Below are 72,089 nucleotides of genomic sequence, written 5' to 3'. Positions count from 1 at the left end.
CCCTCCAGAGGAGTTCTACATCATGCTGTGTATATTTACCAGCTTGCCTGCCCTCTAATTGCACTTTTATCAGCTAGCCTAGTGTTTTACATTGCCTTACATCAACAAACCTGAATACAGCAGACACAGGACCAACCCTAAATCATTGAATGAAAGGTGGCCTGGGGGGAAGTCAATGCCTGGCTGCTACAGTCTCTACATCCACGCAGTTACCAGTAGCAGAGAGAGAGGGACTGAATTCTCAGAAGTCGGACTCAGGAGCTGATGATGCTGTACTCCTCGGATCCCTGACTAGGATGAGTGCCTTCTCTCACTGACTCATTCATTACTGTGGTTCTTTGAATCATTGAGCTGAAGTCCAGTCAGCCCCGCTGCTGCTGCTGCTGTGTAAACTGACACCTGAGTCAGCTGAGAGGCATTTCTTCTCTCACTACTCAGTGCAGAAGCGCCCTTGCCTCTTTCTGTCGCCTTAGGCGAAAATTTATAGCTGCCTAATGGCTCAGACGCCTCTGCCCGCACACAAAATGACATTTATTTATGTTTGCAAAAGAATGATTCTCCTCCTTCAGTGTATATGAGCTGTGTGTTTTAACATCTTGTTAATATACAGGAGCAAAGTCTGAAGAAGGCTTATTAGCCAAAAGCTTACTTTTTATTTACCTCTAAGTTAGCCACTAAATGGTATCACCTTGATTCATAACTTTTTGCTTTTACTTGTACAGGAAAACTGAGTAATGTATGGACACCTTACTAGGGCTGCTCAAATCCGGAACCGGGAGATACCCGGATAGTTGCTATCCGGATATCTCCCAGTAAACCTGTGCGGGCTGGGCGGGGGGTCAATCTTACCTGTCTGACGTCTTCTTCGTCCGTCCCTCGGCGCCCCTCCCACGATGCGCTCTGCGCGCGTCACGTGATTACAAACACTTCCTCCTTGAACCCGGAAGTAGGAAGTGTTTGTAATCACGTGACCGCCGCTTGGACCGCATCGTGGGAGGTGCAGAGGGACGGACCGATAGAGCTATCCGGATGTCTTCCGTTTCCGGATTTGAGCAACCCTGCTTAACACTTGTCTCAGGGAGGCATCCAAAAACTCTGGTGGGCAGATTTCCCTACTGGTGAAGTTAAACAGATATGTGGGCAAAGGATGATTCAACCCACTGAATCCAGCATATGGTGTAGTGGGAGCTGTATGCGTTATTAGCCTTTAGGTGAATCACTGTATAGCCGTGACTAGTGAGGCACAGGAATGTATAGCTTGCACAGCTTTTTTTAGAGCATTGTGCTTACTCATCCCTGACTTTGCTGCATATATTGTATGTGACTGACAGGCCTGAGCCAGTGTTTTCTCCTGACAGAGCTTCATCTGCAGAAGAATGAATACATGTTGTGACATTCCTGCAGAGATGGCTCTAAAAAAATATCCCAGCAGAGTCTGACAAATGCAATTGTCCTATAACCCATCTGTGCTCCGTGAGTAAGATGGAAGCGGGAATGTACACATCTATATGACATTAACAGCAGGCTCATTAGTACGTGTGAGAATACCACATGCGCCCAGAAAGAATGCAGTGTTTACTGAGAAAGTGTGGCAATGCCGCAAACTGAAAACTGCTGTTTTTTTAATCTTACAACCTAAGCTGAGAATTAAACAAGGCAAATGCTAACACTGTAGTAATCAGGAGGATACGTGAATATAAATGAAAAAGAAACCGTAACCAAGAATTGAACTTCATCCCAATCAGTAGCTGATACCCCCTTTCCCATGAGAAATCTTTTCCTTTTCTCAAACAAATCATCAGGGGGCTCCGTATGGCTGATATTGTGGCAAAACTCCTCCCACAGTGTGATGCCAGGACCATGGTGATGGCAGTTTCCTGTCTGTGAACCTCGTTGCATTGTGGGAAATAGCTGTTTACAGCTGTTTCCAACCGCCCAAAAAAAGCAAGCAGCATCTCCTTCCACTGACGTCACCTGCCAGCAGTAAAAATTTCACCATGTGGTAAATGTCAGAATGTAAATCAGGGAGAGGAAAGATTTTACAATGGGCAAACACTGACTAAATCATGTATACATAATTATTGTAAAAATGAAGAACTTTTTTATTACATTATTTTCACTGGAGTTCCTCTTTAAGTGTACAGCAGTTGAGTTGAGTGGTAGATGAGAAAAAAACCTTCTTTCAAGAACCAAAGGTTTTTGGAATTACTTTTCAACTTATAGTCCCTTGTCCCGGGATTCAGCTGCTGTGCAGGTCAGTGAGGTGTGACCATGTACAGGGCCAGCGCTACCATAGGGGAAACCTGATCAATTACCCCATGGCCCCTAAGCACTACCGTGCCCCCTAGGTCTCCCCCGACTTGTGCTCTCTGGGGCCCCTGCTAAGTTTCGGCACAATAGCAACTCACCTGTCCCGCGGCATGCTGCTCCAATAGTCCATCCCGGCTGGCTGCATCTTCTCAGTGACCTGGCACATGTCATTGCAAAATAACATGCAACGGGTCACTGAGATGAGGTCAGAGCAGGATCATCCAGCTGGCAACCTAGGCAGGTGTTTCGGGTCTAGCAGATGTCGAGGGGCCCACCAGCCACCTTCCTTGATCTCTCTCCCTCCACTTCAACTTACCAAAAGGACCACAACGGAAGCTCATTACATCTTAATCCATCTCTGGATGAGGTGCCCCTGCAAGAATGAAGACGAGAGCACTTGCCAGCACTTGTGCTGCTGTGCTGCTAAAACCGGTGCAGGGGTCCAGAGAACCACAAAAGGTTGAGTGGTGAGATCTGAGGGGGGGGGGGGGGGGGGGGGCTTGCTGGTTACTTCTAATCAGTGGCCACATTGTAGCCCTGACCATATGATACATACAGTAGGAAGAACAATATATACCAATCTACATTTCCTGTGCAGATTGAGAGGAAGGCAGAGACCAGAGGACATCTAGTGGCTGCAGTGGGAGGGCCAGAGACACGGGGTTATGGGTAAGCCACTACCGTTGCTGCCACCATGCTGATCTGTGAGTCTGATACAGCCAGAGAAGCATGGGAAGGGCCTTGGTAGAGGAGGAGGAAGAAAGAAGTCTGGGCCCCTCCTCCCCACTGGGCCCCCGGGGCTGCTACTCCATAGTTACACCACTGCTCTAGAAGAAGAGCATACTTTTATTTCTGTATGAGGTCTCCTTTAAATGTGCACTAGCACTGAGTAGGCCCTGGGTAGTATCCCTGTTTTACTCAGTGATGAATACGTATTATATTTAATAATCTGCTTAGGTTGTAACACACAGACACACAAAGGAATGATTTTTATTTGACATAACTAAGTACATTCTTGGACAAGATCAATAAGTAGGAATTGAATAAAGCCTAATTCCTCTCTTCTGAGCTTCTCAGTTACATTAATGTACTTAATATTACTGTAAGAGTAATTTAGTAATTCTTCCGATGTCCTCAGAGATGCCTCATCTGAGAAGCTCTTTAATCTGCAATATTGGGTTACCCAGGGAAGCACACACTTTCCTTCCATACATCCCTATACAGCCGCGGCCTCTGAAGTCTCATTAGAGTCTGTACGCTTATTGACCGAGCAGAGAAATACAGCTCGCATTACTCTCTGCAGTATATGGCTGACATCCAGGAACTCGCTTGTAAATGGGCTGTATTTTCAGTTCAGGACTTTTCAATGCCTCTGTGAATCACAGCAGATAGTAAACATGTCTAAACTCTTTACACCAAGACACAAGGAATGCTATTATTTTTTTCTTCAAACACGGAAAGTTTGAGGCCGGGTGCACACATGGCAGAAACGCTTGCGGAGCGAGAAACGCTGCGTTTTATGCAGCAATGTCAGTCTATGGGAAGCAGAAGGACCAGCGTTGCTCTTGCCTTTTACAGTAAGGGGCCTTTCACACCAGAGCCCTTTTTCGGTGTTTTAACGCAAAGTCTATACTTTGCGTTAACCAAGGTAAAAGGAAAGTCCATAGACTTTCATTTTACCTTTCACACCCGACGCTGCGTTTCGATGCGTTGCGGTACAACGCATCCCGGCGCATTTTATCGTCGGGAATCAGCGTTTCCCCTTTGGGTAATTAGCTACTACCGCCGCTACTCAGCGTCGCACTGCAGATTCCCAACGACACGCCGCAACGCGTGCAGGAGCCGTTCTCCTGCACGTTTTCGATGTGTAACCGGCCTAAGCGCTCTGCAGACGCTGGTAGTGTTGCATAATATGCAGGCTGGCTGCCAAAACGCACATAATAAAAGTCTATGGTAACGCATATGCATTGCGTTTTCCATGCGTTTTTAATTCAAAAGTTAAAGATCTCTGACGTATTTTCGCTTCCTGTTGTCTTCCTATTGCTTTCCATATATGTAAATGCAAAAACGCATTAAAAACGCATATGCATTTTGTATTAGCGAACTGCAGACGCAATTGAACGCACGCAAAATGCTTGAAAAGCGCATATGTGCAAAAAACGCAAACGCGAAATGCACCAAAAATGCAGTAAAAACGCAATACAAAAACACAAACGCACCTTCCTAAAACGCTACTTTATGATGCTATGTCATATGTGAACCCAGCCTAAAGGACAACTGTTACAAGAGGAATATGGAGGCTGCCATATTTATTTCCTTTGAAACAATACCAGTTGCCTGCTTCTCCTGCTGATCCTCTGCCCTTAATACTTTTATCCATAGACCCTGAACAAGCAAGCAGCACATCAGATGTTTCTGACAATATTGTCAGATCTAACTAGATTAGCCACATGCTTGTTTCTGGTGTTATTCAGACACTACTGCAGCCAAATAGATAAGCAGGACTGCCAGGTAACTGGTATTGCTTAAAAGGAAACAAATATGGCAGCCTACAAATGCCTCTCTTACAGTTGTCCTTTATTTAAAGGGAATCTGAAGTGAAAATAAACTTATGAGATAATGAATTGTATGTGTAGAACACCTAAGAAATAGAACATTACTAGCAAAGAAAAGAATCTGATATTGTTTCCAGTACAGGAAGAGTTAAGAAACTTCAGTTGTTAACCATGCAAAGGAGCTCCTCTGAGCTCTCCGACCCAACTTGGGTCAGAGACAGCCCTATTTTCTGAAGCACTTTTCTGAAGTCACATTTTCTGAAGCATCAAAGAAACAGTGAGAGGCAGCTTCAGATAAGCTTTTACTGCAGGGTAGTTTCAAGGGTCGTTAGCTCTGCTCTGTTTCATAGTTTAAAATACAGAGTGTGGTTTGTAATGGCAAATATGACAGACTAATGCAATTTTAAAGAAAAAAGTTATATAAAAATATGCAACTCTTTTCTTTGCTACTAATGTTCTATTCATTATCTGTACTACGCATACAAATCAATATATTGTAATTTGTATTTTTTTTTTGCTTCAGTGTCAGTCATAGAAACTGAATAATATTTGTGCGAATGAACGGAGAATGAACTCTAATAGCCTGTTATTACAAGTTATCGTGATCAGTAGATCCTGCAGTTATTGTCTGCAAAGGGTTGTGCAAATGTACCGTCTTAAAGGACAACCGAGGTGACGTGACATGATGAGATAGACATGTGTATGTACAGTGCCAAGCACACAAATAACTATGTTGTGTTCCTTTTTTTCTTTCACTGCCTGAAAGAGTTAAACATCAGGTATGCAAGAGACAGTTTCTGTCCAGGTCGGGACTGGGTCAGACTATAGCATAACCCTCACTGATAAGTAATTACAGTCATAAAAAACTTTCCTGTCAGTAAATGGCTTCTGAGAGCAGGAAAGAGATAAAAAGGGTTATTTATTCATAGATTTTGGCTCTGGCATACTGCAATGAAGGTGTTATTGATTAGAGACAGTGAAACAGTAAAAACTTAAAAACTAGATTTAAATATAACATAAAATAAAACTGTAGGATATCTTAAAAAGTCATTTTTAGGAGAAGATGGATAGATACAATTGTTTTTCTTATCAGTTTATTTTCACCCCGGATACCCTCCTGAATAGACCGATCAGTGGAATGGTTTACTTTCGAATTTTGATTTTTTTGCAATTACAGCAGAGTTATCCGGAACTCAACTAACCAGAAGTCTTAACCAACCAGAACAAATCTTTGGCAGTACTCACAGTGGTGAAGGCCAAGTTTTCTGGCTTTTTGTAGGCTCTACAGTGCTTAAAGGGATACTGTAGGGGGGTCGGGGGAAAATGAGCTGAACTTACCCGGGGCTTCTAATGGTCCCCCGCAGACATCCTGTGTTGGCGCAGCCACTCACCGATGCTCTGGCCCCGCCTCCAGTTCACTTCTGGAATTTCTGACTTTAAAGTCAGAAAACCACTGCGCCTGCACGCCCGTGTCCGAGCACTTGCTAAGAAGCAAATATTGACTTACCTGGGCCTTCCATAGGCCGTTAGGTCCCCCGGCGTCCTCCTGGCTCCTCTCCCTGTCCTGGCTGGCGGATCCGCTATCAGAAGACTTTGGGCTAAAGTCGTCAGGCCTGGTTTCCTCTTCCTTAATTAGTGACATCACGCCGGCCAGCTCCGCGTCATCACGCCTTTCGGCGTGAGAGTCCTGCACATGCGCAGTTCTCTAATTTTGAATTCTCTAATATAGAACACTGAAGGGGTAGTAAGCATGATTGTTTGCCCCTGTGCATAAAACAAGTCCACATTGCACATCGTGATGAAGCCTGTAGGGGAATGGATAAAATGTGTAGGTGGGTGGGATTACACCTCTCATCATGCCGTGCTCTCATTGGTTCCATTTTAATAGAGCAGGAGCATGAACCAATGGAAAGCTGAGTGTTGCGAGTGGGGTGGCTGGCTGTAAATTATAGCAGAGAGGTCCATATGATAGAATACACCGTACACCACTCTGGTATTACACAACAAACATACTACAGGTCTTTATCTGAGGTCTCTTCAGGTGAGGGGAGTGGTGAAAACACACCTTTCAATTATTTGGCAGCCATACAGCTCTGCATATATAGTGAATTATAACAGCAATATTCCAGTCACTCATATCATCCATCCCTGTCTTGATTGCATTTCTAAGCCAAATCTGCTGTGCACATAGCAATACAGCTGGTGGTGTAATGCCAGTGGCGAAGCACTCCATTCCATGCTACTTTTTAATTGATTTCAATGGGTAATAATTGTAGTCATGACTCATTGGGGCTGCTATATGTAATTGCATTAATGTCATTGGTTAACGTGAAGCTGAGATGGGCAGTTGGGAAAAATATACATGCCTGGGGCTTCCTCCTGCCCCCTCCAGGCTAATTGCTCCCTCACTGTCCTCCTCCGTCTCCTGGATCTTTTGCAATTCACCCTGGTAAGTACTCCAGTCTGGGGCTTACTGCGCATGCATAGCCCGGCCGTGCACACACCCATCCTGCTCTAGTAGCTGGGAGCTTTCTGTGCCTGCACAGTACTACTGCACAGATGCAGAACACTCCAGGCCTCAGGCGTGCAACATGGTAGCACACGTGGTTGGACTGTGCTGACTGGTCCCAACCTTTTACCTACTGCCCATCTCAGGTACCCTTTCAATCTAAGCTCAGCTTTGGACTAGCAATTTTTTTCCTATGTTGCTGTCACTTACAGTAAGTAGTAAAAATCTGACAGATCTGACAGGTGTAGAACTAGTCCATCTCTTCATGGGGGATTCCCAGGATTTAGTTTATTTTTAACATCACTTACTGAACGACAGATGGACAGTCCAAGTGCCAAAATAGTGGGAAAGCAAGTAGCGAGGTTGACCACCCTCTTTATACAGACCCTTAAGGGTCATGGGTGGGGCCAAATATACAAGACCGTAGCAGTTTGCTGTCCAACTTCGCGGGCATGGAGGGCAGTTTTTTTTCCAGACCACATGGTGGAGGGCCGACCGACCACAAAATGCAATCAGATTCGCAGAAGATTTTCCCACAAAATGCAATGAGATTGGCAACAGATTTCCCCACAAATGGAATCCGATTGGCAGCATATTTCTCTACAAATGCAATGAGATTGGCAACAGATTTCCCCACAAATGCAATGAGATTGGCAACAGATTTCCCCACAAATGCAATAAGATTGGCAGCAGATTTCCCCACAAATGCTATAAGATTGGCAGCAGATTTCCCCACAAATGCTATAAGATTGGCAGCAGATTTCCCCACAAATGCTATAAGATTGGCAGCAGATTTCCCCACAAATGCTATAAGATTGGCAGCAGATTTCCCTACAAATGCAATAAGATTGGCAGCAGATTTCCCCACAAATGCAATAAGATTGGCAGCAAATTTCCCCACAAATGTAATAAGATTGGCAGCAGACTTCCCCACAAATGCTATAAGATTGGCAGCAGATTTCCCCACTAATGCAATGAGAATTGCTCCCACAGGCCACACAGCACCAGCGTGACAGATCTTATCTGGGGTTTCTTCCTGCTCTTGGCAGCCTATGTGTCCCTCACCTCAGCCCTGCTCCCAGGAGTTATCCTGGGGTCCCCTCCATAGCAGCCGGGGACCTGGTGAGGTTGTCCAGTTCTGCAACTGCACACAGCCATGCCGCCTGCGCATAATGCTCCCGGCCACACCAGGTCGCCAAATGCTACGGAGGGGAACCCAGAATAACGTCTGGGAGTAGAGGGACACATAGGCTGCAAGGGGCAGGAGGAAGCCCCAGATAAGATCTGTTTGTTTTTTATAAAAAGCCTTGATGTTTCCTTTAAATGCAATGTACCAGTGCTGCAACAAGCTGATTCATTCAGCTAATACCAGCAATGAAAGGGTTACAGGAGACAGATGTGGGCTGTGCTAGCAGGGCTTGCCTGTTCAATGCACAGAAGACAAATGGAGAGAAGAGGTGTCGGCTTACCAATTAGAGTGTCTCTGGTGTCTGCACGGCCAGTGTCCCTGTCCCATCGGAGCTTCAAGAGCCAGGATGCTGGGACTGAGCTGAGGGGGACACTTGGCACTCTAGGAGCACGCTGCAGACACGAGGCAGGACTGGACTCTTCGGGGAGTCTCTGCCATTTCAAATGAGGATAGATGCACCACGCTATCTCCGCATCTCCTCACTGGCTGGCTGTGTCTGGCCCCGACCCGACCTCCTCTGTCCTCCATCCTTCTCCTCCTCCGGGCCAGCGAATTCTCCAGTCCATCCCTGGGCGGAGCAGAGCAGTGCAGCAGGGATTGATTGCCAAAGAGCCGTTTGGGGAGCCGAACATGAGTCAGAAGAGCCGCTTGCAGAGACAGTGTCTCTGCAAGCGGCTCTTCTGACTCGTGTTCGGCTCTCTGTCTCTGCAAGCGGCTCTTCTGACTCCAGTTCGGCTCTCTTTCTCTGCAAGCGGCTCTTCTGCCGCTGGTGTTCAGCTCCTGTTCGGCTCTCTCACTGGACAATTCAAAATCCGGCAGGACGGCCCGGACAGGTCTGAAAAAGTGGACCTGTCCGGGCAAAAGAGGACGCCTGGTCAGCCTAGCATAATCCACAAGATGCCCCTTAACCATGGGTGCACCAGGTCTAGTATATATGTTTCCCCCTGGTTTCGTCCTCCAAACTTAGGTGCGTCTTATGGTCAGGGGGACAAATGGAGGGCCGAGATCCTCACACATTTTTGTCACAGCTCAAATTAATAAATGGGACTGAATCAGGAAAGGTGTGGATCATCGAACAGAACACATTTCTTCATTTCTCAGTCCATCCTGAACATTAGCATGGATATGGCCCCGGAGGACTGTAGGTCGACACCTGTGTCTTAGATGTAGGTTTATACATGTATTTTACATTTTACAATTAAATAGGAAGGGGATCAACATTAACCCCCTATTTAGGGCCTGAGCCCACTGCCATAGAAACGCATGCATTTTTAAAGCGTTATAATGCGTTTGAACGCATTAAAAAGCGTTTAAAATGCTTTAAAAAAAAGCGTGCGTTTCTATGCATTTTTAAAACACAGCAGCGGGCTCAGGTCCTTAACCGGAGGAGACAAATATCTGGGGGCACAGATGTCATGATAAGCCCCCTCCCAGGAACTTGTCATGCACAAGTTGGCTTTGTGAGAAGGGGAAAAAATGTCTGACCCCTTCTTGCAGTACCTCCACACCATGGACTATACAGGCTGATATTTTTCATGGGGGGGTGGGGGGGGACACGGTTTGTGTAAGCTGTTCTGGCAATACCAACCTGTATGGGAGAGAAGGGGGTTAAAGAGGCCTGGGAGGGGTGGGGCTACATTTTTTTATTGCATTTGCATTAAGATAGAAAAGGAATCACTCGGAGTCAAATTATGGTTTATGCCCTGGCTAAACAGCTGATATATTTAGCATCCATCTGCCCACAGTTTTGTGCGAAAAAAGAGCTCAGGAGAATAACTTATCTACATAAAAAACCAAACATTGCATAGGAGACCTCTATTAGGGCAGAGAATATTATCCTGCACAGGAGTAAACTAAATGTGTTGCTGGACACAACATCTTAGCCAAATCCCTGCCATAATCACGGCATTGTTTTATTTCTGCCTATAACTCCCAGTTTCAATTACAAGTGACTTATTTAGCAAGACTTCTAATGCCCTGGAACTCCAGGAATGTGCCAACTAATTTTAACTTTACAAGGAAGATAAAGCTTCAAATCCTTGCAACGGAAAAAATTAAAAATGTGCATGCGCCAGTAACTGAAATGCCACAGAAAACACCCCTATCAAAAAAAACAAAACAATATTTGACATGTCCCAGTGGGGACACAAAAGTGTGTCTATGCTTGGGTGCAGTCTAAACAGACTGTAGCACTTGTTGTGCTGGCACGTTATGCATATTTACATACAGTGTATATGATCATACGATTACAATAATCAGGGAGGGCCGGCCTTAGCGAGCTGAGGGCTACCAATAGGCTGGTGTTCTGCCTGAACGCTCGTGTGTGGCAGCAATGAGCTCCAGGCTAGGGATACGTTTTACTAGAGCTTTTTCAAATGATGGAACGTATTCAGCATACACTAGACCCTTACAGCAGCAATTAGGTCTCCCTGTTAATGGGGAGGGTCCCTACTCTACCTACACCAGTCAGCATGCAAGCAAACAGTTTATGCCTGTAGCCTGGGATTCCTGTTGAGGCCTGCCTATTGCATGCAATCCATTTTGGAAGGTAATGTCCCCTTTCTTCAATTGCACAATTTGCAACCTAGTTGAATTAATGCTGCTAGTGTTCCAGCTTGATGTGAGTGTCATGATTGTAGAGGGTTAATGATTGTTTATTTGTAAATCTGACCACTCCCCTCAGCACCTGCTATTCCATTTAAAACAGGGGTGTCAAACTCAAATATAAAATGGGCCAACATTGAACCCCGAGACCAAATTGTGGGCCAATCTCAACAACTAGTGGCTATTAGACACCAGGGCACCTTATAAAGTTCCATGGTGTCTAATAACTCCCTTCCATCCCCTTTAGAGTTCCCTGGTGTCTACCACCCCCCTCCTATACAGTTCTTTGGTGTCTAGTGGCCCTTCTTCCCTGTACAGTTCCTTAGTGTCCAGGGACCCCTCCCCTATACAGTTCCCTGGTGTTTACTGGTCCTCCCTCCCCTATACAGTTCCCTGGTGTCTAGCAAACCCCTCCCTCCCCATACAGCTCCGTGGTGTCTTGTTACCCCCCTCCTTCCCATATACAGTTCCCTTGTGTCTAGTGCAATCCCCTCCCTCCCCATATGGCTTTCCTGGTGATCTAGGACTTCACCTCTAATATAGCTTTACTTGTGGACTAGAGTGGGCCAAACATAATGCAAAGTGGGGAAACCACCTGAGGGCCAAATTTGATGGCTCTGAGGGCCAGTTTTGGCCCGAGGGCCATAGTTTGAAATGTATGATTTAAAATCATGGTCCCTCAGCAGGATGAGCATAGCCCCTCCTTTCTTGCACTTATAAGCAAAGTCATTTTTCAACCGCTAATTTGGCGGTTCCGGCTGATTGGCCATATTCTTGAAGGTGCATATAGCCGCGCTCATACACGGCATGGTGCGCAGCTATGATAACATATCTGACAAACTCTCAGGGCTGGAGCCCACTGATGCAGTTGTATTCGCTTTTCAGTTACAAATGAATGTTAGGGCCTGTTCAGACTGTCAGCGTATGAAGCACGCGTATACAATCAAAGAAACGCAAGTGGAAACCACATGCGTTTTTCTTGCGTTCTAATGCGTTTTGCACACACACGTGACCCAGGGGGAAAAAAAGAGAATTATGGGAACCGCAGAGGGAAACGTACGCTAAAAACGCAATAGTACGCGTTTTTGATACGCGTCCATAGACTTTCATTGCGTCCGTTTCTATGCATGACGCACAGAACTGCATGCAGCAATGCGGATAAGAAACGTATGCGTCTCATACGCATACATGTGAACTAGCCCATTCAAAAGCATTAGCAGCCGTTTCTATGCGTTTTTGGTACCCGTACGTGTTCCCTGAAAACGGCTAGGAACGCGCATAGTCTGAACAGGCCCTTACAGATGCTGAAAAGCGGACAGAAGTGGAACCACAACTGCGCTAGTGGGCCCAGGCTCTTACAGGATATGATCCAGGGGTCTGTGGATGGCACCGGAAGCCTTAGGGCTATTCAGAAGCTTCCCTCTACCTAGATATGTACTTGGTTTAAGCTTTGACCTCGGGGACACTATAAAGATCAGTATTGTGGCTGGCAGCACACCTAACAAGTTTGCACCATATAAACAAGTGATACCTTTGAAGTAACTTTTCATTATTAACTATGATAACATGCATCAGTGGTGCATAAATAATTTTGTAAGGTTATAAAACACTTTCCATTTCAGTTTGTGGTCTATGATGCTCATCTTGGACACAGCAATTTTTCCAGCATGGAACCCATACTTTTTCATTTCGCACCAGTAATATCCCTCTTCCCGCATGAGCAATTGGCTGCACTTAGAAGACTGCATTGTAACTAAGGGTAAATATGTAATCAGAATGCTGGCACATCCATCGATGGCAGAAAGGCAGAGTTGTGCAAAATGAAAACATTTGAAAATCTATTGATGTAGATCTAAACTGAGTGGATTTTCACTGCCTTAAAGGGAACCTGAACTGAGTAAAATTATTTAAAATAAACATGAGGTAACTTCAAATGAACATTACATAGTTACCTTGCCATCAGTTCCTCTCAGAAGCTCACCATTTTTTTCTAACAATGATCCCTTTCAGTTCTGACAACATTTTGTCAGAATTGAAATGTATCAGTTGCTGTCAGTTATAGCTGAGAGGACAATGGCTCAAGTGGGCGATGTTACAGTTTAACAGTGTGCTGACCAGAAAGCTGTTATGGGGGTAATGGCCATTTTCAAAATGGAGGACGGAGAATTCCCTTGATCACAGTGGACAAACAGGATGCAGGAAAGGAGAAAGAGATTGAGGAGTAGACTACACAGGAGGCAAGTATGACTTGTGTAGGTTTTTTTTGACTTTTAAATTTTCAGTTCAGGGTTTTCTTTAAAGATGTGCAAAATATTTCAGTGTCCTGGTGTACTCAGCCATTTACTATGTATTGCTGGCAACTACTGTAGTATAAAAGAAATAAGGCCTCTTTTCCACGGACTGTTGATAGGCAGTGAAATGCCTTTCAAACTCACAATTGCTCACTGCTGCCTGGCAACTGCTTGGAGAGCACACAGCTCAACAGTCTGTGGAAAAGAGGCCTTAGGAGAGAAGCACGGTCTGACAGTGAGTACTGATTTTTTTTTCCCCATAGAAGTTCTCCTTTAAGCAGCTTTGTTTTAAAGATCTTGGCATCATTTGGGCTCTCAGATCTTCCTAAGCAGGAAAGGGGGCTACCCACTGTTGTATATCAGTTTATTCAGGTGCATAACTCCTCTTCTACAGACAGGAAACCACGCAGACGTGGTACATTTTACTAATGAGATGCATTGACTAGCTTTGTACCTTCAAAGTCACTTTGCCCAATAAAGGACATTACTTGGTAATCTTCATGAATACAAATAAAGCTCAGGAGCAGGGGGGAAAACACTTTCCAAAAGAAACAAGCAAAGTTAAATCAGCACACAAAAACGAGTGGGTAAACATGCTGCCTACAGTGGATGTGCATGGCCAGTGACATAGCTAGAGATTATGGGGCCCCATAGCAGAACTTTCATGGGGCCCTCAGATGTAGGCATTGTTGAGCAATGTCACATGCCCCTTCCCTATGGATAGGAGTTAATCGGCAATTTACATTCTCCTGCAATCTACACTGCATGCAGTTCATGTGCACTGAGAGATAATGAATACACCTAGGCCTGCTTTGCTCCAGGGCCTCAGGACAGCTGCTATGGCTATTGCTACGCCCCTGTGCATGGCACTACGCGCAGCACCACTCTTCAGAGGTCTTCTGGGAGATTGGGCTATGGAAACTTCACACGAGATTAACCACCCTGGCGTTCAATTTCCCCAGGATTTCCGTGCAAAAAGTGTTTCAATTAATTTCCAACCAATGTTTTCTTTTATATTGAATTCAATACAGGTTATTGTATTGAATTCAATAAAAAAAAAAAGTTTTCAGCAAGATGTTGATGATGCTGTGTGACCTTGGTGTCATCAACGCCGATCAACGAGGGACATGTGATCACCGAGGGAGAAGCAAAATCCGCCAAGGGACAGGGAAGAAGACACTGGAGAAGCTATCAGAGGTACGCAACGAGGGATCAGCACGCCAATGGTGAGTATAAGACCCAGATGTACAGGTAGCAAGATGTGCAGCCAGGTATAGTTAGCCAGGAATAAGTAGCCAGATGTTTTGCTAGGTATATAGTGAGCCATTGCCCCTGATCCCCGTACTTCCCGACTGTGGCCAGGTGTCCCTGGCCGGGGACTCCTGTGTGTGGGGATTCCCCTTCTGTGCGGGCTGGTGGTGGCCTGCGGGGATCGTGCGTGCGTGCGCGTGTGTGTTCTATGGGGGCTGTGGGTGGCCTCTCCCTCCCCCCCAATCCCCACCCAGTCAGGAGCCCTGATCTACTCACCTGAGGGCTTTCTCCTGCGGCGGAAGCGACGCGCTTCCTCCTCCATCGCGAGGTCTTGCTTTCTCTGCAATTACAGTTGAGGCTTGGTGACGTCACCGAGCCTCAACTGTAACGACAGAGACCGGGACTTTGCCGATGGGAGGAGGGTGAGCATCGCGGCCCGCACAGGAGAAAGCCCTCAGGTGAGTAGATCAGGGCTCCTGACTGGAGGGGGAAAGGAGGGAGAGGCCACCCACAGCCCCCATAGAAGGGGGGGACACCCCCCCCCCACCACAAAAGGGGTATTCCCACAGGCCACCACCAGCCCACAGAAGGGGGATAACACACACACGTCCCCGGCCAGCCTGAACAGAAGGGGGACATTCCCCACAGAAGGGACACCTGGCCACCGAGAAAGGGGAATCCTGCACGCAGCCAGCACATTCTCTGCCCCGCTGGCTGCACAAGGATTCCCCAGGATGGCTGGATGCTAGTTCTGCACGCTGGGGTTAGCACATATCGCTACCCACAGCATGCTGACAGGCATCCAGCCATCCTGGGGAATCCCTCTGATCAGTAAAAGTGCAGCAGGCGGTGCAGAGAAACAGGAAATCTCCGTCGGTATGGACGAGCTCAGCTAGTCATTACCGCTTTTTGCATGTTTTTCCTGGACGAACTCAGCTCGTCCATACCGCCAGGGAGGCTACAAAGGTAGCCGAGGTGTGAGACCTATGGAAGCTGCCATATTTATCTTCTTTTAAACAATACTAGTTGCCTGCCAGTCCTGCTGATCTTTCAGATTAGTGTCTATATTGCACACCTGAAACAAGCATGCAGCTAATCTGGACAGACATCTGATCTGCATACTTGTTCAGGGTCTAGGACTTACAGCAGTGTTTCTCAAATCTGTCCTTGTGACTCCTCAGCAGTGCATGTTTTGCAGGCAACCTCACTAATGCACAGGAGAGGTAATTAGTAACTCAGCAAGGGGGATTCCATGTAGCCGAGACACCAACTACTCCACCTGTGCATAAGTGATGTTGCCACCAAAACATGCACTGTTTGGGAAACACTGAACTGAGGCTGAGGATCAACAGGACAGGAAATGAACAGGTCAGCCTCCATATCCCTCTCACCTCCAGTTCCCTTTAAGGATCTTTTCACAATGTGTCCGTTGCATTCCATTGCAACAGGCAATATCGCATCACGATACAATGTCCCCATGGAGGGGTAAGGTTGGGTCTGAAGTATTAACCAGTGGGTTTTACAGCAGCAAAGCATGCTTTCATTGTACTGTATGCTTTGCTGTATATACTTTTTGGAACCCTTGTGATGGTATGGCAACACAAAATGCAGCGTGAAGGACCCCTAATCTACATATTCTAGAGTTACGCTACTTTCATCCTACTCACTCAAACTCACATAATGGGCAAATAGATAACATCCTGTCAATAGCCTTTAAAGTGAACCTCCAGACTAAAAATGGACTCAGCAGCACTGGAAAGGCCTGGTGTCTAACAGTTTCACAGCATCAGAACTTTATTTTTGTATGTGTTGCGGTCCAACAGCCCTAATTGCAGTAGGGAATGCATCAAATAATGCGCATGGCGGCCGGCCGACTGGTGAGTCGTTAAAAACGAAACTGACAGCGGGGGACCGGAGGATTCCAGAGCGGCTCCGAGGGCACAGGACTGCTGCAGGGGGCTAGCCCCAGGTAAGTGAAGGGGGCCAATATAACTCGCACTGGGGCCCAGAACTCCTAAGCTACTCCACTGATTTTGCTGTTAAGACAGCTACAAAGAAGGTGATCAAAGACTGCTGCTACGTTTTCAGATTCGAGACTGGCACAAAGTTGGGAGGTCCCAGAACAGTAGAGCAATGGTAATACTGAGGATGAAGATTGGAGATGTACCAATGAAGTGCAGCAGCTGGTGAAATCTGTCCATTTCCAAACAGGAAAAAACTTGCATCATCACAGACTTGGAGACTAGGGATGGTTAGAAAGATGCCAACAAGTACAGGAAGCGAGGGGAATTCTATCCAAAGGTGAAAGCTTTTCTAGTATAAGGAAGGAACCATTTCATGGTTTAGCAGCTATTTATTCTCATTCTATTTGTATATCGCTAGTCATTTAACCTCCTTGCCCGTTATCCCGAGCTCAGCTTGGGGTAACCTGCGTAGGAGGATTTCTCAGGCCCAGCTGGGCCTTTTTTTTTTTTTTCCCTGCACGCAGCTAGCACTTTGCTAGCTGCGTGCAGTTTCCAGTCGCTGCTACCTGCCACGCCGCCCCCTCCAGACCCCTTGTGCAGCCTGGCCAATCAGTGCCAGGCAGCGCTGAGGGGTGGCTCAGGATTCCCTCTGACGTCGTGAGGTCGTCCCGCCCAGTCGCCATGGCGACCGGGGAAGCCCAGCAGGAAATCCCGTTCTGAACGGGATTTCCTGATTACTCTGATTGCCGAAGGCAATCTGAGTGTATAGGGGGATGCTGCTTGTCAGCGGCTATCATGTAGCGAGCCCTGGGCTTGCTACATGATTTAAAAAAAAAAAAAGTGCTGCGTTGCCGCCAGAATTGGGAAGGGGGCTAACATCTGGTTTGAGAACCAGGTCACCAAGACATTAGGTGTACAGTTAGAGGGGTGTCGCGGCACCCTAGGCATAAAGGTACAGGAGACAAACGGGAGCCCAAATAGTTTAGTATGTTAGATAGGAAAAGTGTGAAGAAAGGAAATTCAAAATACTACTCAAAGGCGGCTTGCAAGGGTGCAACCAACCGCAGGAAGCAGGTGGAGACAATGAACCCGACTCCACTGGGTGGTCCTGCTAGACCTGGATGTGGTTGCTCTCATGAAAAGTGACAGTAAACCTCTGTGGTAAGGACCACAGGTGTTCTGTCTTAACCCCTACAACAGGGGATGTTGGGTAAGTTAAGCACAGTTAAAGGGAAAGAGGTGCCCTGGTATGTATAAAATGGATTAAAACCAGTTTAAAACGAAAAAGGTGAGGTGACTTACCTCAATAACGAAATTCTTGTATGAACAAAATTGTATTAAGCACAAGCAACATGTTTTGCCGGTCTCGGCCTGCTTCCTCAGGCCAATCAGTGCCTAAATCAATCAACTCCTCTATTTGTATTCTATGCATGCATAAACAAAGTACACATACGACATGAGGTGAGCTCTGAAAAGTGGGAAACCCATCAGCTGTAGAATAAATGACAAAACCTTAATTTTTCTTTCTCCTCTAGACTTAAGAAATTTTTTTTAGAGTTTTTGGTAAACTGAAATTTTATCATTATGTTAAATTGGGGCATTGAATGTAACCAGCTGGATTCCATGTGTCATAGCTGTGACAAAGGGCCACCATTCCTCTTAATAGTTACAGTGCTGACTGACTTGGGTTTCTTTTACAAAGGAGGCTGAAGGCTGTGAATTCACCACCTGTCAGCTGCTCTTCATGCATTGGCCAGCTGCTTGATGGTGCTCAGTGCTGGCTCTGAAGAGGCACTCTGTGGAGTCACAACTGAGCTTTGTGTAATGCCACCATGTGTCAAACTATTACATGTGTTGGGTTACAGATGCTGCAAGTATTAGGTGCTCATGGCATGGAAACTGAACTGTATGACAAGCAATGCAGTTCAGCCTCCCGTGTAAAGTGGGCCTTAAAGGGGAACTTCAGCCTAAACATACTGTCATTAAGTTACATTAGTTATGTCATTTAGAATAGAGAGGTAATGTAATTTTTTTTACCCACCCTGTGTTAAAAGAACAGGAAAATGTTTGTGATATCATGGGGGCAGCCATCTTTTTGATTGAAAAGAGGTGACAGGGAGCAGGAGACAGTTCCAACTGTCTTGTGTCCTGATCACCCCTCTCAGCTGTGCACCCTAGGCTTCAAATGTCAAAATGTAAAAAAAAAAAACACAAAAAAAAAACAATTGCACCAAAACAGCAGAACGAGATCAGAAATCCCATTATGCTTTTCACAGCATCAGGGGAAAAATGCCCGGGCAGTTTTTTTCTGTGCAGCTAAAAATGAGGCTTGTATAAGAGAAATACGCGTTTCCGCATATCTACGCGTGCAGAATGTGGCAACGCGTATCTTTGTACACGTTGTGGTCCGCAACAGCGGTAATTGCAGTAGGGAATGCGTCCAATAATGCGCACGGCGGCCGGCCGACTGGCGAGTCAAAAACAAAACCAAGTGACAGCGGGGGACTGGAGGATTCCAGAGCGGCTCCAAGGGCACAGGACTGCTGCAGGGGGCTGGTAATAGCCCCAGGTGAGTGAAACTCTTTACCCCCCTTTAAAGAGGAACTCCAGTGAAAATGTAGTAAAAAAAGTGCTTCATTTTTTATCATAATTATGTATAAATGATTTAGTCAGTGTTTGCTCATTGTAAAATCTTTCCTCTCCCCGATTTACATTTTGACATAACCTGCCCACAGTAAAAATGTCACCATGTAATGTAGCTGCTCCTAGCTGTTTTGGCTGTTAGAGACAGCTGTAAACAGCCAATTCCTGTCTGTGAACATTGTTACATTGTGGCAGTTTGCCCAGAGTACCGCAGTACTCAGAGCTTCTTGTGGGAGGGGTTTCAGCACAAAATCAGTCATACAGCACCCCCTGATGGTCTGAAAATCATTATATTTCTCATGTAAAAGGGGGTATCAGCTACTGATTGGGATAAAGTTCAATTCTAGGTTGGAGTTTCTCTTTAAGCTCCCTATACATAACAGCTGATATGGACAACCAAAGCCTGCTAAAAACAGTTGCAGTGTCAGAGGTGTAAGCAGGGGAGAACAGTCTATTAGTGGTTACAACAAATCATTGCACATCTAGATGGGATTACCACCATTATAGCGCCAATAAAGAGCTAAAAGCGGTTGAAGGAGGATCCCTCTGGGTCCAGGAGCCCTGGTGCAGTCGCTACCTCTGCATCCCTTTTTGCTTTGCCACTGATGAAAATATAAAGAATGGCAGAGCCTTTGTCATTTCTCACAAAGCCTCATATTAAACCCAAGTCTACTAAATACTCAAGTCTACTAAATTTAAAAATGTAATAGTGAAGATAATTGGCTTCATGCATCCTAGCTCTGAGGTACACAATTATTGGTCATTCCCTGTAGTGTTTAAAATCCTGTAAGGTCTGAGCAACACATCTAATTAGGCACTTTACTGCTAGTCTAAAGGCCCATACGCACGTCGGATTTGCGCGGACGGGTCGTTTGAACGTTCCGTCGTTCGCACGTTTCCGCATGAAATCCGGCGTGTGTACAGACTATCGTTCGGGAGATAAGACTGGTTACCAACGATCCGCCGGGCGGATCGCTGGTAACCAGTCTTATCTCCCGAACGATAGTCTGTACACACGCCGGATTTCATGCGGAAACGTGCGGACGGAACGTTCAAACGACCCGTCGTTCGCGCAAATCCGACGTGCGTATGGGCCTTAAGCTTTATAATTAGGTGACATTTGGCTGACTTATTTTCTCAACGTCTACAGCCAAGACATAGCTGGACTCCATCTCAGAAGCAGACCACAGTGTGGCCTGAGGCCAAATCCAGTTGCCAGTTTTGTGTTGGGTGGGTGTAAGAAGGATCCATTGTAAAAAGTGGACCAGAGGTGATACAATGAAATAAACCTATGTATGTAATGTGCAACATCACCAGGCTTTTTTCTGCCAAAAAAAAAAAAAAAAGTTTAGGCATGTTAGTGACAGCTCCCCCTGTCAGTACCTTGTCAGGAATATAGTAAACCTCACTGATAAGCACTTAATAGGCTACCATTAAACAGAAAACACATGCAACCTACTTCATTAAAACCCATGGGATATATAAAAATAAATAAAAAAAAAACATTTTTAGGAGTAGGTGGCTAAGGATAAAACCAAAAACATTCTAAAGTTATATAAAAAAAAAAAAAAAAAAAATTGGAGACCATACAAGGTAATGGCCATATTGTAATTTAGCAAACTAAATAGGACGGTGAATGAATATCTACAATTCTCCAATAAAAAGCAAATATTTCATCTTGAAGCCTATGAGAATACAGGCCTAGTTGAAAAGTGGATTCTCCTGTTAAAAAAGTGAACATGTCGACTTATAAGAGACCAAATTTCATCTGGTCCAACAGGCAGGTGGTATGGAACATACTGAAAAGTAGATCCAATGAATACAGGCTGTAGTTAGCTATGGGTAAACGTGTGCATGTACTACACATTTAAGGCCCATTCACACTAGAAGTGCTTTTCTGAGCGTTTTTCGATCGATTAGTTGTTTTTTAAAAATTGGGAGCGATTTTCACACTCATTAAAATTGCAGTAAAAATTGCATCGATTTTCGCTTACGCAGTCGCAGCAATTTTTTCCACGATTTTTATGAAAGTTAATAGGAGTGATTTTAAAAACTAATCAATCGCTAAAAAACTCAAAAGCGCTTCTAGCGTGAATGGGCTCTTATAGTCATTCCTCTGAATGGCTTTAGTGTATGCAGGGCCAGTGATTCTGTGAGCAGCTATGCCTACAGCAGAGGTTGTAAACCAATGACAGCAAGGTGCTCACCAAAACCAGCCGGGTGGAGCACCCCAGCTACAAAAAAAAAAGCCGGGGAGAACACTGGGCTTTATACACCATTCTGTAAGCAGTATCTTTAGATTAATAAAGGAATTTTGACAAATTCCTCTTTGGAACTCACTGTGTAGTATTGTGTTGCGCCCATACAATTGTATAGTCTGCATTACGATAACATGATCCATTACAATGCAGAGTCTATACAAGCCATTATTACGGTCTAGTTATTTTCTGGATAACCTGCAAAAGCGCACACATCACTTAACCTTGCCCCTGTAACTGATCACAAACCACAACTATGTACTAATCTGAGACAAGCTTTTGCAGTTTTTAAAGGGAACCTGACGTGAGAGTGATCTAGACGCTGCCATATTTCCTTGTAAACCATGCCAATTTCCTGGCAGTCCTGTTGATTTTCTGGCATACGCAGTGTCTGACTCAAGCTTTACTGGATTAGCCAATGCTTGTTCCAGGGTTTTGACTCAAGTACCTGATCTGTATATGTTAAAAAGTATTAGAGAGACTGGATCAGGAGGACTGCTAGGCAACTGGCACAGTTTAAAAGGAAACAAATTTGGCATCCTTCATATCACTTAACCTTGGGTTGCCTTTAAATGCCTTCACTCCATTTAACATTGTCACAATTAGCCACTACATCCAGTAAGTGGCAATCCTTTATTGCATTCAGCAGTCATTCAGGGACTCAGAGCACCTCTCATGGGCATGCCTTTAAGACTCCAACCAGTACTGCTAAGTACTTAAAGATGCATACCTTTCTGTAGCTTGAGCACCCTTTCATTTGATGCCTGAATCTACACTAGTTTGAAAAAAAAAAAAAAACCCAGCTGCCATCTTGCCACATTAACTTCCGGGTCACCCTTGTCTTCTGTTAGTGAAGTGCTTCACTGAATGAAGCAGGAAGAGGAAGAGACGCGCATGGCCATTGCTCCTCCAGAGGGGTCATAGCATAACTTTATTGGAAGTAGTTTGGCTTAAAGGCATGCCCATTAAAGGTGCTCGAAGTCCCTTTAAGCAAGGTTTGAAAACTTGACAGACGGGAACTCCTTTGAGAAACGGACATAGCCCACATTAAGGTCTGCAGCTGTTTTTATTTACAAGTTTACACTGAACAATGAAAGAAACACTGACGTTCAAGCCTGGTTAAATAAAGAATAATGTAACAATATGTATCATTTAAGTGATTACAATATTATAAACAAACTACACTGAAATTAATGCCGGTAAAAGAATTGGCCATAATATTAAGAAATATGGTATACAAATTGAAAATGTGATTGAAAGAGTGGAAGATGGAAGAAGATCTGCACAGAAGAAGTCAGACTCCTGAATAATCTGAAATAAAATAAAAAATAGAAGGCTGTGACCATCACTATCCGAAAATCTGTATTAACCCCCTCCAGTCCCAGAAGAAAACCCAAGGCGCTGCTAGCATCATCAACCCTCCTGGGAGAGGAACAGGTAAATAGAGAGCCTAGTTTTGAAGTAGAACAGGCAGTTTGCTTATTCAAGTAGAATATATTCCCAGTGTCCGCAGCTTGTGTAGTGGAACTACATTACAGAGCAGGACGACTTCCCTTGTGTGCATCCACCATCAATTTTCTCTGCTTCCAAAATTATTCTTTTAAAAACATCAACAGCAGTCTGGAGGAGGAAAAAAAAAAAAAAACAGGTTTTAGTCACAGTAACCATAAATGCTCTATACACAAGACCAGGCCAGTGCTAGTGTTGGACGGCTAGTCTTGTCTTAACCCTTCTTGATGGTAACCTAGAGTCGGGATCAGGGTGGAAAAAAAGATAAAAAAAATAAAAGGGAAGCTAGGAGTGGTAATCCACAGCCTGCCTCTGGGTAGCCATCAGGAGGTATGGGGAGACCGTGCAGCATGGCAGTGTTTTTGGTGGAGAACAAAAAATTGCAGCACTGCAGCCAGGGCTGGATTTACCATAAGGTATGTGTCTACAGGCGCCTGATAGTGAAAAGGCGGCTCACTCCCCTCCCCGAGTGCCTCTCTCCCTCTTTCCCTATGCAGAGTCCTGATGTAGTGTAAAATGAGATGTTACTTGCCCCACTCTTGCCTTTCCACTGACTAGTTCTCCCTTCAGTCGGGGCACCTCTAGCTACTTAATATAGAGCAGCCTTTCTCAACCTTTTTACCTTGGAGGAACCCTGTAAACAACTTTTGGATCTCAAGGAGCCCCTGCTAACAATTTTTTGGTCTCGAGGAACCCCTTCATTTTTCAGGAGGCATGGTCTTTAAATAGGTTAGGCTGCTAATTTCACTATCTCCTATTACACTGCCACTCATACTGTCTCCTGAACCCCCAATTTAGTGCTTTTTGTTACAGTACCACCTATTATAGTGTGCTTTATTATACTTCCCCCCCCCCCCCCCACGATGGGGTAAAATGCCAAGGAACCCCTGCAGAGTCCTCAAGGAACCCTGGTTGAGAAAGCCTGATATAGAGGGTGCTTCTGGCTGATACTAAAGGGCACCTGTAGCTACTTATGATGGGCAGGGGAGAAGTGAAGGCTGGCCCAGCCTGCACACTTGTGGTGCCGTTGGGCGGTGGTTTGTAGGTTCATGGAGGGCAAAGTCTGAGGTGCCAGGACATGTGGGCCTTTAGGTAAATCCGGAACTGACTGCAGCACTGGATCCAGGGAGGGGACCACTGATTGACAAATATCTCTTACCAATCTGATTAATGGATTCAAATCTGATGGTTAGAAAATGTTTGCATGGTAGTCATCCTGAACGATCACACGAATGTACAAACTAGTGTTCTGAGAATTGTAACGTTAGTGGCCACCTGGAGTACAAACCCACCTGATTTTCCTTTGCGGAAGATTCCAAGAATGCAGCATTCCATGATTCTGCTAGAGCTTTTCCTTCTTCATAACTGATCACTCTGTAACGGATTACAAAGTCCACTGAGTAAGACTGAATAAAGCGGGAAGTCTTAAAGCAAATATTCTTATGGATTACAGTTCATAAACTATTTAGAAACGTATACAAATGCAGAACAAAGTGGCCCCATCTGGTGATGACTCAATGGGGGGGGGGGGGGGGGCACCTAGTAAATGCATTCAAGCTCACCAACTGCACCAAAAGGTTTTAAATCGTGACAGAGAGCCCCTGTTATGTTTTCAGTTGTGTGCTACAGCCCTTTGTATTTGTATATTTTCTTTAATGGAGACTGGGCATCTCCATTCTTGTGTGCCTACATTGCTCACAATTGTATAGTTTGTGCTGCTTGTACGTTATTTTAAAGTTGGCATTTTGTTCTTCCATTTCTATGGATCCACTTTAAGTACTTTCACCCTAAAACATACTCATCCACGGTACTTTGTTACTTCTCTACCCCTTCTTGACAGTTCTGGGAAATATGCTTCTGGCTCCACCCTTTAGTAGGCCCCACATTTAATTCTATTTGAAGGATATGTGAGGCGATTAATAAAATCTAGTTTTACTTACCTGGGGCTTCTTCAATCCCCCAGAGGTCACATGTCCCTCGCTGCAGTACCGGTCTTCTCCCAGTTCCCGCTGGCCGCCTCTGAAGTACCGCCGCCTCCCGATGGGTCTGCATCTTCTACCCATGTGTGGTCCTGAGCCATGCACAAAGTGCCCACATCACCAGGTATGCTCCCGGATGTGCTCTTCTGTGAGGCATGCGCAGAAGACACCGCCCCCCCCTTGAGGGTCGTTGATACTTCAGAGGCGGCCAGCGGGACCCAGAAGACCAGAGCTGCGTCGAGGGACACGTGACCTCTATGGGCTGGAAGAAGCCCCAGGTACAAACACGATAGTTCTCTTTGGTGAAGTTACAAATGCTTGTTTTCATAAGCACACTGAGGCAGAAGATAAACCTCCTCTGTCAGTGATGATCAGGGCAAAAAAGCTGTGTGCAACTAATTTAACCACTTGAGGACCCACCCTTTACCCCCCCTTAACCACTTCAGTGCCAGGGGGGGGGGTTGCCTGATCGGTGCTGCGTGGGCTCTCCAGCCCGCAGCACCGATCAGCTGGCAGCCAGGGCGATCAGACTTCCCCCCCCCTTTTTTCCTCACTAGGGGGATGTCCTGCTGGGGGGGGGGGGGGGGGGGTCTGATCGCCGCCGGCTGCAAGCGCTCCCTGGCCTCCTTCCCCTTCCCTCCCTCTCTCTGTGAGCGGCGCAGGACAGAACTCCGTCCTGCGCCGGATAGGATAGGCTTCAGCCTATCAGGTGCCGGCGGTCCCCGGCCAATCAGAGGCCGGGGATCGCCGATCTCTGCCACGGCGCTGCTGCGCAGCAGCGCCGTTTACATGTAAACACCGGGGAAGATCTTCCCCGTGTGTTTACATTTACCCTGCGAGCTGCGATCGGCGTCTCGCAGGGTGTTCACGGAGACACGCTCCGTGAACTGACATGGAACGGCCGCTCGTACGAGCGGCCGTTTCCATGGCATCCACTTCAGGATTCAGGGGCGTAGTTAAGCGTACGCCGAATCCTGAAGTGGTTAAGGACCAGCGCTGTTTTAGCTGATCTGTGCTGGGTGGGCTGTGCAGCCCCCGGCACAGATCAGGGTGCAGGCAGAGCGACCAGATCGCCCCCCTTTTTTCCCCACTGGGGAGTCTGATCGCTCCTGCCTGCCGCTCCTGCACCTCAAAGCCCCCCTTCGCGGCGAAATCCTCCCCCAGAGATCCGAGGCTGCACAGGAACGGATCTGTCCTGTGCAGCCTCTAACAGGCTCCTGCCTGTCATGTGACAGCGATCCCCGGCCGCTGATTGGCTGGGGATCGCTGATCTGGTACAACGCTGCTACTGTTAGCAGCGTTGTACGAATGTAAACAAAGCAGATTTCCGCTTGTGTTTACATTTAGCCTGCGAGCCGCGATCGGCAGCCCGCAGGCTATTCACGGAGCCCCCCGCCGTGAATTGACAGGAAGCAGCCGCTCGCGCGAGCGGCTGCTTCCTGATTAGCCTGCAGCCGGCGACACAGAACTGCGTCGCTGGTCCTGCAGCTGCCACTTTTCCGACGCGCGGTGAGTGCGCGGTTGGCAAGTGGTTAAAGCCCACCTAAAGTCAGAAATGAAAAATCCATATGAAATGCACTTTCCAAAAAACAGTGCTTCAACAAGCATCAAGCCTATTCAGATTCTATGGCTGATCAGCTTTAAAAACAGCTGTAAGGAAAAACATCAGTTTGCAGAGTTTTCCATTTCTAAGCCACTTGGTTGTGCCAATTTACATCAGACTGCCAATGCTGCCTTCTGAATCAGAAAAACAATGTGGTAGCCTCTACCCGACCTGGTTTGCCCTGTTTTCTCCTCTGAGGGCCCGTTTCCACTATCGCGAATCTGCATGCAGATTCGCACAGCCAATACAAGTGGATGGGCCTGTTTCCACCTCAGTTTTCCTGAGCGTTTTTCTGTGCAGGATTGTTCTGCACGGCAGAGCCCTCAGAATTCGTCTGCGTGTGAAATGCATGCGAATTGCCGCTAATGTATTTAATAGGGAAATGGCCTGCGGCTTTGGTATGCGAATTTTCATGCAAATTTGAATGGAAATGCACACCGGCACTGCCATGGTTAAATTCGCACACAGCGTCATTCATGCTAATTTTCATGCGAATTCGCACGAAAATCCGCATACACCCGCATGCGAAATTTGCATCCGCATGCGAATTTACCGCGGCGATTCGCACTGCACAAGTGGAAACGGGCCCTCACAGGCAAGCCTCAGCTGTTATCCGTAAACTGATTTCTGCACCCAGTTGCACAATTGTGAGAACTATGTATAAAGTATCTAAATGCCCCAAATCAACCTCAGGACCTTGTGCATCACAGGCAGTACCTTTACCACTATGCCATGTACTTATGCAATTTTTCCTTTGAAAAGCCCTCCAGAGGTAGAAGAGAATTACATGCGAGTGACAACTCTCTCCTACAAAGGAAGAATTACGTGCAATGCACAAAGTCCTGAGCTTAATTCTGGGGATTTCTAATTTAGCTGCTTGGCCATTTACTTTTTCACACAGCAGTTACACAGTACACGGTCAGTGCCCAGTGTGCAGGAACGAGTTTACAGGAGAGTAAGATTAGAGCAAAGCATGTTGGGATGGGACTACCACATCGCTAAGTATACCAAATACAAGTCGACATATACAAGTTGACCCCAATATTTGACCACCCTAAGCTGGAATTTTTGTAATGACTCAAATATAAAAAAAAGTCTATTCAGCAAAGTAAATGGTTGCAATCAGGGACAAGGAGGGGGTTAATGGCTGCACAACAAAAGTGTAGCAACTAATAACCCCTGCATCCATTAACTCCTCCAGGCCTCCACATGCAGCCATTAACACTCTCGGTCATCTGTGAGGCCAGGATTTGTGCGTGCATCCTCGGCCCGGTGTGGCTAGTATTAATGCCCCCAGCGTGGCCTGTAGTCGTTCCTTCTCCCCCAGTGTGGCCACCATTAGTGCCCCCCCAATTCAGTGTGGCTAGAATATTAATGCCGCCACCCACCGAGTGTGTCCACTAGTTGTACCTCCCCACATTGCCATGTGTGGTTACCAGAAGCTCAGCACATTGGGCAGTGTACATTGCAAACCACAAAGTTCCATCACAAACCTTTCCATGTGTAAGTCTTTCTTGTTTCCAACCAACATTATGGGTACCCTGCGGAAGAGAGGACAGTCCATTATCTCACCCAAACGGATCACAAGACTTGGAAGACAAGTGGAATATCACTTACTGAACTTTCCCAACCATGTCCAACAATTTTTCATAGATTACTTTAATCACTTCAAAACTGCAATAGATAAGTTATGAAAAGCAGTGTTAAAATTGCTTTAGAAAAGCACAGCAAAGCAAAACATTTCAAGATGCAGCTACAAGAGGCTGCTTTACGTTAAAATCCAAACGCCACAAATCAAGGTAGACAAAATGAAAGACATCAGGTACATTGTAAAATAAGCATTTAGTAACTGACAGTTACTCAATGCATGATCATATTCTCTAATCCAGTGTTTAACATAGTATTTACCCCTTTAAAGTGATTATGAAACAAAAACCGAAAAAAAAAAAAAGTTCTGAGTACTCCCCACAGGCTCCTCCATTTAAAAATCACCAGCCACAGGAGGATGCCAAATCACTTGAAGGCACTTGGGCAGTATGGAGCTTGGACTCCAGAAGACTTTGAGCACAATACATTTATAGACAAAAATTTATATAGAACGTTTTACTTTAAAAAAAAAAAAAAAAAAAAGTCACCACAGAAATAAATAAAAAAAAAAAAAAAAAAGTCTTGACAAAATTCATGTCTGATGAATATAATAAAAACTAAACATCGCAGCAGCAATCAAATAGCACCAAAAGAAAGCTGTATTCGTGACAAGAAAAGGAGGTAACAATCGTTTAGATGGTAGGTTGTATGACCGAGCAATAAACCTTTAAAGGTGCAGTGGTCTGAATGGAAACAAAGTGTCTAGTCCTTAATGCGGATCCGAAAAAAAAAATAAATAAAAAAACTATAACAAGTAACTCGTCTATATATGTTACCTAAAGTTTAGATTTAGTTTACACAGCAAATCTAGCTGCAAACAGCTTTATAGAATATGATTGATTATTCCTGTGATACAATGACAGTAGCCATGTTTGTAAACATTACACAGAGGCAGGCTTAGCTGCATCTTTAGCAAAAAACCTAATCTCCCCTCCTTCTCCCTCCTCCCCTCTGCCTCTAAAATCTGGCTAGTAATACCTCCCCCTCCTCCTGCCTAGACTGAGCTCCCATGAGCCCTTGCTACTGTCTGAAAGTGTCTTGGTTCTCTGAAAACCTGTGGGTGTGGCTTGTTTAGTTTATAGGGAATTAAGAGTATTAAAACAAAAAAAAGTATTTGGTTTGAGGAATGCCCTATAAATAGGAAAGTAACAATTATGCAATGAGTAAAAGTTCACCTCGGATCCACTTTAAGGGGGTTTAAGGCTGCAGTCCTTACGTGGTTAAGTGCATGCACTAAAAATAGTACTTGTAAATGATTGGTTAAGCTCCAGTTTAAATCTCACTTTGTAAATTAGACAAACAATGAAAAGCCTTTCAGACATGATGCTGTTCCACGCCCTTCCTGCTATTCACACAGCCAAGAAAGCAGATTCTGGCAGCCGGCATGCAGTACATGGCAGGAAGGTGCTGGAGAGCGAGCTCCAAGTCAGCAGAGTGGGTATGAGAGCTATAAAAAGGACTCAATTGATTACATGGCAAAGGATTATAGTTATGGGGAACATTCATTCCTTGCTGTGTAGTAGGGATAGAGGAGATCTCTTCAATGTAAATTGGAACTTTTTGCAGTAGTGCAAGCATGAAAAGGTTACAATGCCTGTGAGGTTTTCATTTATTAGGCATCCTCAAAAACACTTCTCACTTTCTTTCCAAGTGACAGTGCATTCAAATGAGGATTTGCCTGTGTTGTGTAGAAAAGTAGCGCAGATTGTATTTTTATTTTAATGCTATACAGAATCGCAGATTGTGCCTGAAAACAGCAGCCCCATAGGAAAGCATTTTTTTTTAGAAAAACATCTGATCTCAACACTATCACACTCCGACACATAATGGTTGCCCTAACTTGTTTTAGATCAGTGGTCCTCAAAACTAAGGCCCTCAGGCCAAATGCGGCCCCCTGAGGCTTCCTTACCGGCCCTCCACACACAAAATGTATTACTTATAGATGCAACAGCAGTGCTGGCACCACATTTCCACATGAAAGCCAGCAAATGAAAGCCAGCAAGAAGTCATTCGCTGGCTTCCAATCCAATTCCACATCTGGTGGCACTGCTGTCCAATTGTATGGCAGGTTGTCACCTGGGTATGCTTGGTTAGAGGTAATATAAAAGCAGTGTGTGCGCGTATGTGTAGGGGTGGGTAATTTGCAGTCCTTGCAATTACTGGGAAAGGGGGTTGTTTTGGGGGGACTTTAGAAAACAGTTTGTATTTTGAACACTGATTGCTTTGCTGTGGGGGAAGGTGTTTCAGGTGCTGTTTACACAAAGTAGGTTCAATGTAATGTTTTCCGACATCATTTTATGTACACTCCGGCCCCCCAGCAGCCTAAAGTATTTTGAACCGGCCCTTGACTAAACAAGTTTGAGGACCCCTGTTTTAAATCAAAGTTACAAATGATTTCAGCATTGACCCCATTATAAAGGATGGTATGTGTCGAGTACCTCCCATTATGAATACAATCCTAAGTACCTCTTGGCACGCACATTTTATTAAGTGTACTCCATATTTGCAAACATTACTTTATGTTAGACTAACAAAATGTTCAGCCTCATTTCTTCTAGCCTACAAGTTCCTATATCTGTTCTAATGTGGTCTGTCTTGCTGCATGCAGTCTTTCCTAGTTGCACAGTGGCTGTATTATCTGTTATAAAATCTAAGCTTTCCTTTTTCAGCTCAGGCTGCAATGTGCTGCTCTGCTTGTGATAGGTAGAAGCTATACACACACCTTCTCCACGCCCCCCAGGCTCTGTAGGAGTCACAGACGACTTCTCTCAGCCTATCACATGCTGGTTAGCAGTCATGCCTTGTTTGTAAACACTGCCTAAAACTGGCAATTACAAGCCAGGATTGCAGCAGGGAGTGGCAGAAACAGCACAGAGGGGCCCCGGAGAACAAAATGATATATATATTTTTTTGCTTCAACAGTATGGCCCAGTGCACACCAACAGAACCTCAAAACACTAACGGTTTTTGGAGCAGATTTCAGAGCGATTCTAGGCATGTTTAGAGACGTTTTCTAAACATACCTAGTGTTTTTGGGAGCATTTTTGTGTAGCAGATTTCATATATGGTTACAGTAAAGCTGTTACTGAACAGCTTCAGGTAACAAAACCGCCTGGAAAACCGCTCTGAGCTAGCGTTTTTCCTATACTTTGCGGTTTGCAGAAGAGTTTCTGCCTCAATGTAAACGTGCAGCAGGATGCACGTTTGCGGTTTGCTAAAACGTCAAACCGCTGGTGTGCACCATCCCTTTGAAATACATTAGCCAAGTTTTTTTCACAGGCGGATGCGGTTGGCTCATATGCTGCTAAAACCGCTCAGTGTGCACTGGGCCTATATGCTTATTTCTTCCTGTGATACAATGAGAGCAGCCATGTTCTGCTTGTCATTACACAGCCAAGCTGCTCTGCATCTCCACCCCTCAGCCTGTAAAAACTTCACTCCTCTCCCTCTCCTCTGAAATCTCAGCAGCTCCCAGCTGGTAACGCCTCTTTCAGGAAATGCCGCCTCCTCCCAGACTGAGCTCCCATGAGCACTTGCTACATGGGACTCAGAATGCCTAGGCAGTGGAGGAGCTGTGGGCGCAGCTTGTTTCTTTCATAGGGAATTAGGACAAAAAATAAATAAATAAATAGTATTTGGCTTGAGGAATGCCCTATACAGTGTTCCCCAACCCTGTCCTCAAGGCCCACTAACAGTGCATGCTTTGTGGAAATCCACAGAGGCAGTTAATCAGCTCTGCTGAGACACTAATTACCTCACCTGTGCATGTTTGTGGTTTTCTGAAAACGTGTACTGTTGGTGGGCCTTGAGGACAGGGTTGGGGAACACTGCGGCCTATAAAAATGTATGTAAGGAGCACAATTCTGAAATGTGTAAATGTTTCTCGGTTCCACTTTCAGCACAAAAAAAACAAAAAAAAAAAACTGATTTGTGCTCATCTACACATGTTTATGACTGACTAGTTTAACCACTTGAGGACCACAGTCTTTCTACCCCTTAAGGACCGGCCACTTTTTTTCCATTCAGACCACTGCAGCTTTCACGGTTTATTGCTCACTCATACAACCTACCACCTAAATGAATTTTGGCTCCTTTTCTTGTCACTAATAAAGCTTTCTTTTGGTGCTATTTGATTGCTCCTGCGATTTTTACTTTTTATTATATTCATCAAAAAAATGATTTTTTTAACTTTCTGTGCTGACAATTTTCAAATAAAGTAAAATTTCTGTATACATGCAGCGCGAAAAATGTGGACAAACATGTTTTTGATAAAAAAAAAACCATTCAGTGTATATTTATTGGTTTGGGTAAAAGTTATAGCGTTTACAAACTATGGTGCAAAAAGTGAATTTTGCCATTTTCAAGCATCTATGACTTTTCTGACCCCCTGTCATGTTTCATGAGGGGCTAGAATTCCAGGATAGTATAAATACCCCCCAAATGACCCCATTTTGGAAAGAAGACATCCCAAAGTATTCACTGAGAGGCATAGTGAGTTCATAGAAGATATTATTCTTTGTCACAAGTAAGCGGAAAATGACTTTGTGACAAAAAAAAAGAAAAAAAAAAAAGAATCAATTTCTTCTAACTTGCGACAAAAAAAAATGAAATCTGCCACGGACTCACCATGCCCCTCTCTGAATACCTTGAAGTGTCTACTTTCCAAAATGGGGTCATTTGTGGGGTGTGTTTACGGTCCTCGCATTTTGGGGGGTGCTAATTTGTAAGCACCCCTGTAAAGCCTAAAGGTGCTCATTGGACTTTGGGCCCCTTAGCGCAGTTAGGCTGCAAAAAAGTGCCACACATGTGGTATTGCCGTACTCAAGAGAAGTAGTAGAATGTGTTTTGGGGTGTATTTTTACACATACCCATGCTGGGTGGGAGAAATCTCTGTAAATGACAATTTTCTCATTTTTTTTTTACACACAATTGTCCATTTACAGAGTTATTTCTCCCACCCAGCATGGGTATGTGTAAAAATACACCCCAAAACACATTGTACTACTTCTCCCGAGTACGGCGATACCACATGTGTGGCACTTTTTTGCACCCTAACTGCGCTAAAAGGCCCAAAGTCCAATGAGTACCTTTAGGATTTCACAAGTCATTTTGCGGAATTTGATTTCCAGACTACTCCTCACGGTTTAGGGCCCCTAAAATGCCAGGGCAGTATAGGAACCCCACAAATGACCCCATTTTAGAAAGAAGACACCCCAAGGTATTCCGTTAGGAGTATGGTGAGTTCATAGAAGATTTTATTTTTTGTCAAAAGTTAGTGGAAAATGACACTTTGTGAAAAAAACAATAAAAATCAATTTTCCGCTAACTTTTGACAAAAAATAAAATCTTCTATGAACTCACCATACTCCTAACGGAATACCTTTGGGTGTCTTCTTTCTAGAATGGGGTCATTTGTGGGGTTACTATACTGCCCTGGCATTTTAGGGGCCCTAAACCGTGAGGAGTAGTCTTGAAACCAAATGTCGCAAAATGACCTGTGAAATCCTAAAGGCACTCACACTGATGGGTAGGTGTGCTAGGGGGTGACAGGAGGTGATTGATGGGTGTCTCAAGGTGTGATTAGAGGGGGGAATAGATGCAAGCAATGCACTGGCGAGGTGATCAGGGCTGGGGTCTGAGGGCATTCTGAGGGTGTGGGCAGATGATTGAGTGCCCTAGGGGCAGATAGGGGTCTAATCTGATAGGTAGCAGTGACAGGGGGTGATTGATGGGTAATTAGTGGGTGTTTAGGGTAGAGAACAGATGTGAACACTGCACTTGGGAGGTGATCGGACGTCGGATCTGCGGGCGATCTATTGGTGTGGGTGGGTGATCAGATTGCCCGCAAGGGGCAGGTTAGGGGCTGATTGATGGGTGGCAGTGACAGCGGGTGATTGATGGGTGGCAGTGACAGGGTGTGATTGATGGGTGATTGATAGGTGATTGACAGGTGATCAGTGGGTTATTACAGGGAAGGACAGATGTAAATAATGCCCTGGCGAATTGATAACGGGGGTCTGAGGGCAATCTGAGCGTGTAGGCGGGTGATTGGGTGCCCGCAAGGGGCAGATTAGGGTCTGATCTGATGGGTAACAGTGACAGGTGGCGATAGGGGGTGATTGATGGGTGATTGATGGGTAATTAGTGAGTGTTTAGAGGAGAGAATAGATGGAAACACTGCGCTTGGGTGGTGATCTGATGTCGGATCTGCGGGCGATCTATTGGTGTGGGTGGGTGATCAGTTTGCCCGCAAGGGCGGGTTAGGGGCTGATTGTTGGGTGGCAGTGACAGGGGGTGATTGATGGGTGATAGGTGATTGGCAGGTGATTGACAGGTGATCAGTGGGTTATTACAGGGAAGAACAGATGTAATTAATGCACTGGCGAATTGATAAGGGGGGTCAGAGGGCAATCTGAGCGTGTTGGCGGGTGATTGGGTGCCCGCAAGGGGCAGATTAGGGTCTGATCTGATAGGTAAAAGTGACAGGTGGCGATAGGGGGTGATAGATGGGTGATTGATGGGTAATTAGTGGGTGTTTAGAGGAGAGAATAGATGTAAACAATGGATTTGGGAGGTGATCTGATGTCGGATCTGCGGGCGATCTATTGGTGTGGGTGGGTGATCAGATTGCCCGCAAGGGGCAGGTTAGGGGCTGATTGTTGGGTGGCAGTGACAGGGGGTGATTGATGGGTGATTGATGGGTGATTGACAGGTTATCAGGGAAGATAGATGCATACAGTACACAGGGGGGGGGTCTGGGGAGAATCTGAGGGGTGGGGGGGTGATCAGGAGGGGGCAGGGGGGGGGATAAAAAAAAAAATAGCGTTGACAGATAGTGACAGGGAGTGATTGATGGGTTATTAGGGGGGTGATTGGGTGCAAACAGGGGTCTGGGGGGTGGGCAGGGGGGGGCAGATCAGTGTGTTTGGGTGCAGACTAGGGTGGCTGCAGCCTGCCCTGGTGGTCCCTCGGACACTGGGATCACCAGGGCAGGAGGCAGCCTGTATAATACACTTTGTATACATTACAAAGTGTATTATACACTTTGTAGCGGCGATCGCGGGGTTAACATCCCGCCGGCGCTTCCGTATGGCCGGCGGGATGTTACGGCGGGTGGGCGGAGCCAGTTGCCGGGGGAAGCGCGCGTCATCAATGACGCGATCGCTCCCCCGGCATGCCTAAAGGACGCGCCGCCTGAAGGCGTATTGCGGTCCTTTAGGCGTCCACTTTGCCGCCGCCCATGGGCTGTGGGCGGTCGGCAAGTGGTTAAGTACCCGCAAGATTAGCCCAAGCTTCCCCGGGTGTATACATACCACATAAGAACCGTGGTTCTAGATCACATTTTTTGATGCCAAACCTATTGTCAAACTGTCATGACATGTTCCAAGTCAACATACCCAAGGTTCTGTCAAACTCACCTTTTAATGGAGGTGACTGAATATACAAGAATATATCCATTAATATCTATGGAATAGGTCTGTGGGAATATGGAAAATTCATCCTAAAAAAATAAAAAAAAATGTTTAAGATCGTTACACATTGCATTAATTAAGAAAACCTGTTTCCATAGAAGCCCATCACAATACAAATAGCAAGATGGAGATCATAGTCCCTGTTACAGTATACAATTGTGGGCAACTAAGTAAAGCCTGTATATAGTGGATTCTATGAATTGGATGTGGGATGGATGGGGGGGGGGGGGGGGAAGAGGGGTTTACAGTATACAGCAGCATAATGGGGAGGTGTAATGACAGTGCAGCTTCGCATGTGCAGCTCTATTGCTACTGCGCATGCGGCTGTACAACGTGCGTGCTACGTCACCCCCCCCCCCCCCCAATCGCTGCAGCATGTATTAACACATAGCAGCATATAAATCCGCACTGCTCCACAGCCCAGTGTGACATCACTGTACTCCGCCCCTTGCCGCCCTTCTGCTCCGCAATTTAAAGGATTTTATTCTACATAAAAAGAGAATCCGCACCACTAAGCCCTCCCCCCCTCGCAGCTCTAATTCTCCCATTGCCTTCCGATTTCCTCCATACCTGAGCGATAGATATAGATGGATATAATATTTTTAGTTTTAAACGCTTTTCACTGAAATGCCAGTGAAATTCAAAGTGTTTAACATAAATTGTAGGTTTATATATAATAAGCAGGTGTGGATGATATCGGGGAAGGCAATGGGAGGATTAGAGCGGCAATGGGGCGGGGCTTAGTGGTGCCGATTCCTTTTGGTTTTTTTTGTACGGTGTGAAATGTAGGGGGGGGGGGAATTTAAATTGCAGAGCCGAAGGGCGGCGAGGGGCGGAGTACAGTGATGTGACACTGGGCTGTGGAGCAGCACCGATTTATATGCTGCTATGTGTTACTACACGCTGCAGCAATGGGGAGGACGTAGCACGCACATACAGCCGCATGCGCAGTAGCAACAGAGCTACACAACAGGCAAAGCTGCACTATGTCATTACACCAGCCCAGACAGGCAGAGATGTTGACAAATACTGTGCAGCTGAAAATCGAGCATGCACTGTAATGTATCAAGTTCTGATGACTCATTGCTCAAGCATGTGATGACGATTCACTTCAGCATGCTGCGCTGCATTCAGGCTGCACTGTCATTACAGAGGCACTAAAGTGGACACAAATGCTCTATAAATAGCTGGTTAAAGTAAACGATGAGATATAATTATATTTATCCTACTCCTGAAAATGACTAAGTATCCCAGGGTTTTATCCTACTCCTAAAAATCCCAGGGTTTTATTTTATGTTCAAACATTTACCAAATTAGGTTGAATGTTTTGTCTCTAATCAGTGGCAGCCCATTAAGGGTCCCAGAGTTAGAAAATGGTCAGAAGTTCATATACAGTCGTTTGCAAAAAGTATTCGGCCCCCCTTTGAAGTTTTCCACATTGTCATATTACTGCCACAAACCTGAATCAATTTTATTAGAATTACACGTGAAAGACCAATACAAAGTGGTGTACATGTGAGAAGTGGAACGAAAATCATAATTCCAAACATTTAAATAAAAAAAACAAAAAACTGCAAAGTGGGGTGTGTGTAATTATTCAGCCCTGAGTCAATACTTTGGCAGCTGTAATTGCAGCAAACAGTGGTTCTATAGTCTTTTAGGGTAGGTCTACCAGCTTTGCACATCTAGAGACTGAAATCCTTGCTCATTCTTAGCAAAACCGCTCCAGCTCAGTCAGATTAGATGGACAGCGTTTGAACAGCAGTTTTCAGATCTTGCTACAGATTCTGAATTAGATTTAGAATCTGGACTTTTGACTGAGCCATTTTAACACACGGATAGGTTTTGTTTTAAACCATTCCATTGTTGCCCTGGCTTTATGTTTAGGGTCGTTGTCCTGCTGGAAGGTGAACCTCCACCCCAGTCTCAAGTCTTTTGCAGACTCCAAGAGGTTTTCTTCCAAGATTGCCCTGTATTTGGCTCCATCCATCTTCCCATAAACTCTGACCAGCTTCCCTGTCCCTGCTGAAGAGGAGCACCCCCAGAGCATGATGCTGCCACCACCATATTTGACAGTGGGGATGGTGTGTTCAGAGTGATGTGCAGTTAGTTTTCCACCACATGGAGTTTTGCATTTTGGCCAAAAAGTTCCATTTTGGTCTCATCTGACCAGAGCACCTTCTTCCACATGTTCGCTGTGTCCCCCACATGACTTGTGGCAAACTGCAAACAGGACTTTATGCTTTTCTGTTTATGGAAGAGTGGCAAGCAGAAAGCCATTAAGGCCAACTTTGTCCATAGGCCAACTATTAGTTGTGCACTGCACAGATTCCCCCACCTGAGCTGTAAATCTCTGCAGCTCGTCCAGAGTCACCATGGGCCTCTTGACTGCATTTCTGATCAGCGCTCTTTGTTCGGCCTGTGAGTTTAGGTGGACTGTCTTGTCTTGGTAGGTTTACAGTTGTGCCATACTCCTTCCATTTCTGAATGATCGCTTGAACAGTGCTCCGTGGGATGTTCAAGGCTTTGGAAATCTTTTGTAGCCTAAGCCTGCTATACATTTCTCAATAACTTTATCCCTGACCTGTCTGGTGTGTGCTTTGGACTTCATGGTGTTGCTCCCAATATTCTCTTAGACAACCTCTGCGGCCGTCACAGAGCAGCTGTATTTGTACTGACATTAGATTACACACAGGTGCACTCTAGTCATTAGCACTCATCAGGCAATGTCTATGGGCAACTGACTGCACTAAGACGAAAGGGGGCTGAATGATTACGCACACCCCACTTTGCAGTTGTGTAAAAAAATAATTTTGGAATCATGTATGATTTTCGTTCCACTTCTCAAATGTACACTACTTTGTATTTGTCTTTCACGTGGGATTCCAATAAAATTGATTGTGGCAGTAATGTGACAAAATGTGGAAAACTTCAAGGGGGCCGAATATTTTTTCGAAACCCTATTCTCTCTCCCTGCCATCAGAAGTGTATTCTACCAAAATCGCAATCGCTCTAGTGGAATCTGTCCAATCCATTTATATTGGCAGAGTGTTTAGGAATCACTTTCATTCGCTACGGTAGCAATCCCCCCCCCCCCCCCAAAAAAAAAGGTCTAGTGGGTCCCAGCCCTTCCAGTGTGTGGCTATTATACATCTAGTTGCTGCATAAAATAGGGCAGCCAGCACATTCTGGTGTTTAAAATTGTTACTGTAGGTGAAAAATATTGTAAGCTAAAAAGGTAAACCTAAGAAATTACAATTCGTACTTTAAAATGCATAGAAAATTGAAGAATAAGTCTACTTCGTCTAATTTGTATGTACAGAGAAGAAGCCAGATTGCGTAAATGTTACATTGTGGACTGCCCTTATGGCAACCAGGACTGTCACAAGTGCTATAGCAGTTTGCCTCAAATAAACTTGCATCATCTATTCTCTGTTATCCAACCTGTAGAGGAACTCCAGTGACATTTAGTTAAATGTAGCAAATTAATCAGCATAGTCACTTTTACGTCACATCACGCCAAACATTCATATATCTGACACGTCACGTATGGTAGAAAAATAAACATAATCATGAAGTCACTGGAAACACAACTTAACTAGCGGGAATTGCAACTAAACTGAGGCTGGGTTTGAGAGAAGGTTATATAGGGGTCCATTAATTTAATTGTGATGAGTTTCCTTTGGGGGAAGAGCATGCTTCCTCTCTAGCATACAGCCTTCCTGGAGGGGGGGGGGGGGGGGCTGCAGCAACATAATGCTTATGCTGCTGGCACAATAAGGGGGCTCAGACAATATGCTGCTGCCAGCCCAATTGGTGAAGGGGGTGGAGTGACACATTGCTGCAACTGCACAATGAGGGGGGGGGGGGTTGCAGGGCCAATATGCTGCTGGTTTAGGAAGGTTGCTGCAGGGGCAATATGTAAAAAGGCCATTATGCTGGTGTTGTGTATCTTTTAGAGCAGAGAGGACGTTCTGAGCTCAGGTCCCTCCACAGCCGTGTTCGCTCCCCTCCTCCGCTCCAAGTGTTTCTTCTCTGGCTCCCTCCCCACCGATTTGCCTCTGCCCTTCGTAGTTAGTTCAACGCTACTAAAAAAATGGCAAACTATGTCCGCAAATGCAGACATTGGTGGACATTTTCTTGTAGCACTGCTCCAATACACTGAGCTGAGGACAGAGCCAACAAGCGGGGAAGAGGCAGAGCGGGGGAACACAGTGACAAATACTCTGTTCTTGCAACACATGAATGTGTTGCGGCACAGCGGTTGGAAACCACTGCCCTGGCAATTCACATTTAAAGGGTAGCAAGAGCCAAGTAATCGAATTTACCAGCAAGATAATTTCCACTTGGCCCCCTCCTATATAGTGTTCCCAACCCTCCCTTTAGATTGTAAGCCTTTGGCAGGCCCTCCTTGTGCATCTGTGCACTCTGGCGTAATAGTCTCAGCAATTCAGGTTCACGTTACTGTTAGCACACAATAAGCAATAAGGTACACATTGCTGACTGTCACCCCCATTATTAAGGTCTAACCTTATTGTATGGCACTGTGTAATATTTTGACACTATAGATATAAATACTCTGACATAGGTTCCATGCCCCAATCCCTAGCTTTTACAACTACTTGTATACTCAGATACTGAACTTTACATACTCACTTGACCAGCGGTATCAACTAGCTGAAGGTGGTAGTCTTGTCCATTCACAGATATCAATTTAGTAAATGCTTGAAAAGAAAAAAAAAAAAAAATTGGTAAGAAGATAGATTAGGTTCTATAATTTTCAAACAAAGCAAGAAAGATTATTTGAGACCTTCGCCACAGCTCTGGTCTTCTACGGGGTCCTGCTGGCAGCCTCTAAGGATCGCAGATATGTCAGCGTCTTCTGCGCCCATGTCATCAGGAGAGCACTACGCTCCAGGCGACGTGGCTGCATTCTCACATGGGGCGCATGTGCAGAAGACTGACCTAGTGTGGGTCTGCGATCCTTACAGGCTGCCAGCAGGACCCAAATGACTTCTAGGGGTAGAAGCAGCCCCAAGTCAGTAAAGATAGACTTTATTGCCCATCCTAAGAAGCCTCCATAAATTCACACCACAGTGCCCGCTAGTAACACGGCCTAAAGGGGGGGGGGGGGGGTGAAGCAGCCTTTCAAATTCCTCTTATGGCCTATACTCACGGGCAACTTTTCCTCTGTCGATAGCACACGGGAGAGTGTGCGCGACAGCTCTTCGCCACATCCCTCCGCGTACACATGCGGAAGAGGGACCAGCGGTGCAGCGAAGCAGTCACCGACGTTCCTCCCCCCCCCCCCCCCCCCCCCCCCGCCGGAAGCTCCGTGTTCTTTATGGAGGTTGCTGTCGCTAGTCCGCATACTCACGCGGACTGGCGACAGCAGCGACGAGCGACGGTTCGGGGTGCGCGCCCGTGCAATGCCTCATGCTCCCGGGCGACAATTGTAGCCCGTGAGTATGGGCCATTACGCTATAGTTCCCCATTAAAGAACAAAGTCTTAGTGGTCACTATTTGCTCCAGTTTAAAAAGAGGATACCATTTGTTGCAAAAAGAAAATCTGCAATGACTTACTGTTTTCTATAGTTGGGTCATAGGAATCCACAAACTGTCCTTCAACAAACTGAATGGTTAATGAGGATTTTCCTGAAACAAAGGGAAAACAAACAAAAATAAAAAAAACTAAGTCCGGGAACGATATTACAGTACACCACTGCAAGTAGGCATTGCATATAGGTGATTACAGAAAATCAATTCATCATCAGCAAGCCCTTTGCTCTGCTGCAGTTTGTACAACAGTGTCTCTGGGTTAAACAGACTTCAAAGAAAATACTGCCATTTAATCCAGCTGCATATTCATAAATGACTAGCAAAAGCTACATACAGGTGCTAAATGGAATTGGATTGCTGAGCAAGATAATTGTGAGAATCAGAACTCAGGAGAGTAAGGGGCAACACACAAAAAAAAAAAAAAAAAAAAAAGCCTTCTTACTAAAAACACTATGCAAAACAGAAATGTGCCTTCTTAAAACAGAAGGTATTTGTGATTATTCAGGTTTGAGTGAGCATATGAGGTACTCCACAATGCATCACAGCTGATTATACAAAGTGTAACCTTTGTTGTCCTTGAACACCTCCAGACCCGCTGGATTGCAATGTGTCAGGTTGTTAATTGTACAAACCCACACTAATCCAACATGCATCCACGTTTCAGACTGGCTGGTCTTCAGTGCATGGCATGAATTAATAAGGCTATATGGAGGTAGGACTTGACCTCCAGAGTCAGATTGCCCAGCAAGCTAATGAACCAGAAAAGCAAAATTTGTTTGGTATAGCATTTAGTATAAGGCCCCGTTAACACTGCACGCGTTTCCAGACGAGTTTTAGAAACGCGTGCGGGAGGCCGACACGCACGACAGACAGTGCATAGACAGTGCCTCTCAGGGCAGCACAATCCACGACCAAGTTGGTCGTGGCTGTTTGCCCGGGGATTTGGGAGTCTGTGGCGGTTTACCGCTGATGAGACTTTGGAAGCGAATTAAAAAGGTAAATGTAGCAACAAAAAAAAATTCGCTTCAGAGTCTAAGTGTATGGAAGTCACATTTTTCATGAAATCCTCAAAAGCAACTTTCATTGGATACGTTCCTTGTTAAAGAGGAACGCCAGTAAAAATGTAATAGAAAAGTGCTTAAAGAGACACTGAAGCGAAAAAAAAAATGATATTATTTGTATGTGTAGCACAGCTAAGAAATAAAACATTAAGATCAGATACATCAGTGTAATTGTTTCCAGTACAGGAAGAGTTAAGGTGGCCATACACTGGCCCGATTCCCGGCCGTTTCGACAGCAGATTCGATCCTGGGATCTAATCTGCTGCCAATTGTTCGCGGTAAACGCCGCCGACGATCCGATTTCCTCCCGAAATCGGATCGGTCCGTCGATCGCGCCGTGCGGGAAATTACCCTCGATCGCCCGCGGGTAAAGTGCGCGTCGCTAGCGGCGGCCGATCCGATGAAAAATACATTACCTGATGCGGGCTCCCGGGCGTCTTCTCCGCATCTTCTCAGCGCTGCACCCGCTCCATCCCGGCGCTTCCTGGGTCACTGCAGTGACCCAGGAAGTTCAAATAGAGGGCGCTCTATTTGAACTTCCTGGTCACGGAGTGACACAGGAAGCGCCGAGATGGAGCAAGAACAGAGCGGTGCAGCGTGGAGAAGATGCCCGGGAGCCAGCGTCAGGTAATGTATGCGCGGGGGGAGGACAGGCGGCGGGAGCAGCTGAACAGATTGTGATCGGTTTCAGGCTGAAATCGATTCACAATCTGTTTGCAGTAAAGGCAGCCATACGATCCCTATCTGATCAGATTCGATCAGATAGGGATCTGTCAGGTGGTCGATCTGATGGCACATCGACCAGTGTATGGCTGCCTTTAGGAAACTCCAGTTATCTCGATGCAAACAAGCCATTAAGCTCTCCGACAGTCCTGGAGAGGGCTGTTATCTGACTTATCTCAACTGTTCCTGGACTATTTACTTTTCCTCTGCTAGAGGAGAGGTCATTCGTTCAGACTGCTCTGAAAGACTCATTTTGAATGCTGAGTTGTGTAATCTGCACATTATAGAATGATGCAATGTTAGAAAAAAACGCTGATGTCACCAGGAGTGTTCAACACAAGCCCAGTATGGTCTGTGCCTGTGCAGTACGGTCCTGGTGACATCAGCAGGAGCGAGGACACGGCAACACAGGCGCAGTGGTTTTCAGACTTTAAAGGGAACCAGAGAGGAACGGGGGGGGGGGGGGGGGGGGATGGTAAAAAGAAAAAGATTTTATACATACCTGGAGCTTCTTCCAGCCCCATAAGCCTGAATCGCTCCCACGCCGCCGTCCTCAGCTTCCTGGATCCGCCGGTTCCGGACCAGTCACTTCCGGCGGACGCGGCCAATTGTCCGCATCACAGGGGCTCCCTCCATACATGTACATGCGGCTGCGCAGTTAACAGCCACATGCGTATCTGTATGGGGAGAGCACCCTGTGATGCGGAGAATTGGCCGCATCCGCCGGCCGACTTGCGGCAATGACGGGACCCGGTGGCGGCTGATCCAGGCAGCGGAGGAGTGCGGCGTGGGAGCGATCCGTGCGTATGGGGCTGGAGGAAGCCCCAGGTATGTATATTGCATCCTCTCTGGTTCCCTTTAAAGTCTGAAATTCCAGAAGTGAACTGGAGGCGGGGCATCGGTGAGTGGCTAACGGGCACAGAATGTCTGCGGGGGACCATTAGAAGACCCGGGGAAGTTCAACTCATTTTCCCCTGACCCCTTACAGTATTCCTTTAAGGCCACGCATAAGAAATAAAAAAAGTTGGTGAGCCAACAAATGGCAAGGGTTCTGTTATAATGAAAGTCCTGCTTACCTTTATTTTATACTATTTTACTATAACTGTTTTTTGGATTGTGAACTAATCAGCTAGGTTTCCATTAATTCTTATGGGGACATTCGCTTTGATATAAGAATGCTTTGGATTACAAGCAGGTTTCCTGAACAAATTATACTTGCAAACCAAGGTTCCACTGTACTTACCCTGTAGTTACACCCTTGGGAGGGATTGTGGATAGCAGACACTAACTGTAGGGGAGCACAGAACTGTAAGGGGGTGCCAACTACTTCACGCCCTCTGATAAAGGGTCCATCCTGCAGGGCAAGAGTTTGTTACATGTGTTAGGGGTGTGAAGATTGGAATGGCCACTTGTTTTATAGCCCTTGCAAGATGGTCCCTGGGCTGTGAGGGTAACAAGCAGTTGGCAAGGAAAAGGGTGTGAGCATTGGGGGGGCCCTGTGATTTATATAGCTACACCCCTGATCCCTCCCCCTCCACTGAGTGCACACTATTCGGCGACAGTCGAACCTGACTGCAATGCTCATGCTGCACAATGTTGATCAAGCAACAATTGATAAAGCGGACCTGAACTCCGAACTCCTCTCTGCTCTAAAAGATAAACAGTAGAATAACTTTTAAACAAAAAAACATTTGTTAGGGCCCTTTTCCACCAGCGCTGGCTGAATCGCAAAAACGCAAACCACTAGCCATTTTACAATCGCTATGGTTTGCTTTTTAACATAGGAATCGCGGTAGGTAATTTCCACTACCGCGATTCGTTTTTTACTTGATCACGATCGCGCCGCGGAGAGACTTGACGCGATTTTGCTATGCAGTGCATAGCAAAATCGCGGCCGCGAACGTTGGGGAATCGGCGGTAATTGCGATTCAGCAATCGCTAGCGTTCAGCGTGAACGCTAGCGATTGCTAGTGGAAAAGGGCCCTAACAGCTGATACAAATCCCAAAATAAAATCTGCAGTTTCTACCCTGATTCATGGAAGCAGACATTGTTTACAGCCTGTGCTTTCAAATGGGCGTATCTGCCATAGGCAGTCATGTGATGGGGAGGGGAGAAACAAATTACAACTAGTGATTAGACACAAATGAGGGGGAATTACACAGGCTAAAAACTATTTAAATACATACAGGGTGCATTTCTGTTTTATTTTCGTTGTGCCCTGGGCAAGAGTTCAGGTCCACTTTAAGGACCCAGTGTTCACCCCAGGCACTTTTAGCTGGGTGCTGCACCCGGCTAGTTTTTGTGAGCACCCGGCCGGCATCGGCTCACCTCCTCCTATGCTGTAAGCAGAGTTGTGCATAGAAGCACCAGCCCTGCATTCTCTCATCTCACCCAGCTACTTTTTCATGCCACCCGCCTGGAAAAAAAAAAAATCTGGGACACACACACACACACACACACACACTTTGTAAAGACTGCTTATTTATTGGTATAAATTCTTTAAAAACTCAACACTAGAGCTGATGGCTTGAGCAATGGTGCTCAAACACTAGGCCCTAAAATGTGCATCCTCAAAGTTAATTACTGCTGAACAGTCAAACAAGTGCTGACGCAAACACCTATCAGTGCTTATTGTGCAGTATTGTAACAGCATATCCTGATATCAGAGCACCTGAGTGTACCCATGGGAATTAATAATTGGCTTGTTTTGACAGCTCTAGCTATACTGTCAGTGTGCATTAAAGCAAGCCCATCAGTGATGTCCGTCCCCTAAATACTACAGCAAGGGCCGTAAGATGTGGCATGTTTAGAGCTAGGGGGATGGAAAAAAGGGGGGTGGGGGGCATCAATGACTAGCAGAGACTATAAGCATGCAAAGAGAGCTTTAACACTTTATCAGCCAAATTTAGAGGCTTACAAGTGCTCCAGGCCAATTTTGGCACTTTGTTACATTTTTCCTGATAATTAGTACTGTTATGTGTATTTATGGCCACCTGTCACTAGGGGCAGTGAAAAAAAGAACTTCTGCTTTGTTTCTCTATTTTCTGCTAGCAAACAGATCAAAGCATTGCAAGAATTTACGCTCTTTTACGGTTAATACGCTCTTTGTAGGTTTATAATACATACATCTGTGCTACTCACTGAAGCCCCCATATTCCTCTTTTCTATTCCCCTCCTCAGTTTTCATATTCATAACGCACATTACAGTACAAGTGAAGCATACTTTTGACTGTGCTTCCCTGTACCTAATACAAGAGTATAACTTGTGGCGTCAATGTCGCGATCTGTTGCTTCCCTGCTGTCACAGGGAAAGCAATGCAACAGCCACTGTGAATGTGGCCTAAGAGTCACTAGGAGTCTTTCAAGGCAGAAGTGCCTTTCGGTTGCAAAATAACCCAAGAACAACATTTGTAACCCCCACACATCACGTCTAGGGCGGGATGCCGCACGCTCAGATGAGAACATATGAGACGGCAAGTGCTGAATGTTTGCAGCAGCTATTAGTGCCCAGCAAATAACCAGGAACATCTGACAAAAACAACAAGAGCTGTCAGTCACCCATGAAGTGCTTGCATTAATTCTCAGCTAATCAAGAAGCAAAAGCACTACAACTGAAAATCTCTTCGGTAGGGGTCATGTGTAGATCTCATGCTGCTGTACAATTGTGGCACAGAAATAAGCTGCAAAGAAAGAAAAAAAATACCCCCCATGGCATGGGTATGGCCAGATCAGGTAGCATCCATCACATGCTGTCCCATCTTCTGCAATCCTTTAGTTTCTGTTCTGTGACCTTTGGGGTCACAATGCTGCAGAAGAAGCTCTGCGCTCTCCTCTGAATGCACAGAGTGCTGATTCATGTGAAGGGGTTGTGGAGAGGTGGGAAGCAAGCAGTGTAGAGTAAGTTAATAGGCTCCAAAAGGCGGGAAAGTGGCATTAAGCAGGAGGTCTTCTCCTGCAGAGGGAAGCCCCTTCCCCATTGGTTTGCAGACAAGCTGCTAGATGCCAGATTTAAACCCAGAGATGAGATATGTAGCTGTATTTTTACTTACCGGGGCTTCCTCCAGCCTCATTAGCATGGATGTGCCCCTCGCCATCCGCCTCAGCGCCGCCGTACAGCCGCAATCATCCCCGGTAAGCAGCTCAGTGACAGCAGTGGACCTCCTGCGCATGCGGACCTTCTGTGCAAGCGCAGAAGGCCCTGGCTGATGTCAGTCTGTTAGCGGGAGTTGACTGTGGCACTGACAGCGAGTGACACATCCATGCTTATAGGGCTGGAGGAAACCGTAAGTAAAAATACAGCAATTATCTAATTTCTGGGTCTCTTTGGGGGGGGGGGCTAGCAGGGTGCATAGGGGACAGAACAGAGAGCAGAGCACACAGAGGCATATCCTTCAGATGGGAACATGCATGTGTCACTTTTCAGTTTTAAAAACGCTTCGGGTACACCAATACCTTCGCTAATTTGCTTATCACAAGGTTGCAGGCAGAACATTACCCATGGAGAACGTTACTGCGCTACTTAAAAAGGTTGTGTCTAGACAGCAGAAACATGTTGGCATATTACATACATAATATAGAACCCCCTGCCTATTACAGTCACTCAGGAGACTACAATTTCCCAACAAGCAGGTGAAAGGCATAGGAATGCATGGAGATATAGACTTTGATACAAGCCCCTCCACAGACACCCGGAAAGCATAAAAACCTCATGATTTGGTCCTTACAACTCTGCTAATCTGAGAGGGAACAGACTAAAGAGTGTTTTGTTGTCTAGTGGAGTCTCAGTTGCTAAAATATTCAGGATGGACCTGTTAGATGTGTCAGCATTGTAAATACACAAATGTAGAAACTGCCCGTGACCAACCTAGTCACAACTGTCAGTGAAGTTTCCAGACTAGAATGAGCAGTGTGACCTGAAATGTCATCGGCTGCCTTTTATGCTTGTTGATTTCACACTGAAATAATGCTTCCTGAAGGTTCAAGGGCCAGCCCCTCCACAAATCATTGTTCACCAAAAATGGTGCAGCATTTCCCCCTAACCTAGGTATTCATCAAGACTGAACACAGCCAAGCACAGCACAAACCACGGGGAATAGGGAGAAGGATGTAATTCCTGCAGCAAGGCCATGAAAGCTGCTGCCTGCAGTTACAGAATTGAAACTAGTGAACAGCACAATCAGTCCCAGGAGTTAAAATACCTCACTTATTAATAGCAGCATATATACAGAGAAAGTATGTGTCAAAAAAAGGCACCAGTCTGATCTGTTATGTGCATGGCATAGGCAGGTCATAGGTCTGTTCAGGACAATGCTGGGACTGCAGTATCTGAATGGAAGTTAAAATAAACCTAAATATCCAATACTGCAATCACATATTGATAGAAGCCCATTTGTAGACACCTCTAAACTTAGGGGAGTTATTTTGGAGCGCCTTATATTTCCTATTTCTCATAAGTCGTATTTTGGAATATGAGAGAATGTTCTATTTTAATTACAGTATAAATTAGGAGTTGGAGCATTTTTACCCGACCAGAGTACCCAAAAATTGCTCCTCAACTCCGACTGACTACAGTCTTGGTAAAAAAAAAAAAAAACCAAAAAAAAAAACCACATCCATAGCGTTGTGCTAGCGAGAGCTTTTCAATTAGAAAACACTTCCCTTAAAAACCAAAGCAATTTCCCCAGTTAACACTCCGATTCATTCGCCTATAACCATTACTATGCATCACAGAACAATGTATATCTATTTTTCCACCACCTATTAGTCCTTTAACCACTTGATGACCCACCCTTTACCCCCCCCCTTAAGGACCAGCGCTGTTTTTAGTGATCTGTGCTGGGTGGGCTCTACAGCCCCCAGCACAGATCAGGGTGCAGGCAGAGAGATCAGATCGCCCCCCTTTTTTCCCCACTATGGGGATGATGTGCAGGGGGGGTCTGATCTCTTCTGCGTGTGGCTGGCGGGGGGGGGCACCTCAAAGCCCCCCTCCGCGGCGAAATTCCCCCCTCCCTCTCCTACCTGCTGCCCCCCCCGGTGATCGAGGCTGCACAGGACGCTATCCGTCCTGTGCAGCCAGTGACAGGACGTCCCCTGTCACATGGCGGCGATCCCCGGCCGCTGATTGGCCGGGGATCGCCGATCTGCCTTACGGCGCTGCTGCGCAGCAGCGCCGTACAAATGTAAACAAAGCGGATTATTTCCGCTTGTGTTTACATTTAGCCTGCAAGCCGCCATCGGCGGCCCGCAGGCTATTCACGGAGCCCCCCGCCGTGATTTGACAGGAAGCAGCCGCTCGCGCGAGCGGCTGCTTCCTGATTAATCAGCCTGCAGCTGGCGACGCAGTACTGCGTCGCTGGTCCTGCAGCTGCCACTTTGCCGACGCGCGGTATGAGTGCGCGGTCGGCAAGTGGTTAAGTGAGCATTTCTCAGTTTTCGGCCATTAGAGTTTTAAAATATATAATCCGAACATTTATATAGTGCTTTTCTCCTGTTAAAACGCAAAGCGCTCAAGAGCTGCAGCCACTGGGACACGCTCAGGAGGCCACCCTGCAGAGTTAGGGAGTCTTGCCTTGAACTCCTTACTGAATAGGTACTGACCCTAGCCAGGATTCGAACCCTGGTCTCCCATGTCAAAGGCAGTGCCCTTAAAGGACTTACGAGGCGAAATAGTGAAAAAAGTTAAATACCTGCATGAATTAATGCACGGAGGACGCCATCCACGCCCTCCATGCTGTGCTGCCGGGTCCCCACCGCTCAATGCCCCCCCCCACCGGGTCAGTCCCAACCCCACAGCTCTAGGGCCTCCCCCCTTGATCCACGCTACAGGCTGTCTCCTGTTGCGTGGATGGGGGGGGGAAATGGAGGCCCTAGAGCTGTGCAGCCACACTCGCGCATATGCGGACTGCGGCACAACACAAAGGGCGCGGATGGCGTCCTCCGTGCATTGATATTTCATGCAGGTATTTTGTTTTGCATCCATCACCTTTTACAAGCCCATAGCTTAAAAATGAACAGTAATATCGTGACATATTAATGTTAAGTCCCTAAACTATTTTTTATTTGCACTTTTTAAATGCAAAAAAAAATAATAAAATATGTGGGTGATTATAGGATAGTGTGGGAGGTTAAGTGTTAATTTAAAATGTATTTGTGGGTCTTTGTAAAAAAAACCAAAAAAAACCCTCTAAGTGTAGGTGTAATTTTACTATTTGGCCACAAGATGTCCTCGTGTATCACTTCCTACTGCGTACCTATAGTACACCAAATAGAAAGTAATGCATGCATGGGTTCCATCGGAAACAAATGATCGAGCATCTCCAATTTATTAATCTCCCGTCTAACGATCGGCAGAGATAACTAGCGTGGGAGTGCGCGACGGCAAGGGATGTAGTAGCTACATCCCTGCAAGGGGGAAGAGGGAATTTGCAGGGATGTAGTTGCTCGTCCCACGGTTGTGTGACAAGCACAGTCTAGGATAGGCTCTTTCCAAAGTGGTATGAAACTAAGCATTTCCTCTAAAATATTTACAGCATATAAAAAAAAAAAAAAAAAACACAGCAGAACAGCATTCAAAGTTAAAAAAAAGAGCACAGTTCTGCAGTGGAAAGCTCCTTGCTTCAGTGGCCAGCTTCAAAGAGGCGATAACCTCTTATTTATATTCTTTTGTAAAATACATTTAGCAAACATTGAAACTGAGCTGTACTGTGTTGAGAAGCAGAAAGATAAGGGATCACTAGATCCAAATTTGAATATAAACACGGCAGCTATGCAATAAAAAGCAATTACAGCTTTCAAAGCAGATACTGTACTTTGAGAATTTTTCATTTGTAGACATTGCTATAACTGTATGGGTAATATATTGAACGTTCTGTCAGTTTTATCCAACTTTAAGAAGCTCGTATCCTGCATAGTTAACTACCACATCAACTTTTTTAAGCCCCTAAGAAGTTTCAAGTTGTCACATTTAGTGCATTTGCAGTCACCAGAAACATGGCTGATGAACACAGGCAGGCGGCAGGCAGAAAACGCATCCAATAGTCTGTGCAGACATATTCTGAATGTATTTCATCAGAGGAACCACTGAAGCTGTCAAATGTAACCGTAGGATATATTTAGCTCAGAACATTTGTTAAGACATTAAAAGGTGTTTGCAGATTCCACATCTGCTCAGCAGAATAAGCTGCCATGTAACAAGCTGGAAACCCAGAGTGTGACCAGCTCAGGAATGCAAGTCTAAGTTCAAGGTGGAAAAGCTATTTCAGTCATAACTAAAAGCTGCATTTCAAAATCTCCTGCCATTAAAGCCAATCCAGACAGGGGACCAAAATATCTAAATGCTTAGCAGAGTGTGCAAATATTGAGAGGCTTTTAGTCCAAGTTTCCACTACCTGCTTGTTTTACCAGTTTGCATTAGAATTTTAACACTGAAAGAATTTTTTTGGGGATGCGGCTAGCAATTTTCATTGTAGAACGTACGCAAGAGAGCCTGAGGTGGGCTTTAAATAAAAAAAAAAAAAAAAAAAAAAAAAAAAGAAGGCTACCTGACCCACAAGGTACATCTGCTAACCACAGTTTCAGGGACCTAGCTACTGCAGTAGAAGCTATGGATGGCTTAAAGTTCAATGAGGCAGCTTCCCAAGCTCTTCTCAGGATATTATCGATTTTTTTTATCAATCGGATCTCTCAGGCAACCAAAGTCCTCAAACAGGAGATCAGTCTTTCTGGAAACTTTAGATAAGGATGGGTCGAGTTTTGGAGCGACCCCCCAGAATTTTTGATCTTCTGAACTATATGGATATCTTTTAGACAGAGATTTAGGCCAAAAAGCTCTTCTCTGGGACATCCCACTCCCGTTTAATAATATCTTTGAGAGTGCTATGTACAGGAATAAGGCCCCGTTCACATTGCACGCATTCCCATCCGCATTTCGGGAACACGTGCGGGAGGCCGACACGCACGACATCAGACAGTGCATAGACTACACTGTCTGATGTTCACACTGCATGCGTTCGACCTGTGCGGTCCGGGAACGCATGCTGCACGCGTTTCCTAACAAAACGCGCGGCTGTCCCATTCACTTTCAGTGAATGGGATCAGCCACGCAACGCACAGAGACGCACATGACGTGCGTTGTGTTCTGAACGGAACTTGCCTGCGTTCTAAAGGAAACCTGAGGATCCGCTAAAGTCTCATAGATTTGATCTAGTGGTGTTAACTATTTCCTCTGTGGTAATTCTCATAGCTTTGTGCATGTCTTCCAACAACTCCTTCATAAACTCAGTAGAAAAGGCAAATTTCTGCTCCTTAATACTTTTTTCCCCAGTCTGCTCAGTTTCAGCAGATATTTCCTCAAACGAAGAAATTTCTAATTCTCCTTCCGATTTATCTGACTCCTCGGAACCTTCTTCTAATGTCCTCTTTTTAGCCTTCCCTTCCCTCTGGGGAGGTACAGGCACAGAAACAGGCCTAGATAGCTCAACCAGTGGAGCACTAGTAGATGCTGTAGCAACGGGCTCAGTATCAGCAGGAGGGGTATAAACAGGATTCTTACATTTCATTAACTCCATAGCAGAGTTTATTTCTGATTTTATCCATCCCCTCAAGTCTTTAAACATAGATGGAGACTCTTCCCTCACTACTTTTTCAGTACGACTGACATAGTAATTTATTTGAAGATGAAGACAATTTCTCATAACACTGCACACTTTTCACCGATTTCAGAGTAGATTTAGACCCAGAAGACCCGGCTGATCTGCTAGATCTACTGGATGTGTCAGTTTTCACAGGGTTAGCAGGCTTGTCTGGTCTATCCGTCCTGTCAGACTTATGGTGGCCATACATGGTACAATAAAAAAGGTCGATTATCCCGTTTATTCGATCTAAATGATCGAATGAAAGTTGAAAATATTTTTTTTGCGATCAAGAAATTCTAACGATTATCCTGTTTTTGAGAAAAATCAGATCGGACATGATGGAAAAAAATCTTTATATTTGATCTAACAGAATAAGCGAACTAAATTTTCTAATCGAAAAAAATGAAAAATTGTCCCATGTATGGCCACCCTTAGAGTCTGATTTGCTTTCCATTGTATTAGCTTCAGGCTGAAATAAAACAGACAAAAAAGACCAAAATTACTTACGGTAACGTCTTTTCCAGTAGTCGCGAAGACAGCACCCCTAATGAGACTTGTCTCCCTCCGAGCAACGGACAGGAAGCTGCAAAAGATTTAAAAATTTGCATAATCAGGCGGTCAATAGTATAAATAGGCATAGTCTCTCACGCTACCTTCAGTTCTATACAAACGACACGGACACCAAATGATGCTTAATGTTTTTAATATCTCTCTTTCTCTATATATATATATATATATATATATATATATATATATATATATATATATATATATATATATATATATATATATATATATATATATATATATATATATATATATATATATATATATATATATATATATATATATATATATATATATATATATATATATATATATATATATATATATATATATATATATATATATATATATATATATATATATATATATATATATATACATATGCATATATATACACAAATATATATATATATATTATTATTATTATCTTTGTACCCAGGGTGGGTTGTAGGGGTGCTGTCTTCGCGACTACTGGAAAAGACGTTACCGTAAGTAATTTTGGTCTTTCCCAGTACGTCTGCTCAGACAGCACCCCTAATGAGACGATATACACGATACATATATATATATATATTTAGGGAGGGACCACAGCCTGCAGAACCTTTCTGCCAAATGATAAATCAGCGTTAGCTGACACATTAAGTCTATAGTGCTTTATAAATGTATTCTGGCTGGACCAGGTAGCTGCCCTGCATATCTGTTCGATGGAGGCTCCAGCCCTCTCTGCCCATGAGGTTGAAACAGCTCGCGTCGAATGTGCTCTCACTGGTGAAGATAGCTGTCTGCCTTGAATCTGATAAGCTGTCGCTATAGCCTGTTTTATCCATCTAGCCAGAGTGGTCTTAGATGCTCCTTTTCCTTTAGATTTTCCGGAAAAGATGACAAACATTGCCTCAGTCTGTCTCCATGATTTAGTTCTTTCCAGGTAATAAAGCAGACATCTCCTTACATCTAAGAGATGCAACTCTCTTTCTTTATCATTAGCTGGATTAGCACAAAAAGAAGGAATATACAGCTCCTGAGATTTATGAAATGTCGATACAACCTTGGGAAGGAAGGCAATGTCCAACCGCAATGTAACTCGATCATCAGATATCACACAGTATGGTTCCTTGATAGAAAGAGCTTGTAATTCCCCCAGTCGTCTAGCAGTAGTGATGGCTAATAGAAATGCAGTCTTAAGGGTTACCATCTTGTCTGATGCCTGTTCTAAGGGTTCAAACGGAACTTTGCAAAGCCCCTGAAGGACTGTATTCAAGTCCCAAGTAGGTACTCTAGACCTTATAGTAGGCTTAATCCTCTTTAAAGCTTCAAAGAAACGGATCACTAAGTGTTCCTGAGCCAGTCTCCTCTCCAAAAATACAGACAAAGCAGAAGTTTGTACTTTAAGGGTGCTTATACTGAGTCCTTTCAGGAAACCATCATGTAAAAATTCCAGCACGGATGTGACAGAGTTATTGAGCATAGATTCTTCATTGCACCATTCATTAAACACTCTCCAGGCCTTTTGATAAATCTGACGAGTCACCTTCTTTCTACTCTGGATAAGAGTTTCCGCCAATCCATCAGAGAGTCCCTTTGCCTTTAACAATTTCCACTCAGGTTCCATGCTGTAAGATGAAGTAGATGTAGATTCTGGTGAAACACAGGTCCCTGAGACAGAAGGTCCGGGAGGAGAGGAAGGGTGATTGGCTGAGATATCGTTAAAGTCTGTAGTAACGTGAACCAAGGTCTTTTTGGCCAAAATGGTGCGATCAATATCACTCGAGCCTGATCCCGTATGATCTTGTTCAAGACCTTGGGTATGAGAGGCAATGGGGGGAATGCATACATCAGATGGTGACCCCAGTTCATGGAGAAGGCATCTATCGCCCAAGGCTTGTCTCGTGGATGGAGCGAACAAAACTTCTGATACTTCGTATTTACTTTCCTGGCGAATAAATCTACCTCCGGACACCCCCATAAGTCCGTAATCTGTTGAAGGACCTCCTGCTTGAGAGTCCACTCGTTCTGGTCCAGGGTCTTTCTGCTTAAGAAGTCGGCCAGATGGTTCGATGTTCCCTTCAAATGGCTGGCGCTTAGGGAATCCAGGTTTTCCTCTGCCCAGTTTAGAATTCGAGATGACTGACGCCACAAAAGATGACTTCTTGTTCCTCCTTGGCGATTTATGTATGCCACCACACTGCTGTTGTCTGATCTTATCAAAACATGCTGGCCCTTGATGTGGCTGCTGAAAGACTGTAATGCCTGCCATACCGCTTCCAGTTCTCTGCTGTTTGACGAGCGAGACCTCAGCTTGGTTGACCAACGACCTTGGGCTGGAAGAAGATCCAGGTGGGCTCCCCATCCCCACGAACTGGCATCCGTAGTTATAATTGTCTGATTTGGATACTGCCAGAGACGCCCCCTTGAAAGATGGTCTCGAATCTGCCACCATAGCAACGATACTTTGACATCGTGCGGGATCATCACCTTCTTGTCTAGGGAAGATTGCTTCCTGTTCCAACTTCTTAAGATCCATATCTGTAAGCTTCTCGAGTGAAACTGTCCCCACTGAACCGCAGGGAACGAAGCTGTTAATAGTCCCAACATCGCCATTGCCTTTCTCAGTGAAATGCTTCTTGATGTCTGAAAAGAGAGAACAGCATTAAGTATGGAAGAGATCTTCCTATCAGGGAGAAAAACTCTTTCATTCAAAGTATCAACATTGAACCCTAGATACTCCATATTCTGGCAAGGAGATAAGGAAGACTTTTCCCAGTTTACTAGCCACCCTAACGACTGAAGGAAGGCTATGCAAGAGTCAAGATGGGAACTCACTAAGCTTGCAGATGAACCCCAAATCAGTAAATCATCCAGATAGGCTATGATATTAATTGATTGCATTCTCAAAACTGCAAGTACTTCTGCCATGACCTTAGTAAACAACCATGGTGCTGAGGCTAATCCGAAGGGGAGAGCATTAAATTGAAAGTGTCTTACCTCTCCGTCCAGCAGGACTGCAAATCTGAGGAATTGCTGCGAGGACAGGTGGATAGGAATGTGCAGGTAAGCATCTTTCAGGTCCAGGGATGCCAGGAAGCAGTCCTTCTGTAAGAGACGAATCACAGACAAAATGTTGTCCATCCTGAACCTTCTGTATGTTACTGACTTGTTTAGACCCTTCAGGTTGATAATGAAGCGGAAGTCCCCTTGAGCCTTTTTGACCAGAAATACTGGCGAATAGAACCCCTGGCCTTTCTGACATGAGGGAACCTCCCTGATTACCTTCTTGTGGAGTAGAGATTTTACCTCGTTCTGAAGAGCAAGCTGTTTTAGCCTGTTTGAAGGTAAGGGAGTGAGAAGGAATCTCTGAGGAGGCGTGACATCGAATTCTATTCTGTACCCTTCTAATACAATGTGTAGGAGCCATGGATTTGTTCTGTAGAGCTGCCATGTCTCGAAGAAGTGGGAAAGTCTTCCTCCCACTGGGAGCCTGATGTCATTGTCTATTTGACTTGGTAATCGGGGGGTTGTTGGGCTTGTTCCTCTGGTTCCTATAAGGGGCCCATCTCCTTTTTGTGTTTGCTTTATCGTTACTCTCTGGCTTTGATGGCCCACGAAAGGGCCGTTTAAACTGAAAAGATCTCTTCCTAGTGGGAAAGTTTTTCTTTGTGTCAGCTGTTCTATCTAAGGTCTCGTCCAGTTTAGAACCGAACAAAAGACCCCCTTCACAAGGAATGCCGCAGAGTTTTGACTTAGACGAGTTATCGCCTCCCCAAGTCTTAACCCAAACTCCCCTTCTGGCAGAGTTCACTAGAGCAGTGGTTCTTGCTGTTAGCTTAACAGAGTCATCAGCGGCATCAGTAAGGTAATCAGCTGCATTAAACAAGTTGGGAAAATCTTTGAGTATCTCCTCCCTAGGTACTCCTGAAGCAATCTTGGCCTGCATCTCTAAAAGCCATGTTTTCATTGATCTACCCACTGCTGTGGATGCAACTGCAGGCTTGAAGGTCAGAGAGGAAGACTCCCAGGCTCTACGTAGGATATTGTCCATCTTTTTATCGATGGGATCTTTAAGATTCCCGAAATCCTCAAATAATAGGTCAGTCTTCCTTGACACCCTAGACAATGATGGGTCAAGCTTTGGCGGAGGACCCCAAAACCCCGAATCTTCGGGACTGAAGGGATAACGTTTGGACATAGATCGCGGCCAAAAGGCCCTCTTTTCTGGCATGTCCCATTCCTTCTTAATCATAGACTTGAGAGAGGAATGGACAGGAATAAAATGTGACTGGGGGTCCGCCAAGCTCTCGTACATTTGGTCGAGGGGTGTCAAGGATTTCTGCTCAGTTTTAATACCCATGGTACTATGTAAGGCAGAAATAAAATCTCTCATCAGTTCTGGGGAGAAGGCAAATTTCTGGGATTTATCTCCTTTTTCCCCAACTTCCTCTTCTGAAAGTTGTTCAAGAGAAGAAATCTCCCCTTCTGATAAATCGGATTCAATCACATCCTCAGCAGACCTCTTCCTCTTAGCACCGATAGGGAGAGGCAAATTCACAATAGAGCCTGCTGGGGATACTGGTGGGAGAGAGGCAGGAGGTGCATCAGAGACAATACTAGCAAGTGGATTAACTAGAGGCATAGTGACAGATGAGGCAGCAGCATCGGCTGCAGAGGAGGAAGCCATAGCAGAGTCCTTTATTTCCCTAATAGCTGTAGCCATCTCCGCTCTCATCCACCCCATCAAGTCTTTAAATACAGCAGGAGACTCATTTTTCACTACTTTATCGGTACAGGACTGGCATAATTTTCTAGAGCTGGAAGATACACGGTTATTGCAAATAGCACATCTCCTTTCAACCTTGCTGTCTGAGCGTTTGTCTTGACTGGAATGTGTCCCCGACTTATCCACCTTGTCAGACTTTTTAGGCTAAAATACAAACAAACAATAAGCCTATGTTAGCTACATAATCCTCTTAGCAGAAAAAAACACCAACAAAACTAGATACTAGCTAAGCAGTATGCCCCGCAGACTACTTGCCAGAGAGGATTCAGAGCCAGGTTCCACAGATAATGCAGTAGAGAATCCTGCAGCGTCCTCCATGATCTCAGCCGACATCTGAGATATGGGAAACAAGGTGGCTTTTCAACTATCGGCAAAGTGATTTGCATAATTACCCCCAATCACCTGATACATTTCGTTCAGCTGGCGCTGTCCCGCCGCGGCCCCTGCCGCTAACTGCTCTGCAGCGCTTCCTGGTCACGTGGGACGCCTCTGCGTGACGACTTCCGGTTTCTCCGAGCGGAAGTTCCTGGAGCGCGCGTCTGCGCGCATAAATCTGCCGCCTTGCTGGGAGAAGCCTCCTGAATGCTGCTAGTCACATCATACCGCTCTCCCCTGGAGCGGACTATCAGGAGACCTTGCAGCAAGCCCCAGTCATCTGACCGGATGGCACCTTGAGACCTCTCCCTCCTTCACGTCCAGACAGGAAACTAGAACTGAAGGTAGAGTGAGAGACTATGCCTATTTATACTATTGACCGCCTGATTATGCAAATTTTTAAATCTTTTGCAGCTTCCTGTCCGTTGCTCGGAGGGAGACAAGTCTCATTAGGGGTGCTGTCTGAGCAGACGTACTGGGAAAACAGCCATCAGCCTGACAACCCTTTAAATAGTATCTAATATGCATCATACATTCTCATATGATCATACCAGAGAGGGAACGGAGCAACACTCCACAGAGCCCTGGGAGGAAGATCCAGTGGCAGCCTCCATAGTCGGCAACAGTTACAGACTATGAAAATCAATTTAAATAGGTTTCCTAGCTGAAAAAAACCCCGCACACAGCATTTCCTAATGCACATACCTTAAAGAGAAACTCCAACCAAGAATTGAACTTTATCCCAATCAGCTGATACCCCCTTTTACATGAGAAATACAATGATTTTTACAAACAGACCATCAGGGGGCGCTGTGTGACTAATTTTGTGCTGAAACCCCTCCCACAAGAGGCTCTGAATACCGCGGTACTCTGGGCAAACTGCCACAATGCAACAATGTTCACAGACAGGAAATGGCTGTTTAAAGCTGTCTGTAACAGCCAGAGCAGCTAGAAACAGCTACATAACTTGCCCACAGTAACAATGTCACCATGTAACATGTCAGAATGTGAATCTGGGAGAGGAAAGATTTTACAATGAGCAAACACTGACTAAATCATTTATACATAATTATTGTAAAAATGAAGCACTTTTTTTAATTAAATTATTTTCACTGGAGTTCCTCTTTAATTGCTCCAATCGACGGCCTCTGCAGCAGTTCCATCCTAGTCAGCCTATGCTGACACCACGCTGCAAGCCACCGCTGGAGCGCACGCCGGGCCAGGACCTTCCTGCTTTCGGCTTCCTGTCACGTGAGGCGAAAGTCACGTGACTCGCGAGCGGGACTTCCACTTAGCAGACGCAAACGTCCGCATTCAGCCCGACGAGAGGGAGTCTATTGCGCGCAGCATGTCCCCACGCTGAAGCAACTAGCCAGCGCCTTCCAAGGGGGACACAACTCGCAGCTCCTGCAGAAAGCATGGGTGGCCAGCCCTCCCTTCATCTAGCATCCTGCTTGGACAGGAAAAACAACTGATGGGGTAAGGGCACATGATGTTATATACCTGACTAATCCTTGTCTAATCAATTAAGTAAAATATTTTAACTAGCTTCCTGTCCAGAGTTCATGGAAGGAGACAAGTCTCAGGGTTGCTGTCCTGAGACGTTCTGGGAAAACAGCCGCTCCCCTGGACCGCAATGGCCCACTGTCACAACTTGTGGGTCACGTAGCTGCACTGAGAGACTGTGCCTCTCTCACAGCGTGCAGGGAGGTGAGGGAATGGCAGGTGTGGCCAGAGAGCTGCCCAATAGCAGCTCAGGAAACCTAGCAGGAATACTACTTGATCCATGGACTGGGAACCAAGCCCCGAATTCTTGGGACTTAAAGTGAATTCCTAAAGTGGGCTTGAGATTCCTTGTGTGGTTAAGTCAATAAAAAAAAAAAAAAGACATCTTGCCTCACACTCGTGAACGACTACCGATGGCTCATGGATCACCCAGTCATCCCTTGCCAATGTTGGGAATGGGGACTCACAGGGATCCCTTTCCCTTCTCCCACCCCAGAAGACAAGGGATGGAATTTCTCTCAGAGTTGTGTATTGTGTGGGGGAAGCGGTGGTGTGGGGACAAAGGCATGTCATGAGGCAGAGAACATGCCTGTTTAAGGGGTGATAAGATTCCCTCATCAGCAATGGCGAAAATAGAGCCAGGCTGACTGAAGATTTACTACAGCAAACACATTTCTGAATAGATTGGAGTGCTTGCAATGCAGGGTGAGGTTCCAGGCTGCATAATTAACTCAGTGCAGTGGGTAAATTGACTTTGTGGCAGACAATCCCCCTTTAACCACTAGCTTACCGTGTCACACCGATAGGTGTGGCCGCAGCCCCAGAACTACCTAACATCGATCGGCGTAAGGTCCTGTGGGCAGGTTTTGCAGGCGCTCCCCCACACTGATGCGTCGATTTACATAGTACATCACTGAGATCTACGCAGCACTGTACGGGGGACAGCCGTGCAACACAGCTGTCCCCCTGGGATGCACGAGAGCAATCTGCTCTCATTGGCTGGAGCCTATGACAGCCGATTACTGTCATAGGCTGGCTAGGGAAGGGAGGGAGGGTAGAGAAAATAAAAACTTGGAAATTAAAAAAAAAAAAACACACACCACAACAACAGAGAGCTCTGTTGGTAGGCAGAAAAGAGGGGGAAATCACTTGTGTGCCAAATTGTACAGCCCTGCAGCAAAGCCTTAAAGCTGCAGTGGCCTAATTCGTGAAAAACTACCTGGTCACTAGGGGGGTTTAAGCCTGGGGTCCTTAAGTGGTTAAAAGGGCATTATGGCCAAAGATTTAAGAGTGCAGAGCAGTCTGAGCATACCAACTTGGGTGCCTGTGGATTTTACTACAATAAAAAAGGTAATGACATTTCAGAGTTGTAAAACAAACTGAATATGATCTTAGGACTTCATTTTTGCAGCCATCAGAAGATCTAGAAAAACAAAACAAAACTGCATTTTAAGAAAAAAAAGCTGCTACTGTAATCATGATCTTTTGTAAAGATACTACGAACACTTGGTATCCCAAAAAAGTGCTTTGGACTGCAGATGAAAGACCTGGGATTGAATCTTAACTACTGCTTAACCTCCTTGCCGGTTATCCTGCGTAGAAGGATTCCTCAGGCCCCGCTGGGCCGATTTAAAAAAACAAAAACAAAAAAAAAACCCACACACTTTGCTAGCTGTGTGTGGTACGCAATCACCGCCGCTACCCGACGAGCCCCCCAACCCCCAAGACCCCTGCGCAGCCTGGCCAATCAGTGCCAGGCAGCGCTGAGGGGTGGATCGGGATTCCCTCTGACGTCCATCATGTCATCCCGCCCTGTCGCCATGGCGACCGGGGAAGCCCAGAAGGAAATCCCGTTCTGTATGGGATTTCCTGCTTACTCTGATCGCTGGAGGCGATCGGAGTGGGAGGGGGGATGCCGCTGCTCAGCGGCTATCATGTAGCGAGCCCTGGGCTCGCTACATGATTTATAAAAAAAAAAAAAAAAAAAAAAAAAAAAAAAAAGGTGCTCTGCTGCCCCCTTGCCAAAGGAATTGGACCAGCAAGGGGGTTAAACAGTCATATTGCGCTTTTGTCCCGTGGACTCTAGGCGCCTAAGCTGCAGCCACCAAGGCACGCTCAGTAGGCAGTAGCAGTGTTTGGGAGTCTAGCCCAAGGACTACTTACTGAATAGGTGCTTGCTTACTGAACAGGAAGAGCCAAGGTTTAAACCTCAGTCACCTGTATCAGAGGCAGAGCCCTTAACCACTTGCCGACCGCCCACTACCAATAGGCAGCAGCAAAGTGGCACCCAGGACAGCGCAACGCTGATCAGCGGCGGCACCTGGGGGACTGATTAGCCGGGGATCGCACGCAGAGATGTGCACGCATCCGCCGGCATTAGGCTCTGCCAACCCGCCGGCGGGTTGTTAACCCCGCAATCGCCGCATACAAAGTGTATAATAAACTTTGTAATGTATACAAAGTATTATACAGGCTGGTTCCTCCCATGGTGGTCCCAGTGATCGAGGGACCACCAGGGGAGGAGGCAACTGTGCATGTAAACACACCATCACACTGATCCTGCCCCCCCCCCCCCCCCCCTGATCGCCCACAGCACCCCTCAGACCGCCCCCTGATCACCCCCTCAGACCACTGTTTGCACCCAATCACCCATCACTCCCTGTCTGTCAACGCTATATTTTAGAATAGGTCCTAACTGCCCCCCTGGGGGTTCCTGATCACCCCCACAGATCATCCCCAGACCCCCACCTCATGTTCTGTATACATCTATTCTCCCCTGTAATCACCCACTGATCACCTGTAAAATCACCCATCAGATAAGACCCTAACCTGCCCCTTGCGGGCACTATCACCCGCCCACACCCTCAGATCACTTCCCAAGTGTATGGTTTACATCTGTTCTCCCCTCTAATCACCCATCACTGCTACCCATCAGATCAGACCATAATCTGCCCTTTGCGGGCACCAAATTACTGGCCCACACCCTCCCTGATCACCTCCCCAGTGCATTGCTTGCATCTATTCTCCCCTCTAATCACCCCCTGAGACACCCATCACCTCCTGTCACACCTACCCATCAGATCAGGCACTAATCTGCTCCCTGCGGGCTTCTGATCATATGGCCAAACCCTCACCCGCCCCAACGCAGTGACAATTTTTTCTTCTGATCACTGCTGGTGTCTACGAATTGTGGCTGAGACCAACAGTTCTGCCACAAAACGCAACTGCCAATCCAAGAAGCTACCATGCCCCGCCTTTTCAGTGGAAACCACTCCAAGTTTCCGAACTTAACATTTTTTGGGGACTTCTCAACATGGGTCTAGTCAAAAATAATTTATTGCAGTCTTATTGGTCTACGCACCCAATACATCACATGCCCATGTTCTCTGCTGCCATGTCCAGGTCACGATTTGACAACATCCTGCGCTTCAGTGAAAATACAACCTGTCATCTAAGAGGCCACCCAGCTTATGACCGATTCCACACAATTTGGCCCCTCAGACCACCTGTCATCAAAATTTGCAGATGCTTATACCCCTGGTCATTGAGGCATTTGGCTTCCAGACTACTCCTCACGGTTTAGGGCCACTAAAATGCCAGGGCAGTATAGGAACCCCACAAGTGACCCCATTTTAGAAAGAAGACACCCCAAGGTATTCTATTAGTAGTATGGCGAGTTCATAGATTTTATTTTTTGTAACAAGTTAGTGGAAAATGGCAAAAAAAAAAAAAAAAACCCAAACAAACAAAAAAACAATTTCCGCTAACTTGTGCCGAAATAAATTCTATGAACTCACCATACTCCTAACGGAATACCTTGAGGTGTCTTCTTTCTAAAATGGGGTCACTTGTGGGGTTCCTATACTGCCATGGCATTTTAGGGGCCCTAAACCGTGAGACATACTCTAGAAACCAAATGCCTCAAAATGACCTGTGAAATCCTAAAGGTACTCATAGGACGTTGGGCCCCTTAGCGCACCTAGGCTTCAAAAAAAAAAAAAAAAAAAAGTCAAACATGGTATCGCTGTACTCAGTATAATGTGGTTTGGGGTGTAAAAAACAAAACAAAAAAACAAAACGTCTCAGCACACAGCATTAGCAGAGTAAGGGCCTGTTTCCACTAGATTCGCAGCCTCCCACGCGGAAACTGATGGCAATGTTGGGTGAATCGCTAGCATAAGCAATTCGGCCAGCGACACCATTGTTTCCTATGGCAGAGTTTCCCCGCACGATTTGCCTGCGGGGAAACTGCGAATTCGGCCCGGTTTCCGCGCTAAAGGAAACAGGCCCTAAGGGCTCTTCCACGCAGGCAGCTGAAGGCAGCAAAAACACCACCTATCACATGCTTGTTAACAGTCAGTACCGGCATTAGACAGATGCGCACTGCCCTTCATGGTTTTCCCAGTTTTAAGACCAAAACAATCAAATGAAAGTTGATCTTTTTTTCGAGAGAAAGAAAAAAAAAAAAAATCTAATAACTATTGTCTTTTCTATAAAAATCTGATCAGACATGTTGGAAAAAATCTTTATAATCGATCTAATGGAATAATTAACGAAATTATTTAATTAACAAAATGAAAAATTGTACCATGTATGGGTACCTTGAGTGTGCATGAAGCACCACACGTTTGGCCATAACCATCACTGCTTATCAGACCTAAATGATCTCTTTATTTCACCACAAATTAGGCTTTTAAATTTGCTGCCTTCAACCTGTGTACATGGAACATCTTTGTAAATGGAAAAGGCACTGGAGCTAGTCGCTAGCAGTATATCAGTAAAATCAATACACTAGTTAATTCCGATAGCAAAATATCTGTAAAGATTACCAATATTTTACTATGACCTATCCTACCCCTTCCTCTGAATGGTTAACTGATTCCTACCCAATGCTGACTAACCCTAAAACCTTCCCAGTGGTGCTCAACACTAAAATTCCCCCATTCCCCAAAGAAACCAATAAAAGAGGGTGCAGTTCCCACCCACCATGCAAATTGCAGATATTTACCATTAAAAGCAGTTAAATCAAGGCAATAACCTTTTTTACCTGCTTAGCTGAAAGTGGCTAAGGACATAGGCTATTACTATAGCCTCACCATCAGATTTAATATCTGAAGAAAAGCTAGCAAGTTTTAATCATCCACTGAACATGGAGAACAGTGAAGGAGAGAGATGTGGAAGTTTGTTAAATATTAAGAGTGAACAGGGGCTCATTTTTCCCACCATTTCCTAAAGTCTATTTTTCTTAAAATTATCAAGGTTCAAACTTCCAATATTAGGCCACATTTAACCTCGCTTCCTACCAAGAAAAACAAAAGGGCACCTCATCAGTCCCCACTGAACTCTGTTGTGCATTTCATCCATCACTCATGCATTTCATCCATCACTCCTCTTACCCCCTTAAACACTTGTGCATTGGCTTCCAGTTAGGTTGGGGATACAATTCAAATTCCTGGTCCTCTCTTATAAAGCTCTCCATAAGTTCCAGTTTTCCTCAGCAGTTTACAGATACCATCCTTTCAGCAAACCTTGCTTTTCGCATACAACCCCTCCAGCTACTCTTGGCATGTAGGACTACCCATATGCAACCATCTTCACACCTTTATCCACCGTACACCAAGCCTTCAAGCCCATTTTTCCAACAAGCTTATTATCCAGAGTTGCCCTAGAGACAAATCACAACTGAATCAGATGTCAAGACCTGCTGCCTCCTTCACTGTCTTACCTGGTATCTTCACCCTCAGTACCATTTGACTGTAAGCATGCAAGGGTTGGGCTCTCCCCTAGTGTTTCCATGGGGTACTTATTCTATGAAATAAACATGTAAATGAATTGCTAGGTAGTTTGCATGAGTTATTGATTTATGTATTGTCCCCATTATGATGCTAGTCTAGTTTAAAGTGTAACTGTCGGGCATAAAACCAATTCTTTATTTTTATTTGGTAAACAAGTAATAAGGGTAAATAGTTAAAAATTACTCTTTTCTTGTTGATAAAATGATCATTCCCCAGTTTACCTGACTTTTTTGGTACATTGCCGCACAAAGGAAGTTGCGGGGCATGCTGGGTTGTCTTGCTTCTTTACTTCCCCCTCAGACTTAACTAATGCAGCCTGATTGGCTGAAGCCTCTTTCCCTCCAGTTTTCCACTGCCACCAGAGATGGGCTTTCGAGTTAAAAGCCATTTGAATTCAAAATTGTAATTAAACTTATGGCAGGTGCGAGTGGAGCGATACGTATAGGGGTCCGACTGACTTCTGGGTAACCCCTCATCTCCCATGCTCACACCTGCCTTAACCTCTTTGGCGGTAATCCCGAGCTAGGATCGAGGCAGAAAACCGCAGCTAAAAGCGGTAATCCCGACCTCTGCTCGGGGTAGCCGCCGGAGGCTGTGTGCAGAGTATAGCACGCAGCGGGCGTTCTATACCTCCTGGGGGATCCCGACGTCCGCCACCATTCTTCTTCCTCTCTGCCGGGGCTATGCTTCCTGCTGGTGAGATTGCCGGCTGTCATGACGACAGACAGCAATTTCACGTTGCAGCGCCATCCGGAGGATGGAGGCATAACTGCAGCGCTGGAGCCAGGGAGGTGAGTGATTGAAAAACTGCTGCAGATCTCCCTGGCAGCATGATTTCCCCCCCCCCCCCCCCCCCCCCCAGGTTTTAGGGTCTAAAGGGTGCAAAGAAATAAAAAATAAAGTCACCGCTTTTAGACCCTAAAATCCAGAAAGAATCATAACGCCGAGGGTGTCAGGAACCGGCCCGCGGCACGCCTGCGTATACGGTTCCCGACTGCGGGTTTGACCAGATTAAGCTGGGAACAGCCTTATTTAAGCTACAAACAAGGCTGGAACCCCTCAAACACTTCCCACTGCCACCACTAGCGTTGCTAGACACGTTCACTCAGCTATCGAGTGCTCAATACGCAATCTGCGTTTTCGTATTTGGGTCAGCTTTGCGCTTAGGCCAAATACGGGAACGCCACGCACCCACACAGTTGCAATCTTACACTGTCGTGAAGCAAAGACCCACTAACAGTCGTTCCGAACGATACTGTTAGCCACTCTGCTGTCGCTACTCGCACTGGCGTTCGTACGTTGGGTCAGCTGCGCGCTTAGGCCAAAGTATGACAAACGCCCCCACACACAATGCAATTACAATTTCATACGGTAGTGTTGCTCAAGCGTACAATTAGGCATGAACTTATACACGGTTACACTTCAGTCTCTTCTAGGCTATGAGTGTTAGTTTAGTACGGCAGAAGTCAAACTTATTAAATAATAATTTAATATTCTAGAAAAACATAGAACAATGCAGAACTTAATATATACAAAAAGATTACAAAAAGACAAAGTAAAAAAGTTACACAATTAAGAGTTACAAAGATACCACACGGATATTTGCATAAAAATAAACGGGGGAAAAAAGAACGTTACCAGCTTAGGTTAGAACGTTGTTTGACGGGAGGACGCCGTTTCGACCAGGAGTCGCGATCCTCCCTAGCTATTCGCTACCTCCGAGAGAAGACAGTCACTAGGCATCTGCCTCTGCTTTTTATACTCTGAGCTACGCCTGTAGGCTGCAACTTCCTTGGGGAGGGGAGGAACTAGGTTTTAATTAAATCTCAGACATATTCCATTTCCAGGTAAAAGTCCATACATCAAAGATTGTGAAGTGAGCCTTTCAACTTCAGGTGAAAACTTGATTACGGCTTTTTCCTGTCTCAGTTCTCAGACATAAATGGGATTTCCAGAGATCCACATACATGAAAAGGGTACTATAGCACCTCCACTAATGATTTAATTTCCACAGGTAAAAAAATGGTATCAACAGGACTTCACCCATTTCTAATAGCCTGTCATGTACATTTCAAACGTTCCTGTGTTAGTCTCCAGACTCTGGTCCTCTGGCTTTGTGTATTGAGACAATGGGCCGTCTCCTGAGTTCAAACAGTCAGGCAGATAATCCCATTAGCACTCTCAGAGGAACTGCATACAGACTCAAAGCACCTGATATGGTCAAGACAATCACCCATTTCCTTGCCCCAAGCAACTCAAGGTAACCTGCTCCCTTCTGGCAGAAAAAAAAATGAAAGAATATGTTCCTGTTATCCTTAATATCATCAGCACCTCAATATATCCTTAATATCATCAGCACCTCAATATATCTCCACAGAGGGGGTTAAGCTTAATTACAATTTTTAATTCAAGTGGCTTTTAACTCAAAGGCCCATCTCTGCCTGCCACACCTCTGTTCCCCTCTGATTGGCCAATATTTCTCATGCCAAGATAATGCACTTTCTATTGCAGAGCTGGGTGGGAGTGCCTGAAGACTGGTAGGAGGGCGGACAATGCATACACAATCAGGCAGAGGAGAGTAAGGGAGGAAATGACATCAGGATTAGCTTCAAGATAGTTAATAGAGAATCCCAATAAGGATTTTCTCTTTTTTAACTACAGAAAAATCACTAAAATCAAAACGTAGGCAGTGCAATACATATTTTACTTAAGTAGAGCAAATATATATCTTTATCTATGTTTTTTTCTGAGATAGTATAGCGGACAGCTCCTCTTAAGGGACCCTGCAGGAACCTCATAGGAAACCGTTCAATCACAGCACCCTCTACAACATCACAAAAGCTATATGATTGGCCAAAAAGCGTGGGCGTAATTTACTACATCTGAAACCTGGCAGTTCGAGAGGGTGCGATCCACCTAATCAAGCTAGTAAAATTTCCTATGAGGTTTCTCCTAAGCTAGACGAGGACCCACATTATTTTGTACAGCGCCACAGAATATGTTGGCGCATTAATAACTATTGCCTGAAATTAAGCTGCGGGGACCCGGTGGAACGGCACGGAGGGCACGGACGGCGCCCTCCGTGCATTGCTGTTACATGCAGGTATTTAACTTTTTAGGTCTTTTTCGCCTCGTAAGTCCTTTAAGGATCTCTTTCAAAGAAAAACTCAAGTGAAAACAATGAACACAAAAGGGCTTAATTTTTTAACAATAATAATGTTATAAATGATTTAGTCAGTGTTTGCCCAATGTAAAAAAAAAAAAAAATCTTTCCTCTCCCTGATTTACATTATGACATTTATCACATGGTGACATTTATACTGCTGGCAGGTGATGTCAGTGGAAGTAGCTGCTGCTTGCTTTTTTGGCAGTTGGAAAAAGCAGTTAACTCCCACAATGCAACAAGGCTACCACAGTGTGAAGTCAGTACCATGGTCCTTACATCACATTGTGGGAGGGGCTTCAACACAATATAAGCCATACAGACACACCCTCCCCCCTTGATCTATTTGAGAAAAGGAAAAGATTTCTCATGTAAAAGTGGGTATCAGCTACTGATTGGGATGAAGTTCAATCCTTGGTCACGGTTTCTCTTTAAGTAAATGAAAGAGATGGCACTGCAGAGAAGAAAATGTACGCTGGATTGACAGGTGTGCTGAAAAGTCAGAACACTAGATAACCCAGACTCGTATTAAAAACATCCAATGCAGTGAGCACAGCTGGCCAGCCATGCACAGTACTGTCATCCCAACTGCCTCAGAGGGGAAGACCAGCACAAAGGAAAGCGGAGCTAAATGGGTGCTACTGCCCAGAACAGCCAATCAGCAGCCTTCTTTCAGTTAACAGTCAGAACTTAATTGGCAGCTCCACTTTCACCTCTCAGACGTCAGTCAGCCGGTGTGTCAAAATCCAGCCATGGCCCTCCCGTCACCAGGACCCACCAATGCCAGCTACACTAGCAGCCATAACCAGCAGCACATGGCAGGCTACAGCTCCCAACACGCTGTCAAAATGGCTGACTCAATCCACGGTGCAGGAACGGGGCGCTCTGCAGACACTCACCCACGGACCGGTACCCGAGGATGGCGATCTTCCGCGACTTGGGCTGCGGCATCTTTGGCGTCTCCACTGTTCTGGTCTAATTCAGAGCCTGGGACGCCGCATCCACCGTCACAGCGCAGGAAAAGCGGAGCGGGAGGGCGCCGACCACACACTGAACTTCACCGCCTCGCACACCGGCCTGGAAACTACACTCCCACCCACGACCTGGCTCACTCGCGCGCGTCAGGAGTCGTGAGGCGTCAGCTACCTTTTTATACCCCGCCTCCTCTTCGGCACGGATTTGTTTTTATTTTTTTGCCCGCCCTCCTGGCTGTAAAGAGCCTTCGCAAAACTCGCTGCGTCACCCCCAGCTCCACAAAGCGGCGGGGAGCGTTCTGATTGGCCGGCGCTTGTGGCAAGAGGCGGGGTCCCTGTCAGTGGCGTGCTTCTTATTGGCTGCAACGGCCCTGGGTCTGAGGGGGCGGAGAGTCAGGTCTATTTCCAGAACGTCGCTGGTCACGCAGTGTGGCGTTTCCTAGAAGCTAGAGGTAGAATCCCAAATTATTAGAATGGTTATAGATGCAGAGATCAGTGTGTGTAGTCAGCCATGTTCTTGGAGACTGATATTGCTTTACACGGGTGAAATTGGCATCAGCAAAATGGCTGCCGGAGTGAGGACACTACTTGCACAGTGGACGCTCACTGTTCTGTAGCATTGTGAGCAGTGCACTAGCACTAGCAGCAGTGAAGGTTAATGTTTTGTGTTGCGATGTGACTGATGATGATTTGTGACAACACGCCGTGCGACTGCGAGGGAGTTCTTGACAGCAGAACGTCGTGCTTCTAAATGGAAAATGCCCAATCCACTGGAACATGGAATAAGATTCATATGAAAGTATTGAGGCGTACTAGCTAGTTGGCCAAAGAGTGCCATTACTAAAAGTGATAAAATAGCAAAACATTTCTGAGTGTCAGCCTGAATGATTACCACTTTTAAAGGATTGCTTTACTGATGGTTAAAAGCCAGACATTTTTATTAAAGGACACCCGAGGTGACCTGTGACATGATGAGCTAGACATGTGTATGTATGCTTGAATGAAAGAGTTAAACATCAGGTATGCAAGTGACAGTTTCTGTCTGGATCGGACTATAGCATAACCCTCACTAATAGCAAGAAGTTTTAAATCAGGATGATACCATTTATTGGCTAACTACAAATGAATAAGAATAAACAAGCTTTCGGCCTTGCAGCCTTCGTCAGGTTTACATCCTGTTAGTTTGCAAGCTGGTGGTACAGACAGCTTATATACATGCAACATCAAAAGGGAAAACAGATATTTTTTTCAAGCATAAATACGTCATTAAGATGCCTTAATACAAACAGACCATCTAAATGGGGTAAGATAAGGATCCTTGTTTACTCCATTGCTCACAGACCTGGTATTAGGATTGACCCAGAGGTATCGTAAATTCTTAGTTCACAAGTTCAGCTAGAGTGGCTGAGACAGTTCATATATCATCAATCTCATACCAATATAGAAAGTTGTTGTCCTTATTCAAACCCTTCTGCACAGCTTTGAACCAATTTATAAATTTTGTTTCTGCTATTAATCGGTCATTTGACGTTTTGAAGCCGCCCTTCAGGGCAGTGACACGAAGATCATCCATGCTGTGTCCGTTGGACCGAAAGTGTGTAGCAACTGGGAGTCCAGATTTGGTATCATTAATAGTGTGCCTGTGTCCATTCATACGTTTGCGCATGTGTGCTAAATGCCCCCACGTACATAACATTGGGGCATTTAGCACACATGATCAGATATACCAGATTGGTGGACCCACAGGAAAATTTACCTTGTACTCTGTACTCCTGTTGTGAACCTGGTATCGTTACCCTGTCAGTGGAGTAAATGTGTCTGCAGGTCCCACATATTTTTTGTCGGCAGGGTGATGTTTCGTTTTGTTGAGGCCTATTCAAAGAGCTCCTGACAATCATCTGTTTTAGATTGTGTGGTTGCCGATATGACAAGAGTGGAGGTTTAGGGAATATCGTTCTCAGTCTGTGATCCTTGTGTAAAATGGGATGAAGTTCCTTAGCAATCCTCCTTAAGATTTCCAGGTGTGGGTTGAAGGTGACAACCAAAGGGACGAAAGGGCGAAAGTCCCAAAATGGCGGTTGCCATGCGGCCAACAGGACTTTGTTAGAAATAGTTCCAAGATGGAGGTTTTGGCCCGTGTCCTTGCGGGCTGCCAGGATGTTACTAGGCATCAGATTG

General features: G+C 45.5%; 1 protein-coding gene across 1 annotated transcript; it reads right to left on the bottom strand.

Moving 5' to 3' along the window:
• Window positions 1-22,621: 22,621 nt before the first annotated feature.
• Window positions 22,622-70,201, bottom strand: RHEB (Ras homolog, mTORC1 binding). Its single transcript, XM_068235917.1, has 8 exons — window positions 69,837-70,201; window positions 41,368-41,439; window positions 40,441-40,508; window positions 35,731-35,813; window positions 28,283-28,339; window positions 28,159-28,206; window positions 24,376-24,457; window positions 22,622-23,194 (listed from the first exon to the last, which is right to left on the bottom strand). Exons 1-8 carry the CDS (start codon window positions 69,886-69,888, stop codon window positions 23,102-23,104), a joined length of 555 nt encoding a protein of 184 aa, XP_068092018.1. The 5' UTR covers window positions 69,889-70,201; the 3' UTR covers window positions 22,622-23,101.
• Window positions 70,202-72,089: the final 1,888 nt, after the last annotated feature.

This window comes from Hyperolius riggenbachi, chromosome 5 (genome assembly GCF_040937935.1).
Source record: "Hyperolius riggenbachi isolate aHypRig1 chromosome 5, aHypRig1.pri, whole genome shotgun sequence".
NCBI lineage: Eukaryota > Metazoa > Chordata > Amphibia > Anura > Hyperoliidae > Hyperolius > Hyperolius riggenbachi.
The sequence above is the reverse complement of the archived record's forward strand: the minus strand, read 5'-3'. Positions and strand labels throughout refer to the sequence as shown.

Excerpts from the sequence above, each read along its gene's own strand:
- RHEB (XM_068235917.1), bottom strand. The coding sequence starts at position 69,888 with ATGCCGCAGCCCAAGTCGCGGAAGATCGCCATCCTCGGGTACCGGTCC. Across the intron at positions 41,440-69,836 it reads CCTCGGGTACCGGTCCGTGG|GAAAATCCTCATTAACCATT; the intron begins GTGAGTGTCTGC and ends CCTTTGTTTCAG. Across the intron at positions 28,207-28,282 it reads GACATGGTTGGGAAAGTTCA|GGTACCCATAATGTTGGTTG; the intron begins GTAAGTGATATT and ends TCTCTTCCGCAG.